This window comes from Trachypithecus francoisi, unplaced genomic scaffold, assembly GCF_009764315.1.
Source record: "Trachypithecus francoisi isolate TF-2019V2 unplaced genomic scaffold, Tfra_2.0 Contig01566, whole genome shotgun sequence".
In the NCBI taxonomy this organism is placed as follows: Eukaryota; Metazoa; Chordata; class Mammalia; order Primates; family Cercopithecidae; genus Trachypithecus; species Trachypithecus francoisi.
Window position 1 is genome coordinate 732,584 of NW_022681441.1, and position 72,089 is coordinate 804,672.

A 72,089-nucleotide genomic window follows, 5' to 3' on the forward strand; every position below is an offset into this window, starting at 1 on the left:
AACAACAGCAATAAAAAGCCAGGGAATATATAAATGTAGAACCTCAGTTTCTACAGAATATTCTTGAACAGAAACTACTAAACTACTGTAATTGTTGTGCTAACAGACAACAGTGATGTCTGAGTGAGAGTAAGTATATGAAGATGGTAAGACTATAGATAAATCTTCACATATAGCTTTTTTTTTTTTTTTTTTTTTTTTTTTTTGAGACAAGCTCTCACTCTGTTGCCCAGGCTGGAGTACATGACACGATCACGGCTCACTGCATCCTTGACTTCCTGGGCTCAAGCAATCCTCCCTCCTCAACCTCCCAAGTAGCTGGGACTATACGTGCATGCCACTACACCCAGCTAATTTTCTCTAGTTTTTGTAGAGATGAGGTCTTGCTTTGTTACTTAGGCTGGTCTCAAACTCCTGTGCTCAAGAGATCCTTCTGCCTTAGCCTTCCAAAGTACTGGAATTATAGGCATGAAGCACCATGCCTGGCCCTATATAGCGTTTGTAAAAAAAAAAAATTATAGTAATATATGCATGTGGTACAAAATTGAAAAGTTAGGTAGTAATCAGAAATCCCTCTATCCTAACCTTCACCCACCCAATCCTCCTCCTAGAGGCAACCACTATTAGCAATATCTTGAATATTTTTTCAGAGATACAACATGAAAGATTTTAATCCCCTTTAGTCCCTCAGTTGAAACTTAAGAGGTTTAGATTTCCATTGACTTAAAAACAACACAATGGAATTCTAGTCTTTGGTTCAGATCTGAAAACAACTTCCGTTTATCAGTCCAGAAAACTGAGAACTTACTGGATATATCATTAATGGTTCAGGATTCCTCCTTAGAAGAGAGTTCTTTTCTCTAGCAACAAGATAAATAGCTGATTTATTGGAAGCTGTCCTTTCTTAATAGGCCCTATTTCATTAGTTCATTGCCTGGCAATTACAGCTGCATGCAAATAAAAATGTAAAATGGGTGTGATTTCCTTTTATAGGTTGAATAATATGGGTAGCCCTGAATTGTGAAAGGAAACAGATTGCTCTTTGGTTTTTGTTGTTATATCCAAGGTTTCTTATCTGCTTTGGGTGAATTATCACTTGCCACCTAAAAACACACTGATTAAAAAAGGAGAAGACACACATCTCCCTCCTGTGCAACACTGATAAATTTATACGGCTATTTAACTAGTCATGTGAAATATCAATTATTAATGACAGCAGTAGGTCTTTTGAGTTCTAAGAGCTTTAAAACTGATGATCTCTCCAAAACATCTATAATTTGCATCTATTTACAGTACAGCAGAAAGACCTCATGAAAATATTTATGGCTCTTACAGTGTCAAAATTTTGTTTTGTTTTGGCATTTACAGCAGTTAACTAAATGCTAGTGCTATGTTAGTTCTCATTGCTATAAGTGTGGGAGTAAATTAAAACAGTTGTGACAAAGATACCATGATGGCAATGAATGATGAAAACATTATTTTCATTCCCTGCTTACATCGAAATTTTTTTCAGGTATCAGATCAAGAGGTGGATTACTAGGTGCCAAATAGGACTCTGCAGCTGAAAGCTCCTTTTAATTTTGGCAGAACAAATAGTTATAGTATACAATGATAGTACTGAAGGTGGAAATGTCACATCTCAGAAAGTGTGCTAATAGTATTGCTAGCTGTGAATTATTATCTTTAGTATGTGCCGGCAGGAAATCACATAGATGTAAACATGTTCAATACTTGTTTTCCTAGGCCAACCATCTGAGATGCTATTTGTCATTATTTATGCATTATATTTGAATTTTTGAATATAAAGCAATTTTTCTATTCTTTAAACTAAATTTTTATTTTCAAAGCTATGCACATACATAGCTTAAAAAGTCAAATATTTCACAAGGCTACTAATTTAAAAACATCATTCTTCTGTTCCTTCCCCTCATTATTGCTCCTCAGAGAAAACCATTTTTAATTATCTCAGCTCTTTTTCCTGGCGTCTACTGCTATACGTCTAAGAGCACTCATTTAATGCTATTTTTTCAATTTTTTATTATCCTATGGTTTAGTTGTTATTTCTAACCCCTGCCCTCCTACCCCCTCAATCACGGTTACCTTCTACTTCTCTTCTCAGTATAGCTACAGCTTTATTTGGCTAAACCAATGTTCAGTTTTCATTATGACCAATTAGATATCATTCATAACTGATGAATGTAGTATATCGGGATTGTAATTATTTTACAACTTTGTTTTCGGGGTACTTATAATTGTACCTTTTTAAAAAATTTTGCTTTGTTTTCTGTGTGCTCATGGCTACCAGGGTCATCCTGTGTTGCTTCACAAAGTGTTGACTTCCTCTTAATACAGTCTAACGCTTCAGGAAATCTCAGTTTCCCTGTTGTCTTGAAGATACACTTTCCACCCTGATGCTCCTATCTGAGCTACTTGTCTTCTCCATCTGCCCCTCAGCTGTCTTCCTGGGATTTCCTGTCACATCATCTGGGACATTTCCTTCACCTTCCTTCTGTCTGAGATCCTTATTCCTGGATCCCAAGACTTCCTCTTTATTGACTTACTCTCCTGTTTTTGGTGGGGCATATTTTCCAGTAGCTTCCTGAGAGACTGCCTGAGAGGTGAACTTTGAGACCTTGCCCATCTGAAAATGTCCTGATTCTACCATCACACTTAATTTATAGTTAGACTGGGTGTAGAATTCTAGGTTTGCAGTACTTCATCCTTAAAATTTGAAGGGATTGTTCTACTATGTTGCAGGTACGAGTTTTGGTACTGAGACATCTGGTGCCTTCAGATTCATGCTTGTTGGTATGTGAACTGCTTTCTCCTCTCCACCTCTCCGGGAGCTTTTAGCATCTTCTTTTCTATATGTGATGTTCTGAAGTTTCTCAGTCATATGCATTTATAGGACTGTTTTTCTTCCCAATGTGCTGGACACCTTGTATCACGGTGACCCCTTTCAGTTTGGAAACTCGTGTTTTTTAGTTCTGGAAAATTTTCTTGAATCATTAGTTGAATACCTTCTTCTTCTTCTTTATTTTTTCTGATTTCTTTATGAGACTCTCATTATTTGGAAGTCAGATATCCTGCAAAAAAATGCCATAATTCTGTTTGACCTTTTTGTTGTCCTGTTCTCACTCTCTCATGTGGCTTGTGAACCTAATTGTCAACTTGATCAGTAAAAGCCATTGTGGCAGTGCAAAGGCAAATTCAAAATTGTTATTTCTGGTTATTTTTAGTGTTTTTTAAAAATATGTTTCAGCTATTTCAGTTTTGTCAATTATCGATGTATCTTATGTTTTTATATTACTCAATAAATATTTGAGTGTCCTACACTGGCTTTTCCTGATAAGTTGAAGCTAGGACAAACTAGAGATAATCAGTAAATTCAGTAAATTGAGTTCAAGTTCTGCTCCACTCAAACTCATTCCCTTTATTCATTCAAACATTGAAAGAACTACAGCGTGTTAAGCAGTTAGCTGGGCAGTTGTTACACAAAAATAAATGAAAATAACCAAAATGTCTTTTCCTTTGTGGAACTTATACATGTGAATGTATGTGTATGGGGATAGGTGAGAGTATCATTGCTACTGCAATGGGGGTGAGTACACATGTTGTTACTGAAGAAAAGGAAGCTTATCTAACCCTGGCTTAGGGACAGTTCATTCACACGGCTGTGGTCTATAGAAGGGATTGGAGGGCTCAGGACAGTCCTGGAGATGAACTAAAACACCGAAGAATAATTCAGGTGAGATGGTGGTGATCTGAATTGGGTCTGTGACAAGAAGGAGGAAAGTGAATTTTGAGACACTAGAAGTTTAATTAGATAGGACTTGGGTTTCATTGAGTTAGAGGAAGTGAAAAAGGGGTGAGTTCTAAGGCAGAAGATAGTGAATTTAATTTTGGAAAAGTTTAATTTTACATGGGATGTGCAAGTGGGGATTTGAATCAGAAGCTCAGAAGGGACAGAAGCCCTGGAAATAGATTCTTGGGTGTCATTCACATATGGTACTGTCTGGAGCCATGTGAACTGAGAGCACAGGAGGAAAGTGTGTCAACTCAACAAGGTCAGAGAAAGTTTGATGAAGAAACCTAAGGGAACATGGAGATTTAAGGGCTAGAAAGAGAAGAATATCTCACATATATTAAGAGAAGAGAGGGTTCAAGAAATGAATACTTGGCATGATCGAATGCCACCATACATTTGTAAAAGGCTTTATGATATGTGTGATTTTGCATATATTTTCTTACTTAATCCCTGTAGTGGCTTTATGGGTCATCTATCTTACTTTTCCACTTTTTTCTAAAAATGTTTAGATAAGAAAACAGAGGCCCAAGAACACAGCGATTTGTTCAAGATTACAAAAGGTACGGTGGCTTACGCCTGTACTCCCAGCACTTTGGGAGGCTGAGGCAGGTAGATCACGAGATCAGGAGATCAAGACCATCCTGGCTAACACAGTGAAACTCTGTCTGTACTACAAATATATAAAAAAAAAAAATTAGCCAGTCATGATGGCAAGTGCCTGTGATCCCAGCAACTCAGGAGGCTGAGGCAGGAGAATTGCTTGAACCTGGGAGGCAGAGGTTGCAGTGAGCCGACATTGCACCCACTGTACTCCAGCCTGGGTGACAGAGCAGGACTCTGTCTCAAAAAAAAAAAAAAATTGTAAAAAGCAAACTCAGGTGTTGAACAGATTTCTGGAGTTTCTGAGGTGCAGAGTGGTGTGCCCAGACTGCAAAGTGGAGCAGTTAATGTGAGCCCTCACTGTGTGGCAGGCCCTGTGCTGAGTGCTTTGTGCACACTATCTCATTTAATTTTCAAATCTTATACTATAAACTTGTCAACATTATCATCCCCATTTGAAGAATGAGGTAGAGGAAGCTCAGAGGTTAAGCAACCTGCCCAAAGTCACAGAACCAGTAAATGGTAGAAGCAGAGGAATTCAAGTCCATTTGCTGTATGACACATATTAACAATTCCATCATTAAATATGAATTTCTTTCATCCAAAGACTTTCCTTATTTTTATTATTATTATTTTTTTGCCTACTAATGCTTCTGGGCTGCATAAAGATTAAAATCTCAATAAATAATAGTTATTTTGAAGGGCCTACAATGTGGTGAGGCGCTCAACTAAATAATTTATTTATAGTCTATTCACTCTTACAAACCTGAATGGGGAAGTATTTTTACCCCCATTTTACAGATGAGAAAACTGACCCCCAGAGATTAAATAACAATACACATTGTATGCATGTTTCAAAATATCACTTGTACCCTTAACATTTTTTTTTAAAATCACGTGAGTCCTATAAATACGTACAAATATGACATATCAAAATGTTTTTTAATTAAAAAAAAATAAGGACAGAGTTGGCATTCTAACTCAAATCCTTTTCCTTTTCTTCTTCTCTTCTTTCTTCCTTCATTTCCTCCCTTAGCCAGCCCTCTTTTCCCATCTCCTCTATCCTTCTCTTTCATTTGGCCTACTGCTTCCTAGGTGACAATAAGAGTGAATTTAGAATGAGGCCTTTAGGAATGGGATATAAGTCAAGGCATTGGGATTCAGAGGAGACAAAGGGTAAGCACTTTGCTAATGTAATTGTAATGTTTGGAACTCAGTCAAAACGTTCACCAGACTCTCTGGTGCCCTGATATACCCAAATAGGGGCTTCTGTGATTGAGAACTAAGGTTTTCAGATGTTTAATTTGAAATATAATGAACTGTGTATATCAAAGTTTGTAATTTGAGACTAATAATTGAGAACAAAATTGATGTATAATTAAGTAAAATAAAATATATCTTAGACATAAAGAACAAGAGACCTTAGTGGTCATTCATAATTTGTTTCATTTTTATATAAAAATTATTTTCTTCCCATACACAAAACCTGAGTGCTCATCTATTTGCTGATTTATGACATGAAACTGGAGTTACTTATGTCAAAGCTCTACTTTGTTTTTTTTCTTCTTTTGAGAGGGAGTTTTGCTCTTGTTGCCCAGGCTGGAGTGCAGTAGTATGATCTTGGCTTACTGCAACCTCCACCTCCTGAGTTCAAGTGATTCTCCTGCCTCAGCCTCCCAAGTAGCTAGGATTACAGGCGCTCACCACCATTCTTGGCTAATTTTTAAGTTTTTAGTAGAACTGGGGTTTCACCATGTTGGTTAGGCTGGTCTCGAACTCCTGACCTTAGGTGATCCACCTGCCTCAGCCTCCCAAAGTGCTGGGATTACAGGTGTGAGCCACCGCATCCTGCCTGAAGATCTACTTAGAAGGACAGCAGTGCTCTATGTTCAAGACAGAGCTTTTCTCTGTACCTCAAAAACCAGTTGAAAAAGAGCATTGCAATATTATGTGTTAACTGCTCTCTAGACCAAAAATGTTGGTTGTATGGGTGGCAAAACCTGAAAGAATCCACAACGCAGAATCAGGTAGATACTGCCCCTACTCCCTTGGAACTTTATACATTCCACACTTGTACTAAAATGCTTATCATGCTGTTTCACGATTTGTTTATATCTCTGCTCTACAACTTTGAAATGTAGAAAGCAAGGTTTAGGTCATATGTGTATCTCTGTAACCAGAGTTTAGCACAAATTATGTCCTCAAGTTTAGAGATTTAACTAACCATGATCAGGGACTCAAATTTTGCATAGCCAGGCATATGTTCTAAACCAGAAATTGTCCCAGTGTTTTCATCACTTCACTTAGGATCGCATGTGATTTTTTTTTTTTTAATACAGAGTCTTGCTCTTGTCACCTAGGGTGGAGTGCAGTGGCATGATCATGGCTCACTGCAGCCTCAACCTTCTAGGCTCAAGTGATCCTCCTACCTTAGCATCCTGAGTAGCTAGAACTACAGGCTTGCACTATTACCAGATAATTTTAATATTTTTTTGGAGAGACAGGATCTTGCTATGTTGCCCAGACTAGTCTTCAACTTCTAGGCTCAAGTGATCCTGCTGACTCAGCCTCTCAAAGTGCTGGAATTACAGGTGTGAGCCACTACACCTACCCCTTTGCATCCTTTACAAATTTTACTGTCAATGAATTTTATGTTTTAATAGACTTCTACCAAGCAAACTACAAATTTAAAAATAATCTCTGGCTTCTGTTCATTGTTGATACATACATATACAATACTGGTTGAAAAATTCTAACCAAGAATAAAGAAATGTGATGTTTTGGTTAACCTTGGTAGTGCTATTGTGGTTAACTATTATTCTTATTTAACCACATGAACTACTAAAATATCATTCAACTTCATTTTTTAACTGTAACATTTATTTTAAAGATTTATCCATATTGATATAGCTAAAACTTAAGCCCATTCTTCCTTAGAAACATGCATTAGAATGTCAAACCTCTAATACAAGTTTAGTAGTTACCCCGGGAAGAGAGGAGGGAAGAGATGAGGGTAGATATGTTTCTATTTCTGTAATGCTTTATTTCTTTAAGAAAAAAATCTGAGGCAAATATGTCAAAATATAAACCTGTTAAATGTGGCTGGTGGGTCCATAGCTATCTAATTCATTTTCTGTGTGTTTGAAAGTTTCATACTTTAAAAAGTGAAAGAGCTGATTTCAATGCCTCTTTTAAACAACACCCATATAAAATGGCGTTAATACATTTACTTATTTTTAAAAAGTTAAAAAAACTTCTAAGATTGAACACATTTGCCCTTTAACTTTAGAAAAACTTTAAAAACATCAGAGTAAATATAGAATTCTAATTATAGACAATAGAGAAAGACAGATCAAGAGAGATTTGAGACTCTCAAAAATTGAAATTTTGATATTTAAAGTTAAGATTTCATTAAAGCCTATACATCCTAAATTACCACCTTTACTTAGACAACTCAATGTTTAGTATAGACATCTGTAAATTCCAGACACTCACACCCAACAGGCTGCTTTACAGTTTTTCTCTGAGCCCCATATGATCCAAACCAAAGTCATGGGCCCCTGCACTGTCTTTAATGTAATATGCCTACGCCTAGTTCTCTTATTCTGGTGACTGGAGTCATGCAAATCAGAAACCCACGGAAGTTTATTGATTGCCACGCCTTACAATGTTAGTATTACTTCATCACATGGGTTTTTTTTTTTTTACAGCAGTCTTTTTAAGAGTATGTCTATTTTATGAAGATTATTTCAGTTAAACTAGCACTATATCCATAAATCTACTTAATCTGGCATACATAAACAGAGGCACAGCCAATATGTGAAAGTCAACACTGTGGAATGCTCATCCTTTCCTAATATTACCTCACCTGCCCTAAATGAGTCATGACACCTGTCATACTGACTAAGTGAATCCCTAGGATAAATATTAACAAAGCTTAAGTTTTTAATATGTGTTTGTAGAAGTTCGAGCATTTTTTCCTTGTCCAGTGGAACATCTTGCATACTCCACATTAGAGACTGCAACTCTATACTGTGGTCAGAATAGTTTTGAAACTCAAAATTATGTTTTTCTTTCCTCCCTATCCTTCATACATTAACCTTCCAGAGACTTCCATTTGCTCTGAGTATGAAGACCAAAATCTTTAGCATGGCATTTAGTCAAGTCTTTTCATACTTTGTCCTCTATCTCCCTCTTCAGCCTCACCTTACCAAAAGCTAACCCTTGCTCTTTGATACAAAGATATGAAAAAATGAACCTCCCTATGATTTGATCCTAGCACTTATCTCAGTCGTAATTTTACTTGCATATTTTATTGTTTGTTTAGTATCTACCTCCTATACCACAAGCTATGTATTTTAAGAAGTAAACAATCAAAAAGAGAAAGAAGATAAAGCAATTTCTTTAAAGATTGATATTTTCACAAGACGTCGGCCAATGAACCTAGATAAAATATCATGTGTAAAAATGCCAAAGGGTCAAACAATGATGGGAAAATATAAAAAAGTAACCTTTATTGTTTATAAGAAAAAAAAAGAGGCTTTAAAAAATATCTTGTTTCCACTTTTTTTGAGGCTTTTTAAAATTAGAAAAAATAATGAAAAATGGCCATAACTTTATTTTGGAGAAAGGTTCAGACCCACCACTTTGAGGTGATGGTATAAAATTATAGATGACAGTGACAAAACTATTCAATGTTTATTTCTTTATCAGTATTGCCATTTGGGTATGCTGATTGTGAAATATTGCCTAGCTGTTCTTTATCGATTAGTCTCTCTCTCTCTCTCTCTCTCTCTCGCTCTCTCTCTCTCTCTCTCTATATATATATATTTGGCCAAGATGAATTATAACTTTAGGAACAGAAGAAATTAGCAGATGGATTTTATAAACCAATAAAATATATACATATATATAAGTATATATATGTATTTAAAGAACTGCAATTTGCTTTTTAAAGTAAAAAATTAAACTAGTTTCAAACCTATAGAAATGTTGCCAGAATAGAACAAAATTATTTTTTATTTCCAGACAGGGTCTTGCTCCGTCACCCAGGCTGAAGTGAAACGGAGTGATTATGGGTCCCTGCAACCTTGACCTCCTGAGCTCAAGCTATCCTCCTCTCTCATCCTCTCAAGTAATTGGTGCCATCATGCCCAGCCAAATTTTTAATGTTTTATAGAGATGGGGTCTCACTTTGTTGCTAAGGTTATTCTCAAACTTCTGGCCTCCAGCAATATTCCTAGCTTAGCTTCCCATAGTGCTGGGATTACAGGTGTGAGTCACCTTGCCCGGCCTGAACAAAGCAATCCTTTTTATTTGGATGATTACTTAACATTTTACTATGTATATATATTTATTGCTTCTCTCTCTCTCCCCCTATCTGATGTCCCTCTACTCCCTAAATACTTTAGCATATACATGCCCTAAACTGGGACACTCTGCTATAATAGTAACAATATACTTGGCTACCAATAAGAAAATCAACATTGATAGAACACCACCATTGAATCCACAAACTTTGATCATATTTTGCCAACTGTTCCAACAATGTTTTCTTCCTCTTTTTGGTCCAGTATCCTATCCAGGAAATTGCATTACATTTAGTGGCCATGCCTCTTTAGATTCCTTCAATTTGGAACATTTTAGTGTTTCACTCTCTCTCAAATCCCTGGGTTTTAAAGAAAGGATTCCTTTTATTCTATGGGACAACCCTAAACACGGGTCTGTCTGATGTTTCCTCATGACCAGACACAAGTCATGCATTTGTGGCAGGAATATCACAGAAATGATGCTGTGCTCTTCCTGGTGCCTCATGTCAGGAGGCACCACACAATGTTGATCTATTCTGCTGCTTGATCTTGGGCACATCTTTATGTTAGTATTTACTAGATTTCTAAAGGCTCAATTTTTCTTTAAGACCAATGAACATTTGAAGGCAAGACGTCTAAGATTTTACACTAATATCCCGTTTCTCATCGAGTTTCCCACATCAGTATTAGCGTTCATTGACAATTTCCACCTGAGTCAACCATCATAATGAGGATTGCCAAATGACTGCTTCCTTATTTGCTTCTTTCTACAATTATTAGTTGGCATTCTACTATAACAAATAAATTTCTCTTCTCACATTTCTTTATTATTTATGTTAGTATGGATTCATGGATTCCAGTTTTAGTTACTGAGTTTTTATTTGATAATATTGTTTATCGTGATGTGGATATTATCCCAGATTTGACCAGTTTTAGCCCTGTTAAGTAGGCTTCTGTATCCTTTTGACATATCTCCATCAATCATTGTATATGTTTTTTAGAGATAACAAAATGCTCCAGGTACCTTTTTCCATTCCATTAAATGAACTAGCCATTTCTTAAGGACCCTTGATTTATTTTAATAAAGGATAATATTCAGTAAAGGTATGAAACAATGATCTGGGTCCCCTGGGTTAGCTATTTCTTAAAGAACCATTTATTTATTTATTTTTGAGATGGAGTCTTGCTCTGTCGCCCAGGCTAGAGTGCAGTGGCACGATCTCCATTCACTGCAACCTCTGCCTCTTGGGTTCAAGTGATTCTCCTGCCTCAGCCTCCTGAGTAGCTGGGGTTACAGGCATGTGCTACCACACCCGGGTACTTTTTGTATTTTTAGTAGAGACAGGATTTCACCATGTTGGCTAGGCTGGTCTCGAACTCCTGACCTGAAGTGATCCACCTGCCTTGGCCTCCCAAAGTGCTGAGATTACTGGCATGAGCCACCATGCCCAGCCTACCCTTGATTTCTTTTAATGAAGGATACCATTTATTAAAAGAATGAAACAATGATCTGGGAGCTCATGTTCATCATTACCGAGGTGTCATTGCATTGGGAGTTTTCAGTAGAAAGAGCTAGGAAATGTATATATGTATATATGCATGTACATATGTATGTATGCAAGCATATGATTGTAACTATTTTTATTTATGTATGTGTTTATGTATGTGTGTGTGTATTTTATACCTGACTTGATGCTGATACTTTTAATTCTAATCCTATACCTTGGGGTTCTTTTTATTTATTATGTATTTTCATTTTTAGAGAGAGGGTCTTACTCTGTTGCCCAGGCTGGAGTGCAGTGGCTCACTGCAGTCTTGAACTCCTGGGCTCAAGCGATCCTCCTGCCTCAGATGCCTAGTAGCTGGGCCTACAGGCATGTGCCACCCTGCCCAGCTAATGTTTTTTATTTTATGTAGATGGGGTGTCACTATGTTGCTCAGGCTGGTCTCAAATTCCTGGCCTCAAGTGATCTTCCCGCCTCGGCCTCCCAAAATGCTGGGAATACAGGCATGCCACAGTCCCCGGTCAAGATTCTTCTTAGTCTGCTTCATTTACGTGTTGAAAATTCCTTCTCAGATATTAAGAAATACTGTTTTTAATGTCTTCAACTCTTTCCTTTCTTCTCTCTTCCTTCTTTCCTTCCTTCTTTTTTGCTTCCTCCCTTTCTTCCTTTCTTCCTTCCTTCCTTCAAGACGTGGGGTCTTGCTATGTTGCCCAGACTGGACTTGAACTTCTGAGTTCCCACCATCTTTCCTCCTTAGACTCCAGAATAGCTGGAATTACAAACATGTGCCACTGCGCCCAACTGCAGTCGTCTTCTAATTGGTCTCCCTGCTTCTTCACTTGCTCCCATATGGCTAATTCCCTATATAAAACTAAATAGATTTTCTAAAACATAAATCATATGTCTCTTCTCTGCTAAAAGTGTGCCAATGGCTTCCCACTAAAGTTAGAAAAAAAAATATCTGAAACTAAAGATTGGACTGTCTTAAAAGCATACAGACTATATAACAGGCACATGTCTTAATCTGTTTGTGCTGCTATAACAAAATACCATAGACTGAGCAATTTATAAGCAACAGAAATTTATTTCCGACAGTTCTGGAGGCTAAAAAGTCCAAGATCAAGGTACTGGCATTGGTGCATGGTAAGACCTGTTCCCTGCTTCCAAGATGGCACTTTGTTGCCATGTCGTCACATGGCAGAAAGTGGAAAGGCAAGACTCTCTTCAACCTAGAGCCCTTTTTAATAATGGTTCTAATGCCATTTAGAAGGGCAGGACCTTCATGACTTAATCACTTCCCAAAGTCCACATTTCTTAATACTGTTGCATTGAGGATTAAGCTTCAACCTGAATTTTGGAGGGGACATAGCAGCATAGTAGACTTTTAATAAATATTCACCAATTGAAAGAATAAATTAGAATTTCAAAACAAATTGAAAATGAAGAAAGCCTCCCAAATGAAGAAAGTAAAGGTATACACTCTCCCATCTCTATCACACCCACACCCAAACAGCAGTTGCTCTTAGATCTAATATGAGCGTTTTCAGAATTGTTTTGCTATTGCCTCCATTCCCACCATGGATCATGAGCCCATCTTCAGTATTGCTTGCATTTTCACGATAGCTCCCTAACTGTTATTTCGGTTTCTGCCCTTGCCTCCCTTCACTCTATTTTTCACAGAGGCCAGAATAATTCTATTAAAAAATGCCAGATCACATCACTTCTCTCTTAAAACCCTTCAGTGCCTTTCTGTTTTACTCTGGGTAAAAGTCAAAGTGCTTTAAATGGCCAACAGGCCCTGTGTTCATTATCTGTTGCTATGTAACAAAGTACTCGAAACTTAGTTGCGTAAAACATACGCATTTATTATCTCACGGTTTCTGTGGGTCAGGCATCTGGCCCCAGGCTCTCTTATATGGCTGCAATCAATTTATCAGCTGGGGCTGTAGTCACTGAAAGGCCTGACTGAGGGAGGTTCTGATTTCAAGCTCACTTTGCTGTTGTCAGGCTCCGGTGCCCTGCTAATTGTTGGCTGGAGACATCAGTTCTTTATCATGTGGCCCAATCCATAAGGCTATTTACAACATGGTAGCTTGCTTCCCCCAGCTGTGTGTGTGAGGGAGAGAAAGACAGATATTCCCTAATGTCTTTCTAGTCTTTATGCTTTTCTATGGCATTTATTGTATCCAATATCTCATGTGTTTTACTAGTTGTCTGTTTCCTCACTTCTCTATCCTCATTATAATATTAGCTATAATAGAGCAGGACATTTTGCTTGTTTCACTCACTATTTTATCTACAGTGATCAGAACAGTGTTAAACACATTCAAAACAAATACTGAATAAATTAAATAATTTCAGAAAAGATTTGAGGAGTCTTAAAAGCAGATATCCATCTGCTATGAAAGCCTGTAACATACAGAATTACTGTAAAAGGCTGTAGTGTATTCATGAAACAGAATCCAGAGATTACTGTAGAGGAGGAAAAAAAATTAGAACAGTCCTACCAAACACACACCAAAAAACAAAAAAAAAAAATTCAACAATATACAAAGAATACTATTAGTATTTAATATATATACACATAAACACGAAGACTGTCATACAGGCTTTGTCATATATGATTATGTATAACCACCAATAATCACCAATTTTCAAGTTCAAGTTTGGTCTTGGAGTCAATAATAGATCTGTACCCTTCATGCCAGCACTAGAGACCTGGGTTTTTGGGGTAGACTCAACATTCCTTTCTTCTTTTAGAAATACATCACACCTGAAAGGGAAAATGGTCAGCTCCCACTGTATTTTTTTCCGGACTACAAGCTCCTCCTTAGAAGCCAGCCAAGCATGCCCAGGCAATGGGTTAGGGCCTACTGAGCTTTCCATGGTGTTAGTGCAGTTTGCAGTCTTGCTGTGTTTCATAGTTGCCTCACAGAATTTATTTCCCTGTCAGCCATGGATAGCTGTATGTGTTGACATCTCAGAGGGTGACTGCCAAGTCTCTGGAAATGCTAATGGCCATGCTGATTAGGTTGGAGAATGTGATCTTGTTTTGGGCATCAATCCATTGAGGTACAAGCTTCTCATGATGGGAAAAGAGGGCTTCCTGAAGAGAAGTAGATAGCATGCTCAAACTGCTAAGAAGGATGATGACAAAGCTCCTGCTAAGGCCATGGTTCTTTCAGGAAGTATCCTCATATTGTCAGCTTAGGCTATGGTTTGGGCTGTGAGATCTCATCTTCCTTCGTCTTCTGTGAACCCACAGGCTTGTCAAGACCTTTTTAGGAAGGAAGCTGTAAGCGCAGTCTGAGGGTCTGTCAGTTCTTTAGAAGCAGCTGGAGATATTGGGAAAATGGGCCAGGCTTGTGGCTTCTTCAGACTGCAACAGAGCAGGACAGGAATCTTCCTCTGCTCCAAATCTCAGCCCCTCACCGTGTCCCCGCCCAAACAACAAACACATACATTCTTTTTTTCACTTCTGCTTTTGTTTCTGCCTCAATTGTTTTTCTTTTATAAACTGCCAAGATCCTATTGGTCAGCATCCAATTCATTTAATTATGCAATCCAGTTATCTTGTCTCACCTAGAAAAAGTAATATAAGACTGTCTTAAAATAAAAGACTAGTGACAATAAAGATGTTTTGCCCAACAGAGGCCATTGAAGGATATACTTCCTCTTTAAATCATGTGAAATTCATCCTGAAATGCTTTTCTCATACAGTACACTCATTTCTTTCATATCTGAACCATAGCTGAAGTAGTAGATTCTCATGCTTTTCCTCCTGTCTCCTTTTTCTTTTTTGCAGCTCCTGGCCACAGTGGGAGCCATGATCTCTCTCCTTTATATGTGGCTGTATTCCCTGAGCTTTCATTTCCATGTGGCACATTTTTATGCTCATTTTGGGTAAAGATACCTGAAAGGTAAGGTAACTTTGTTTCTCTGATGCTATTCTACTGGGGGAAAAGAGGTGGGGAAAGGTTTGCTGGTTAGAGTTCTAAAAGTAATGGCAAAAACCGCAATTAACTTTGCACCAACCGAATATATCTGTAGACTTTTAAGTCTTAGCATTCAGCAGTTAACTGAGTCCATTTAAAAAAATATAATATCTTTTGTTTACCTAGGAGCTGGTGTAGTGAAGGATGAAGAGAAGGCAATGCATTGGTTTAGGTAAGATGATGACATCTGCCAAAAAGCAAAACTCCAGAGTTACCTGTTCAGAAAGTACAGGTTGAGCATCCCTTATCCGAGCTGCTTGAGACCAGAAGTGTTTTGGATCTTGGATTTTTTTTTTTTTTTTTGAAATGTTTGTATTATACTAACTGGTTGAGCATCTCTAACCTGAAAATCCAGAATCTGAAATGCTCCAGTGAGATTTTTCTTTGAGTGTCATGTTGGTACTCCAAAAGTTTCAGATTTTGGAGCATTTCAGATTTCAGATTTTCTGATTAGGGATGCTCAACCTATGCTTAAATAGAAAACCTTATAATTTTGGTGCTTTTTCCCTAGAGCAAAAATAAGCTAGAGATCTAAAATCTCTTAATATTAAAGTCTTGGTACCCTCTTTACTTTTTCCACTTGGTGATGAGGTAGGAGTACCGGTGGGGCTGTTGAGAGGGTGGGGCCAGTGCATTTTAAAACAGTCTACACAGTGTAAGCAAACAGCAGATTAGATTCAAAAGAGTCAAAGTGGGGAATGTGGACCAATCTAGGTTAATATTCAGGATGTCAATAAATTTATTAACAATGCTCTGTGTTAACATTACTTTGGTTATTAAGGTTTTGAGCTCTTGACTATAAAACATACACTAATTTGAAATTTACAAACGGGGCTATGTGTTAGAATCACCTGGGAAGCTTCCGAAAAATACTGAAGCCCAGTTCCAGATTGATTTAAATGAGCAGAAAAAGATCCCTAGAAGAGTGTAATATGCTGCCAGCTCAAACTACTCCAGAAGTCTATAATGGTTAATAAAGTAAACATGAACCAGCAGAAAAAGGCATTTCAGGAACATATTCTAAAGCTTAAAATCGATATTCTGATAAAGTTCACCTGACAACAGAAGTAACACCTCTGAGAATCAGGAAGGGAGTGACATGGTTCCAAAGTGGCAAAGTGTCATTGGTGATTAACTGCACTTGACTGAAGCTCTTGCCACTGGGAGTATAGTCCATACGCCCACAGCATTGGCATCGCCAGGTGGGTACTTGGTAGGAATGCTGCCTCTGAGGCCCTAATGCAGACCCACTGAAGTAGAATCTTCATTTTAATAAGATCCTGGGATGACTGATATGCACCATCCAATATTGTAGCCAACAGCCACAACGTAGCCATATAAAATAAATGAACTAAAACTAAATAAAATTAAAATTTTAGTGCATAGTTGCACTGTCTACATTTCAAGTATTCAATAACCAGTAGTGGCTACTGTACTGGACAGTGCAAATACAGATCGATTCTATCTTTGGTAAAAATTCTATTGGAAAGTACTAGCAATTTACATTTATGTTTCAGCAATTGGAAATAGTGCTTAAGGGTCAGTTTACATGTTATTGAATTTCTAACATTCCGAGCTAGTCCTTTCCAGCATTTTGATTGCCTGTATATTTTGGAGAAAAGAGTATAATTATATCAATATTTGGAAAAGCTGATGAATTGATTTGAAACAAATATGTGATTAATTTTTTAAAAGTGCTGTACTTGTTTCAAGTAAGAAAAACTTTTTTTTTTTTTTTTTTTTGAGACAGTCTCCCTCTGTCACCCAGACTGGAATGCAGTGGCATGATCTCAGCTCACTACAACCTCCTCCTCCTGGGTTCAAGCAAGCCTCAGTCTCCCAAGTAGCTGGGATTATAGGCACACACTACCATGCTCGGCTAATGTTTTTTGTATTTTTAGTAGAGACGGGGGTTAGTCAGGGTTCTCTAGAGGGACAGAACTAATAGGATAGATATTTATATATATAGGGGAGTTCTTAAGTAGTATTAACTAACACAATCTCAAGGTCCCACAGTAGGCCATCTGCAAGCTAAGAAGCAAGGAAACCCGTCTGAGTCCCCAAGCTGAAGAACTTGGAGTCTGATGTTCAAGTGCAGGAAGCATCCAGCTTCCTGGGAGAAAGATGTAGCCTGGGAGGCTAAGCCAATCTAGCCTTTTCACGTTCTTCTGCCTGCTTTTATCCTAGCTGTGATAGCAGCTGATTAGATGGTGCCCACCCAGATTAAGGGTGGGTCTGCCTTTCCCAGACCGATGACTCAAATGTTAATCTCCTTTGGCAACATCCGCATAGACACACCCAGGATCAGTCCTTTGCATCCCTCAGTCCAATCAAGTTGACACTCAGTATTAACCATCACAAGTCCACCCCTTGTCAACTTTAACTGATACGCATTTCCTGAGATCATACATAATCTTCAAATAAAAACAATAATAAGGTCATAATTATGCCTAGCATAATGCAACTATCCTTCATATAACCAGAAATGCACCAATCCCCAACCCAAATACTATTACATAAAGTTAATGACACTCAAATGCTGGTATGAAGTAAGTAAATCTTATGTCACATGATAAAGGAAAAAAGAAATAAAATGAAGTTATTTTCTTAGTACAAGTGTATACATGCACACACATGTTTTTAACAAAAGAAGGAGGAAATACTCATGACAATTACAGTCTCCATTTCTGCAAATGGTCACGGGGCCATTGATGTTTCTACTATCCATTCGTATTTCCTTTGCCTTCATCAAGCACCATAACAGGTCATGGTTTTTTTCTTGGTGGAATGACCCAAACCTTCATTTCTGAATAGTCTGGGCCAACTACCTGGATTGGGCTATTGTAGTTTCCCATTGACCTAAATCACAGAGCATGATAATACTAAGCCCTAAGGGATCTCCTGTATTCCATGCATACTCTTCCTTACCTGAGTTGTGGAGTAGTGGGCTGATTTCATCTTGATAGTCTGAGTCAATCACCCCAGCCAACACTGTAACTCCCTTCTTAACCTGTGGACTTAAAGGTAGAAAGAGTCCAAAGTGTCCAGGTGGCAATCTTAACTTCTAGTTTAATGGAATCAGTGTGTCTCCTGGTGGCAACATTTCTCCCACTGGAACTAGGACCTCTAGGCCAACAGAACATAATGTCACAGAAACAGGAAGCAAAATTTTTGTTAGTGTATCACTAGGGGTGATGGTAAGTGGTGCCACTTCCATTTCCACCCCTTGATTCCTGGACCCATGAATCCTGGCTATGAGAGAAACAGTACTGTATATTGAATGCTGATTCAGAGCATACATGGCCTTTTGGAGAACTTTGCCCTAGCCCTGGCAAAGTATTGTCACCTAGTTGGCATTGTAATTGTGACTTCAACAGGGCATTCCACCATTCTATCAATCCAGCTGCTTCAGGATAATGGGGAACATGGTAAGACCAGTGAATTCCATGAGCATGAGCCCACTGCTGCAGTTCTTTAGCCATAAAGCGAGTGCCTTGGTCAGAAGCAATACCATGACAGTGGATAAGGCATTCCATGAGCCCACGGATGGTAGTCTTGGCAGAATCATTGCATGCAGGATAGGCAAACCCATATCCACAATAAGTGTCTATTCCAGTGAGGACAAACCTCTGCCCTTTCAATGATGGAAGAAGTTCAATATAATCAACCTGTTACCAGGCATCTGGCTGATCACCATAAGGAATAATGCCTTATTGAGGGCTTAGTGTTGGTCTCTACTGCTGGCAAATTGGGCACTCAGCAGTGGCCATAGCCAGGGCAGCCTTGGTGAGTGGAAGTCCATGTTGCTGAGCCCATGTGTAACCTCCACATCTGCCGCCATGGCCATGTTGTTCATGGGCCCATTGGGCAATGACAGGAGTGACTGGGGAAAGAGGCTGAGTGGTGTCCACAGAATGGGTCATCTTATCTACTTGATTATTAAACTCCTCCTCTGCTGAGGTTACCCGTGGGTGAACACTCACATGGGATACAAGTATCTTCACAGTTTTTGATCACTTAGAGAGGTCTATCCATATGCCTCTTTCTCAAATTTCTTTGTCATCAATTTTCTAATCATACTTCTTCCAAGTCCCTGACCATCTAGCCAGACCATTGGCTACAGCCCATGAATCAGTATATAATTGCATATCTGGCCATTTCTCCTTCCATGCAAAGTGTACAAGTAGGTGCACTACTTGAAGTTCTGCTCACTGGGAAGATTTCCCTTCACTGCCATCCTTCAGGGATGTCCTAGAAAGGGGCTGTAGTGCTGCAGTTGTCCACTTTCAGGTGGTGCTTGTGTATCATGCAAAACCAAGTGTCTGCTCTTAAAAAAACCCCTAGTCTTCTCTTCCTTTGTCAACTGATCATAGAGAACTCCCCATGAGGCCACTGGTGCAGGCTGGGGGAGAGAAGGCAGGGTGGCAGGAGTGGAGACTGTGAGCATTTGAGCCACTTTCTCATGTAACTTACTTGTGCTTTCAGGACCTGCTCAAGCCCAATCACATATATACCACTTCCATTTAATAATGTAATGCTGCTGTGCCTGACCTACTTTGTAGCTAAATGGGTCATAAAACACTCAGTTCATGATAGGCAGTTCTGGTCACATGATGACTTGATGACCCATCATCAAACGTTCAGTTTCCACCAAAACCCAGTAATAGGCCAAGAGCTGTCACTCATAAGGAGAGTAGTTATCTACAGAAGACGGCAGGGCCTTACTTCAAAATTCTGGAAACCTCCACTGTGATTCATCTATGGGGGCCTTCCAAAGATTCCAAACAGCACCCCTATCTGCCACTGACACCTTAAGCACCATTGGATCTGCTGGGTCATATGTCCCAAGCGGCAGAGCAGCTTGCACAGCGGCCTGGACCTGTTGCCAAGCCTTCTGTTCCGGGCCCCACTCAAAACTGGCAGCCTTTCGGGTCATTGGATAAATGGGCCAGAGTAACACACCCAAATGAGGAATGTGTTGCCTCCAAAATCCAAATAGGCCCCCTAGGCGTTGTGCCTCTTTCTTGGTTGTAGGAGGGGCCAAATGCAGCAACTTATCCTTCACCTTAGGAGGAATATCTTGACAGGCCCCACACCACTGGATCCCTAGAAATTTGACTGAGGTAGAAGCTGTCTGAATTTTTGTTAGATGTTTTTCCCATCCTCTGGCATGCAAATGTCTCACCAATAAGTCCAGTGTGTTTGTTACTTCTTGCCCACTGGATCCAATTAGCATAATGTCATCAATGTAATGGACAAGTGTGATACCTTGTGGAAGCAAAAGGTGATCAAGGGCTCTCCAAATAAGATTATGACACAAAGGCAGAGAGTCGATATACCCCTAAGGTAGGACAGAAAAGGTATATTGCTGGCCTTACCAGCTGAAGGCGAATTGCTTCTGGTGGGCTTTATGGGCAGGAATGGAGAAAAAGGCAACTGCCAAGTCAATGGCTGCACACCAGGTACCAGGAGATGTGCTAACTGGTACAGCAGCTGCAGTTGGAGTCACCACTTGATTAAGCGTACAATAATCCACTGTCATTCTCCAAGATCCATCTATCTTCTGCACAGGCCAAATAGGAGAGCTGAATTGTGATGTGGTGGGAATCACCACCCCTGCATCTTTCAAGACTTTGATGGTGGCACTAATCTCTGCAATCCCTGCAGGGATGTGATATTGTTTTTGATTTACTATTTTTCTAGTTAGAGGCAGCTCTAATGGCTTCCATTTGGGCTTTCCCATTATCATAGCCCTCACCCTACCAGTCAGGCAGCCAATGTGGGGGTTCTGCCAGCTACTAAGTATGTCTATGCCAATTATGCATTCTGGCACTTGAGAAATGACCACAGGATGAGTCCAGGGACCCACTGGACCCACTGTATGTTGGACCTGAGATAAAACTCCATTAATTACGTGACCTCCCTAAGCCTCTACTTTAACTGGAGGACCACTATGACGTCTTAGGTCTACTGGAATCACCTTCAGCTCAGAGCCAGTGTCCAGTAGTTCCCAAAATGTCTGATCATTTCTTTTTCCCCAGTGCAGTTACCCTGGTAAAAGGCCAGAGGTCGATTTGAGGAAGGATGGGAGAAAAATTAACATAAGTTGTCAGTAGTGTGGTGGGGTCCTTCCTTAAGGGTACCTGTCCTCCCCTTCATTCAGGGGGCTCTGAGACTGTAAACTGGCTGAAGTCTGGAAATTGATTGAGGGGTCATGATTCTCTGTTTTTATAATTCAAATTAGTCTTTTGTCTATTCCACCTGGAAATTTTCTGCTTATATAAATTGAGTAGGAATGCAGTAGGCTTCCTATCAATTTCTCTTCTAGGAACACCGTGATTAGCCAATGCCGGAGCTCTACACAAGTGAGACTATTCTGATTGCTGCTTTGCCTCTGCTGTCCATTACAGTAGCTACACCCACCTTGCTTTTGAGGGTTAAGTGACATCACTTGGCCTCTGCCACCTTGGGATCCAATTATTCTCATTGTATTTAAGTTTTGTAGTTGAGTGACTGCAGTTCTCACTGTTAGATCTGGCATACAGAGAAGAGTAATTATAGGGCTCTTCAAAGATGCAGGTGCTGCCCTCACAAATCTATTTTGCAATGCATTGGTCAAGGGTATATCTTCTGGACCCTCCCAACTGAAATGAATAGGTCTAAAGTGACTAATCACCTCCAGCATCCTAATCTCCCTAGGCCTTTGGATCCCTTTCCTCTACATTAAACCAAGGGAGATCAGACATTTCCAACTTGCTCACAGTAGGCCATCTTTTAATCCTATTTCAGCTCTAAGCAAATAAACTATTGAACCTTTTTTTAACTCCCCAAGCTGCAACATTAAATGCAAAATCCCTGCTTAGTGGACCCAAATCAATAAATTCAGCCTGATGCAACTATATTTTTTCCAACATTATACCACACCCTTAATATCCATTCCCATGCCTGTTCTCCAGATTTCTGTTTACATAAGTTATAAAACTCAAGCAGTTCTTTTCGAGCGTAGCACATCTCCTCCTGGATCACACTCTGAACCTCACCTCTAGGGGCCTGCTAGGACTTTAGTTATAGGTCTAGAGGCAAACAGGGGTGTTGGGGGTGGCTCCTGAGGAGAATCAACATTATCTTGACTGGCAACTGCCTGGGGGAGGCCATCACTGTTGCCTCAGGCAGCATAGGGTTTACCTCCTCAGACAAAGGTGGAAAGACTGATGCAGCATGAGTTGGGGAGGGGATGTTGCCCTTACTGGGGATGTGGCAACAGTTTCTTCTGGCAAAAAAAGGTTCATCAGAGTTTACAAGCTCAGTGTCCTCAGTTTCATCAGGACCCCACCACACATCCCCATTCCAAGTTGCAGGGTCCCATTCTTTTCCAATCAATGCCCTCACTTTAACAGGAGACACCTGGCGGGACTCTGCATGCACCTATCATTGCAAGTCAGCCACTCACATAAGAACTTGTGTCTGTTTTTCCACAATTTCAGCTCTTTCTCTACAGGAGATAAGACTCACTCAAGACAATCTTGGCAGATTTGACGCTCAGTATCTGCTTCTGAAATCAGGAGTTAGATTCCATACTTCATAATTTTCTTTCATCACTTTGTCCACTGAACTTAGGAGCAACCAAACAACTTCATTATGTTCCTTGGTTCTTCACATATGGTCAAAGGTATTATGTATAGAGTCATTAGACTCCTTATCTCTCATGAGCAGTGAATCAGGAGTGTCAAATACATATATTTTGCATAATTCTCTAAACAGTTCGTGCCAAGGACTATCAGTGTTCTCCATAGTTTTAGAAGTAGAGTCCTTAGCATTTTGGAGTCTAATCATATTAAGCAGTGAACTCCATAAACCCCAAAACCATCCTTAATATTCTGCTCCTCTGGAACCACTCTTGGTACCAAAATCTATATTAGTCAGGGTTTTCTAGAGGGATAAAACTAACAGGATATCTATCTATCTATATATCTATATCTATATATAACAGGAGATACATATATATGTTATTAAGCAGTATTAACTCACCCAATCACAAGGTCCCACAATAAGCCATCTGCAAGCTGAGCAGCAAGGAAGGTAGTCTGAGTCCAAAGCTGAAGAACCTGGAGTTCAATGTTTGAGGGCAGGAAGCATCCAGCATGGAAAAAAGATGTAGGTTGGGAAGCTAAGCCAGCTAGCCTTTTAATGTTCTTCTGCCTTCTTTTATCCTAGCTGCACTGGCAGCTGATTAGATTGTGCCCAGCCAGATTAAGGGTGGGTCTGCCTTTCCCAGCCCACTGACTCAAATGTTAATTTCCTTTGGCAACATCCTCGCAGACACACCCAGGATCAATACTTTGCATCCCTCAATCCAATCAAGTTGACACTCAGTATTAACCATGACATAGGGTTTCACCATTTGGCGAGGCTGGTCTCGAACTCCTGACCTCAAATGATACAGTCACCTAGACCTTTCAAAGTGCTGGGATTATGGGCATGCCACCATGCCCGGTCAAGAAAAGCATTTTTAATGAAGGAGTCTTATTATTGTTTGGCTAGATATATGGTAAGATAGAAGTAATGGTTTCTAGTAATAGTCTTTATTGGTGCTGTCCTTGGTTTTATGGAGGGGATGCTTTTTTACAAGGTTGTTTCTTTGTTTTCTATAGCATGCTTCCCCCCATCACCAGTCCCCTTTCTTCTCCTTTCCTTTTTAGGTAAGCCTCCCAGCAGGACCATCCTGGTGCTGCCTTTAACCTTGCAGTAGGAACACTGAAAAACATGACTGGCTCCATGAAAGCAGGGTAATAAAATTCACTGTCTTTTCCCTTCTAGCTGACATGTCATTCTTTCCAAACATGCCCTTCATATACTACTGCAATTCACAGGCGAAAACATTTTCTATATAGTTCACTTTCTACTCTTGCCTTTCTATGTTCTTATGTTGCTGAGTTACAATAAAAGTCACAAAGCAAGGGAAAATAATATTCATATATGTGCATATTGACTAAATTCACTGACTAAATTCTTCAGGCATTCTGTGAGCCTGAGATGAAATGCTGGGTTATTTCATGGTCCTTACACTCTCCTGTGAATTCTTATAGCCCCCTTAAGTACCATCTTTACAGCCTTATCGCATTTTCTTATAAACAGAATAGAACAGACATGAATATAAGGTAGAGAACTCTCTTTGGGCACAAATATCTTTAGTGTCTATTGGACTAATCCTCTTGATTACTCACAGTTATAAAAATAAATATACCACTACTTTCTCTGGAGAAGATTTTCTTAATGTTTTTGAATAGTTCATAGTCTATGACATTTTTATACAGCTATTTTGAGTCAGACACATTTTTTGATAGGGTCCCCAAAACAAACCATTCAATTTTCAGCTTGTTTTCTGTTTTTTTTGTTGTTGTTGTTGTTGTTGTTTGTTTGTTAAAGTAATGCAACTAACATCTACTTCATTTCCAATTAATATGTACAACCACCTCCTGCCACTCCAGCATTTAGTCTTCTACCTCAGGCTAAGAGGTAGACCAGTTTTAGAAAAAAAGGTTCAGTAAGGCACTGAAGATGGGGCGAATCTTGGGAATTTGTATAATAGTCAGGGATGTTGGCTGCACAATTGGTAATAAAATTTTGAAATGACCATTTTGAGGCAGCCAAGTCAAAATGGCGAAGCCAATATGTTCTATTTTGCAACTGACAGTTACCAGATGGGAGGTTGTATGGAATCCCTCTCCAGTTAGCACTCCCAAACCAAAATAAGAATTTGCTTGCAAGAGAGGGGTGCCTCAGACATTACATAAGATTCTTGGCTAGAAAAACTTCTCTAAATAGGGCAAAATAATCTTGTTAGGCTCTGATGTTTTAAGACTATTTATTTGGGTAGCTCTGATTTTATTATGAAGATTCTTGTATTAGTCCATTCTCATGATGCTGTGAAGAAATACATGAGACTGGGTAATTAATAAAGAAAAGAGGTTTGACTGACTCACAGTTCTGCATAGCTGGGAAGGCTACAGGAAGCTTACAATCATGGCAGAAGGGGAAGCAAACACGTCCTTCTTCACAAGGTGGTAGGAGAGACAAGAATGAGAGCTGAGCAAAGGGGGAAGCCCCTTATAAAACCATCAGATCTTGTGAGAACTTACTATCACAAGAATAGCATGGGGAAAACCACCCCCATGATTCAATTACCTCCCACTGGGTCCCTCTCACGAAACATGAGGATTATGGGAACTACAAGTAAAGATGGGGATGCTCCATACCATATCATTCTGCTCCATCCCCTCCCAAATCTCATGTCCTCACATTTCAAAACACAATCATGCCCTTCCAACAGTCCCCCAAAGTCTTAACTCATTCCAGTATTAACTCAAATGTCCAAGTCCCAAGTCTCATCTGAGACAAGGCAATTTCCTTCTGCCTATGAGCCTGTGAAATCAAAAGCAAGTTAGTTACTTCCTAGATACAATGGGGGGTACAGGCCTTGGGAAAATACACCCATTCCAAAATAGAAAACATGACCAAAGCAAAGGGGCTACCAGCCCTATGCAAATCTGAAATCCGATAGGGCCCTCATTAAATCTTAAAGTTCCAGAATGATCGACATCAATTGCATGTCTTATATCCAGGTCATGCTGATGCCAGAGGTGGGCTCCCACAGCGTTGGGCATCTCCACCCCTATGGCTTTGTAAGGTACAGCCCCCCTCCCGCTCCTTTCATGGGCTGACATTGAATGTCTGTGGCTTTTCCAGGTGCACAGTGCACGCTGCCAGTGGAGCTACCGTTCTGGGATCTGGAAAATGGTGCCTCTCTTCTCATAGCTCCACTAGTCAGTGCCCCAGTGAAGACTCTGTGTGGGGGCTCTGACCCCACATTTCCCTTCTGCGCTGCCACAGCAGAGGTTCTCCATGGGAGTCCTGCCATGTAGCAAACTTCCACCTGGACATCCAGGCATTTCTGTATATCCTCTGAAATCTAGGTGGAGGTTTCCAAACCTCAGTTCTTGACTTCTGTGCACCCACAGGCTAAACACCACATGGAAGCTGCCAAGCTTGGGGGCTTGTGCCCTCCAAAGCCATAGCCCAACATGTACCTTGGCTCCTTTTAGCCGTGACTGGAGTGGCAGGCACACAGGGCACCTAGTCCCTAGGCTGCACACAGCAGGGGGTCCCTGGGACCAGCCCAGGAAAGCATTTTTTTCTCATGGGGCTCTGGGTGTGTGATTAGGAGGGGTTTCCACCTTCGTGGAATGTCTCTCTGATATGTCCTGGATACAGTTTCCCCATTGTCTTAGTGATTAACGTTGGGCTCCTTTTCACTTATGCAAATTTATGCAGTGGGCTTGAATTTCTCCTCAGAAAATGGGTTTTTCTTTTCTATCACATTGTCTGGCTGCAAATTTTCCAAACTTTCATACACTGTTTCCTCTCGAACATTTTGCCACTTAGAAATTTCTTTTGCTAGATACCCTAAATCATCTCTCTCAAGTTCAAAGTTCCACAGATCTCTAGGGCAGGGGCGAAATGCCTCCAATCTCTTTGCATGGCAAGAGTAACCTTTTCTCCAATTCCCAACAAGTTCCTCATCTCCGTATGAGACCACCTCAGCCTAGACTTCCTTGTCCATATCAATATTAGCAGTTTGGTCGAAGCCTTCCAACAAGTCTCTAGAAAGTTTGAAACTTTCCCACATTTTCCTGTCTTCTTCTGAACCCTTCAAACTGTTTCAGCCTCTGCCTGTTACCCAGTTCCAAATTTGCTTCCACATTTTCAGGTATCTTTACAGCAGTGCCTCTCTCCTGGTACCAATATACTATATTAGTTTGTTAATGCGCCACTCTGAAGAAATACCCGAGACTGGGTAATTTATAAAGGAAAGAGGTTCAATTGACTCACAGTTCTGCATGGCTGGGAATGCCTCAGAAAACTTACAGTCAGGGGAAAAGGGCAAGCAAACACGTCCTTTTTCATAAGGCAGCAGGAGACAGAAGAATGAGAGCTGAGCGAAGGTAGAAGCCCCTTATAAAACAATCAGCTATCATGAGAACTTACTATCATGAGAATAGCATGGAGGAAACTGCTCCCATGATTCAAATACCTCCCACTGGGTCCCTCTCATGACACGTGGGGATTATGGGAACTACAATTCAAGATGAGATATTGGTGGAGACACAGCCAAACTATATCAGTACTCATGATGAAACCCAGGTGAAATGGCATGTGTTTCCCTTTTACAGTGAGTTTAAATAACTGTTATTCTGGCTCTTAACTCAAACTCTTGAATGTGCAGGTGCTTTTGGTTTACTCTTTCTTAGCACTACTAAATAACTGTTTCTTCTAGGGATGTAGAAATACTCCTTAATGTTGCTGCAAAACGGGGGATCCAAGAAGCCGAAGAACTTCTGGAGAATATTATTTGAACTAAAAGCAAGCTCTTGCCAACTGCAAGAACTGGGAGTTTTTATAAACCATAATGTGTGTCCTGCATGCTCTTCCTGGAACATAGGATGTTCTGCTCTCACTTGTCCACTGTGGCCCTGCAATGCTTTGTGGCACTTTCAATGGAAGCTCCTTTTACTTATAGTCTCATATGCTGCTGTAGCATTAATTTGCTGCTGCAGCATTAATTTGCTGGTTAAAATGCTTTAAATGAAGTGTTACTTATATGTTTTCCTGGGATTTGAGTTTGACCTCTTCTGGATAGAGGAGTACTTTATTTGGGTTTCATTACTGCTTACTTCAGCTAAAGTTGCATTCAAGCCAGTGAGCATTCTATAACGTGGTAAGTGGAAAATAACGAAGAAACTTGTCACACCAGAGATTGGCTTTTTGGATGTGTTAGTTGGCACTCACAGATCCACTGAAAGAGCTAAACTCATCATTAGCCAAATCTATGACATGTGATGTTCTGCCTAAAATAAGTCTGTTTTCATTTCTCTCCATTTCAATTTTCTGCTCTATTAGGATTCTATGGTATTTTATTACATTCACTTTCTGTATTACAAAAAGTCCTTTATGGGAGGTGAAAAAGGCTGGTATTGTTGTCAATGAAAGCGAAAAGGATAAAGTGTAAGACCTAATATTGATTGACCATCTGCCACATGCAAGATATTTTTTAGCTGTTTAATATATATATATTCGAGACTGAGTTTCGCTCTTGTTGTTCAGACTGGAGTACAATGGCATGATCTCGACTCACTGCAACTTCAGCCTCCCAGGTTCAGGATATTCTCCTGCCTCAGCCTCCTGAGTAGCTGGGATTACAGGTGTGTGCCACCACATCCAGCTAGTTTTTTCATTTTTAGTAGAGATGGGGTTTCACCATGTTGGTCAGGCTGGTCTTGAACTCCTGACCTCAGGTGATCCACCTGCCCTGGCCTCCCAAAGTGCTGGGATTACAGGAGTGAGCCACCACACCCGGCCTGTTTAACAAATATTTTAACATTCACTAGTTACAAAAGTCTTATAAGGTGGATCTTATCATAACTCTCATTTTACAGAGTGAAAACAGGTGTAGAGAAGTTGTGATATGTGAAAAGTCACAGAGTGAGTGACAGAGTGGGGTTTTTAGTGCTGGCAGTCTGATTCTAGAGTCGACATTCTTAACCAGTTCTACCAACATTACTCTCCCAAGTCATTAACATCTCTTTCCTAACAACAAAGATGTTCTAAGAACAGATAGCTGGGTTTATTACTAGCGTATGGTGAACACTTATCTTAGCCAATAACTCAGTCCCATTTTCTGACTATGATTTTTTTAAGGACAAACCACATAGTCCTATTCTTCAAAAGTAATATTTTTAACCTTAGTATAATTAGCTGTATTTATCTCATTTAGATTATAGCACAATTCTCTCCTTGGAATATACATGCAGAAACACAAAGTGAGAGTGACAAAAGTGTCAAAGTGGAATTCAATATGATGATTAAGCTGTGTTTAAAATATTTGTTTCCACTTTGAGTGCCTTGTTTACACTGTATACATATGCAATATGACTGTGAGCCTTCGGCAATCTTCTCTTTGTCCGTCGTGAACACATAAACTTTTAAGGATGTACATGAAATGGTCACATGCAATTTTAAATTCTTTAATGTAGAAAATCCCAAATTCATAAACTAAATTCTTCACTTGAACCTTTGGTAATAGTATTTTTATCTTCTCTAGAAGCACTTTACTTTCCTTACATTTTTCCCAGAGAAACCAGTCTTCACTTCAGTTTATGTTGTTCAAGATACAACTCTGGAAATTTTATTCTGTGCCACAAATGCTTGCCTGATACTAGGACAATAATTTCAATCATCGTGTTAATGTGCATTTTTTTAACCTTCACAGTAATATCCACTTTCCTATCTTGCAATTTAAATGCTTGTTTATAGTAACAACCCAAACTTACAAGTATGAAAATACACTATAGGAATATGATCACTAAATAGTGTTAATTTTTTTATTTTAAAAAATTCCTTTAGGCATCTTCTAGAAACATCTCCAACTAACATTGATTTAGATTGTTTTAGGGTACTAATATCTTCTAACAGTTCTTTGTTGTTGAAATAAAGTAATAGAGCAGTTGGAAAAGTATAACAACAATGAGAAAGATTTTGTAAAGCCTCACATATAAAACCCCTGCACTTTTAACTTTGATAATACTTGGGTGTAAGATTGGGAATGACCTACCAGTCCATTAGGGTTGAAAAATAATGCTTCATGCAAAACAAGAGAATGTGATGGATGAGGATTCCCCTGAATCCGAAGCTCTGCTTCTACTTCCTTTGCTGTATCTGGGCAAAAATTCAGGGGAAAAGCAAGACATAAGAAAGAAATTGGATCATAAAGAGAGTGAGAGCATGAGAGAACGAGAATGGATTTGCATGTGTTTGGCCTGTTTAGATACCCCAGGTTCTGCTTTCTTTCTTCCTTCCTCTGTGCTCCTTCTGGGTCACAGAGGTTGAGAACCTCTGCACTCTTCTAGATGCCCTAGGTTTCCTATTTAGCTATTCTGATGTCTTGATCCTTTTTCTCAAGGTCTGCCTTCATGTTAATATAAAAAGTATTTTACATTAAATATGACATATATTTATAGTACACATATCTTAAATCTACAACTAAATGAATTTTACATATATATTACCCATGTAACTACTGCTCAGATGAATATGCAGATTTAGAGTATTCCTTCCAAGTCAATACTACCAGGTAACTGCTATCCTGATATCTATTCCTACAGATTTGTTTTGCCCACTTGTGAATACTATGATATTTGTTTGTAAATTTGGTTGTCAATATTATACTGTATATTCTTCTGTATCTAGATTCTTTCACTCATGGTCATTTGTGAGATTTATCCTTGTTGTTGCCTGCTGGAATGAATTCATTCTCGTTTGTATAGTCTTCTGTTGTATGATTATACCATAATTTGTCTTTCTACTTTTGATGGGCATTTATATTACTTCTAGTTTCTGGGTATTAGTTAAAAGAAAGTACCTATGAACATTCTTGTTCATGTATTTTGATGGATATACTCTTATCTTTTGAATATATATCCAAGAATGGAAATGCTGGATTATAGGGTATTCATATGTTTACCTTTGGTTGGGTCTGCCAAACATTTCTCCAAAGGGATTGTGTCATTTTACACTCCTACCATCAATTTATGAGAATTCCAGTTGCTCCACATTCTTGCCAACACTTGGTTTTGTTAATCTTTAAATTTAAGCCGTTCTAGTCAGTGTAGAGTAGTATCTTATCATAGTTTTAATTTGAATTTATCTGGCAAGTAGTAATGGGAAGCACATCTGTTTGGAGGTATTTGAGAAAGGGAGCTGGGTACACAGTGCAGCATGTACTACACTTAAGACTCCCAAAGGAAGCTGCCTGATTTCTTGGAGGTGAACTTTCTGGTGTGGCCACATTCTCAGTGACTTGAGATAGACTAATTGTAAACCTAAATTGTAAATAGATGGCTTTTTTTTTTTTTTTTTTGGTTTGATGGAACTATTTTTTTAATAAAATTTTAATTATGGATACATATTAGTCATATTTATGGGGACATGTGATATTTTGATACAAGCATACCATGTGTTATAATCAAATGAGAGTAATTTCGATATTTTTTAACTCAAACATGTACCATTCTTTGTGTAGGAATATTTCTTTTTTTTTTTTTTCTTTTTTTTTTTCTTTTTTTTTTTTTTTATTATACTTTAAGTTCTAGGGTACATGTGCATGACGTTTATATCATGTATAACTCCCCATGCAATCCCTCCTCCTCCCCCCCCATGATAGGCCCAGTGTGTGATGTTCCCCCCGAGTCCGAGTGATCTCATTGTTCAGTTCCCACCTATGAGTGAGAACATGCGGTGTTTGGTTTTCTCTTCTTGTGATAGTTTGCTAAGAATGATGGTTTCCAGCTGCATCCATGTCCTACAAAGGACGCAAACTCATCCTTTTTGATGGCTGCATAGTATTCCATGGTGTATATGTGCCACATTTTCTTAATCCAGTCTGTCACAGATGGACATTTGGGTTGATTCCAAGTCTTTGCTATTGTGAATAGTGCCGCAATAAACAAACGTGTGCATGTGTCTTTGTAGTAGAGTAATTTATAATCCTTTGGGTATATACCAGTAGTGGGATGGCTGGGTCATATGGTACATCTAGTTCTAGATCCTTGAGGAATCGCCATACTGTTTTCCATAATGGTTGAACTAGTTTACAATCCCACCAACAGTGTAAAAGTGTTCCTATTTCCACATCCTCTCCAACACCTGTTGTTCCTGTCTTAATGATTGCCATTCTAACTGGTGTGAGATGGTATCTCATTGTGGTTTTGATTTGCATTTCTCTGATGGCCGTGATGATGAGCATTTTTTCATGTGTCTGTTGGCTGTATGGATGTCTTCTTTGAGAAATGTCTGTTCATATCCTTTCCCCACTTTTTGATGGGGTTGTTTGCTTTTTCTTGTATATTGTTTGAGTTCTTTGGTAGATTCTGGATATTAGCCCTTTGTCAGATGAGTAGGTTGCAAAAATTTTTTCCCATTCTGTAGGTTGCCTGTTCACTCTGATGGTAGTTTCTTTGGGTGCAAAAGCTCTTTAGTTTAATTAGATCCCATGTGTCAATTTTGCTTTTGCTGCCGTTGCTTTTGGTGTTTTAGACATGAAGTCCTTGCCCATGCCTATGTCCTGAATGGTACTACCTAGATTTTCTTCTAGGGTTTTATGGTATTAGGTCTAACATTTAAGTCTCTAATCCATCTTGAATTAATTTTCGTATAAGGGGTAAGGAAAGGATCCAGTTTCAGCTTTCTACTTATGGCTAGCCAATTTTCCCAGCACCATTTATTAAATAGGGAATCCTTTCCCCATTTTGTTTCTCTCAGGTTTGTCAAAGATCAGATGGCTGTAGATGTGTGGTATTATTTCTGAGGACTCTGTTCTGTTCCATTGGTCTATATCTCTGTTGTGGTACCAGTACCATGCTGTTTGGTTACTGTAGCCTTGTAGTATAGTTTGAAGTCAGGTAGCGTGACGCCTCCAGCTTTGTCCTTTTGACTTAGGATTGTCTTGGCAATGCGGGCTCTTTTTGGTTCCATATGAACTTTAAAGCCGTTTTTTCCAATTCTGTGAAGAAAGTCATTGGTAGCTTGATGGGGATGGCATTGAATCTATAAATCACCTTGGGCAGTATGGCCATTTTCACGATATTGATTCTTCCTATCCATGAGCATGGTATGTTCTTCCATTTGTTTGTGTCCTCTTTGATTTCACTGAGCAGTGGTTTGTAGTTCTCCTTGAAGAGGTCCTTTACATCCCTTGTAAGCTGGATTCCTAGGTATTTGATTCTCTTTGAAGCAATTGTGAATGGAAGTTGATTCCTGATTTGGCTCTCTGCTTGTCTGTTACTGGTGTATAAGAATGCTTGTGATTTTTGCACATTAATTTTGTATCCTGAGACTTTGCTGAAGTTGCTTATCAGCTTAAGCAGATTTTGGGCTGAGACGATGGGTTTTCTAAATATACAATCATGTCATCTGCAAACAGGGACAATTTGACTTCTTCTTTTCCTAACTGGATACCCTTGATTTCTTTCTCTTGCCTGATTGCCCTAGCCAGAACTTCCAACACTATGTTGAATAGGAGTGGTGAGAGAGGGCATCCCTGTCTTGTGCCAGTTTTCAAAGGGAATTTTTCCAGTTTTTGCCCATTCAGTATGATATTAGCTGTGGGTTGTCATAAATAGCTCTTATTATTTTGAGGTACGTTCCATCAATACCAATTTATTGAGCGTTTTAGCATAAAGGGCTGTTGAATTTTGTCAAAAGCCTTTTCTGCATCTATTGAGATAATCATGTGGTTCTTGTCTTTGGTTCTGTTATATGCTGGATTACGTTTATTGATTTGCGAATGTTGAACCAGCCTTGCATCCCAGGGATGAAGCCCACTTGATCATGGTGGATAAGCTTTTTGATGTGCTGCTGAATCCGGTTTGCCAGTATTTTATTGAGGATTTTTGCATCGATGTTCATCAGGGATATTGGTCTAAAATTCTCTCTTTTTGTTGTGTCTCTGCCAGGCTTTGGTATCAGGATGATGTTGGCCTCATAAAAGAGTTAGGGAGGATTCCCTCTTTTTCTATTGATTGAAATAGTTTCAGAAGGAATGGTACCAGCTCCACCTTGTACCTCTGGTAGAATTCAGCTGTGAATCCATCTGGTCCTGGACTTTTTTGGTGGGTAGGCTATTAATTGTTGCCTCAATTTCAGAGCCTGCTATTGGTCTATTCAGGGATTCAACTTCTTCCTGTTTAGTCTTGGGAGAGTGTAAGTGTCCAGGAAATTATCCATTTCTTCTAGATTTTCTAGTTGATTTGCGTAGAGGTGTTTATAGTATTCTCTGATGGTAGTTTGTATTTCTGTGGGGTCGGTGGTGATATCCCTTTATCATTTTTTATTGCGTCTATTTGATTCTCTCTCTTTTCTTCTTTATTAGTCTAGCTAGCGGTCTGTCAATTTTGTTGATCTTTTCAAAAAACCAACTCCTGGATTCATTGATTTTTGGAGGTTTTTTGTGTCTCTATCTCCTTCAGTTCTGCTCTGATCTTAGTTATTTCTTGCCTTCTGCTAGCTTTTGAATGTGTTTGCTCTTGCCTCTCTAGTTCTTTTAATTGTGATGTTAGAGTGTCAATTTTAGATCTCTCCTGCTTTCTCTTGTGGCATTTAGTGCTATAAATTTCCTCTACACACTGCTTTAAATGTGTCCCAGAGATTCTGGTATGTTGTATCTTTGTTCTCATTGGTTTCAAAGAACATCTTTATTTCTGCTTTCATTTCGTTATGTACCCAGTAGTCATTCAGGAGCAGGTTGTTCAGTTTCCATGTAGTTGAGCGGTTTGGATTGAGTTTCTTAGTCCTGAGTTCTAGTTTGATTGCACTGTGGTCTGAGAGACAGTTTGTTATAATTCTGTTCTTGTACATTTGCTGAGGAGTGCTTTACTTCCAATTATGTGGTCAATTTTGGAATAAGTGCGATGTGGTGCTGAGAAGAGATGTATATTCTGTTGATTTGGGGTGGAGAGTTCTATAGATGTCTATTAGGTCCGCTTGGTGCAGAGATGAGTTCAATTCCGGATATCCTTGTTCACTTTCTGTCTCGTTGATCTGTCTAATGTTGACAGTGGAGTGTTGAAGTCTCCCATTATTATTGTATGGGAGTCTAAGTCTCTTTGTAGGTCTCTAAGGACTTGCTTTATGAATCTGGGTGCTCCTGTATTGGGTGCATATATATTTAGGAGAGTTAGCTCTTCCTGTTGAATTGATCCCTTTACCATGATGTAATGGCCTTCTTGTCTCTTTTGATCTTTGATGGTTTAAAGTCTGTTTTATCAGAGACTAGGATTGCAACCCTGCTTTTTTTTGTTCTCCATTTGCTTGGTAGATCTTCCTCCATCCCTTTATTTTGAGCCTATGTATGTCTCTGCATGTGAGATGGGTCTCCTGAATACAGCAGACTGATGGGTCTTGACTCTTGATCCAGTTTGCCAGTCTGTGTCTTTTAATTGGAGCATTTAGTCCATTGACATTTAAGGTTAATATTGTTATGTGTGAACTTGATCCTGTCATTATGATATTAACTGGTTATTTTGCTCGTTAGTTGATGCAGTTTCTTCCTAGCCTCGATGGTCTTTACATTTTGGCATGTTTTTGCAATGGCTGGTACCGCTTGTTCTTTCCATGTTTAGGGCTTCCTTCAGGGTCTCTTGTAAGGCAGGCCTGGTGGTGACAAAATCTCTAAGCATTTGCTTATCTGTAAAGGATTTTATTTCTCCTTCACTGATGAAGCTTAGTTTGGCTGGATATGAAATTCTGGGTTGAAAATTCTTTTCTTTAAGAACGTTGAATATTGGCCCCCACTCTCTTCTGGCTTGGAGAGTTTCTGCCGAGAGGTCTGCTGTTATTCTGATGGGCTTCCCTTTGTGGGTAACCCGACCTTTCTCTCTGGCTGCCCTTAAGATTTTTCCTTCATTTCAACTTTGGTGAATCTGGCAATTATGTGTCTTGGAGTTGCTCTTCTGGAGGAGTATCTTTGTGGCGTTCTCTATTTCCTGAATTGAATGTTGGCCTGCCCTACTAGGTTGGGGAAGTTCTCCTGGATGATATCCTGAAGAGTGTTTTCCAACTTGGTTCCATTTTCCCCCTCACTTTCAGGCACCCCAATCAGACGTAGATTTGGTCTTTTACAGAATCCCATACTTCTTGCAGGCTTTGTTCATTTCTTTTTCTTTTTTCTTTTGGTTTCTCTTCTCGCTTCATTTCATTCATTTGATCCTCAATCGCTGATACTCTTTCTTCCAGTTGATCGAGTCGGTTACTGAAGCTTGTGCATTTGTCACGTATTTCTCGTGTCATGGTTTTCATCTCTGTCATTTCGTGTATGATCTTCTCTGCATTAATTAGTCTAGCTGTCAATTCTTCCACTTTTTTTTCAAGATTTTTAGTTTCTTTGCGCTGGGTACGTAATTCCTCCTTAGCTCTGAGAAGTTTGATGGACTGAAGCCTTCTTCTCTCATCTCGTCAAAGTCATTCTCTGACCAGCTTTGATCCGTTGCTGGCGATGGGGTGCGCTCCTTTGCAGGGGGAGATGCGCTCTTATTTTTTGAATTTCCAGCTTTTCTGCCTGCTTTTTCCCCATCTTTGTGGTTTTATCTGTCTCTGGTCTTTGATGATGGTGACGTACTGATGGGGTTTTGGTATAGGTGTCCTTCCTGTTGATAGTTTTCGTCTGACAGTCAGAAGGACTGTCTGTTGGTCTGTGGGAGATTGCTTGAGGTCCACTCCAGACCCTGTTTGCCTGGGTATCAGCAGCAGAGGTTGCCAAAGATAGAATATACTGAGCAGCGAGTGTACCTGTCTGATTCTTCCTTGGAAGTTTCCTCTCAGGGATGACTCCACCTGTGAGGTGTGGGGGTCAGACTGCCCCTAGTGCGGGATGTCTCCATCTAGGCTACTCAGGGGTCAGGGACCCACCTGAGCAGGCAGTCTGTCTGTTCTCGGATCTCAACCTCCGCGTTGGGAGATCCACGGCTCTCCCCAAAGCTGTCAGACAGAGTCGTTCGCCTCTGCACCGCCCCCGCTGCTTTCCCTTTGGACCTCAGCTGGGCTGTCCCCAGAGGTGGAGTCTACAGAGACAGGCAGTTTCCTTGAGCTGCTGTGGGCTCCACCCAGTTCGAGCTTCCCAGCGGCTTTGTTACCTACTTAAGCCTCAGCAATGGCGGGCGCCCCTCCCCCAGCCTCGCTGCTGCCTTGCGGATAGATCGCTGCAGACGGCTGTGTTAGCAGTGAGGGAGGCTCCGTGGGCGTGGGACCCTCCCAGGTGTGGGATATATTCTCCTGGTGTGCCTGTTTCCTTAAAGCGCAGTATTGGGGTGGGTTACCCGATTTTCCAGTGTGTTGTGTGTCTCAGTTCCCCTGGCTAGGAAAAAGGGATCCCTTTCCCCCTTGCGCTTCCAGGTGAGGCGATGCCTCGCCCTGCTTCAGCTCACGCTGGTCAGGCTGCAGCAGCTGACCAGCACCGATTGTCCGGCACTCCCTAGCGAGATGACCCCAGTACCTCAGTTGAAAACGCAGAAATCACCGTCTTCTGTGTCGCTCGCGCTGGAGTTTGAGACTGGAGCTGCTCCTATTCGGCCATCTTGCTCCGCCCCCAGGAATTTCCAATAGATGGCTTTTAATGATCTGAACAGAGCTAGGGTTTTAATTGCAGGTTGTCACCCTGTGATTTTCTTGTATAAGAGACATAAACTTAGCCAGGAACTCGTAGTTTAAATTTAAATTCTTTGAATTTAAATAGGATAATTTTCCTATAATCACGCTTTATTACAAAGCATCTTCTAGGCTTCAGTCTATACAATCTTGCCCTAGTAAGCAATATCAAATTATGCTACATACGTGTTATTGGTAAAATCCATTTGAATTGTGATTCAAATATGGCAATATTTTTATTATTACTACAGGCTGTTATTTGACATGTGATAAAACAGAGTTAAACTGCTGGCGAATGGCTGACAGAAGTTACCCCAATGACAGCATATTACCTGAATTAACTTTTTGGATTCTTAGTTCAATGCCCAAACTTACTACAAGAAAGTACTGATGCAGTGTTTTACATTTTTTTCTTTCATATCTGTAACAGATTTATTTTTTAAAGTAATGGATTTTGAGGGAAAAAAACATGGGACAGAAGTATGGAATACAAATATAAGTGTGTTGCTAATTATCTTATAACCACAATAAACTAATAACAGAGAATGCCCTGTACAAAACACAATAAAGTTTCAAAGATTGAGGTGTTCCTTAGCAAGGATGACAATTTTAGTCTCTGGTATTTGTAATTTAGGCTGCAGTCCTCGTTTCTGGATGAATCACTCTGTGTGTGGCACAGTCTATGCCTTTAATCAGATTTGAACAGAAGAATGCCCATTTGGCCCAGGTAGAAGTAGACGAAGTATTTGGTTTCATGTGTCAGGCAACTACCAAAGTTCCTCCCCATGATGCAATGTCAGATGGGATTGTACTTCTTGTCAAACTGCTTCTTGATATGGGCTGAAATAGTCTTTTTAGTGTTCTCCAATGCCTGTGTAGCTCACACCACTAAGCCCTGCTGCATCTCTTCCAACGTGACTGCATTTTTGATCACAGCTTTTCAATTTCACATGGTTACTGTGGAGCAGAGACTGGCCAACTGGAATAGTCTCCTTGGGAAGGTGCTAGCATGGCTCAGGCCCTGTGAGAGCTATGGTCACTACAGGAGCCATGGTACATCTAACACATTTTATATTCTTAATGAGACTCTGCATCTAGTCATGTTCTTTCTGTGCCTAAGAGAGCATAGAAAGTTCTTCTCATGCTCTTTCCCCACCTCCGTTTTCTCAAGGAAGCAGGAGAGCACATTTGCATGTACCAGCATTGGAACCACTGTACCAGTTTACTTATCTTGAACAAGTGGCTTAACCTTTCAGAGTTCCAGTTTCTCCGGCTGTGCAATAACTAATACCTCATAGTGTTGATTTGAGGATGGATTAGCTAATGTTTAAAAAACACATAGCACAATCCTTCACATGAAGTAATGAAACTGAAGGTAGTTATGTTAAAGTTGTCAGGCATGAGAAAACAAGAAAATAATCACTTTCTGTCAGAGATGGACTTACAGTGAAGTAAAAGCAGTTTAAATTTTAATGAAGTTTAAGGGCCCTTTGCAAGTAAGTATACTCAAAATAAGATATTTTAACTACAGTTGGCTAGGATGACTCTTCCCATTTGATTTCATCTCCATCACATTTGCCTTTGTTTCAACTGGTATTGGAGGGCTGTGGTCATTCTTGGCTTTCAGTTGTGGGAAAGTTGAGTTGGGAATATGTTTAGTTTGGGCTTATAAGATATATTTGACTCACATTTCTAAACACAGTTGGATTACTTCTAGCTGTCTTGGTGTTGGAATGGATTCTAGAAAACCTCTGATTGCCCACTATGCTATGTGCAGATGCAAAGGCCAGAGGTGTGGCCAAATGGCTGGACGTGTGCACAGTATCCGGCTTCAGAAGAATGTGGTGGTAGAGGAGGAAATGGTTTGATATGTTCCTTAGATGCACCTAGTGGAAAATTCTTCTGAACCTTAGAGCTCACATGTGAAAGAAACTTGGATGGAAGTGTTTCTAATATTTGACCACAATCCTGAAACTTTACGTGAAGTTACCAATAATGTGGTGTGAAACCAAAATATACTATATTCTAAACTATTGATGAAATACATTTTAACATATTGATAAAATAAATCTATTTTAAACTATTGATAAGATAAATTTCAAAGATGCACTGAAGTCCTATTCTATAAGAGGTATTAGGAAATAATTGTCATCCATAAAGGTGCTCAAAGAGCATGAAGTCCAAAACATAGGAAAAAGAGACTACTAGAAGTATATCAGGACATTGATTAATAAAATTATATTATTTTTCTGGCAGTTTGGTTGACTGTAGTATTTATCAGCTTTTAATTTATTTTATTTTATTTTTCTCATCCCTGATACTTTTGCAGTTAGTTTGGATTCACAAGTATGCATTTTTTTCTTAAGGGAATCTTCAGACTGTGAATGCTTCTGGCCACACAATACCTGAATCCACCCTTGTTTGTGATAATATATCCTGTTGTCAGTGATCCAGAAGGACCTTGGAGACACACCTTTCAGTTTGTGGTTATCTTTGGCTGTGATTTCTGATGTACCATAAAACCGAGAAACCTGAATTACATAATATTTGCAGGGACAGGAATTTTTTTTTTAAATTTGATTCTGATTCCACATCGCTTCACTTCTTTTAGGCAAGCCAAGTATGTATTGCCTTTGCATTACTGAAGGAGAAAATGGGGGTTCTTTGTCCTCTTGTTCCAGGGTAATTACATAAAAGAAGCTAACTCTATAGATTCCTGACCATGCATAATGAGATGACAAACCATACATCAGATAGAGGGACTATGCCCCAGAATTAAATTGCTTGAAACAACAACTGTATAATCATTGTTACTTTATAGGTAAAGAAACTGAGGTCTAGCTGATTTATCAAGGACACAGTGATTGGAATTAAGTCCACCTCTGGATTAGTTCAGTTCTACAACTTGCTGCTGCCTTGCTAAGTGATTCACTTCAATGATTCACTTCAAAAACACAGAAGAAGAAAGATTTACCTTGAATGTACTTGGATATTGATGTTTCCTTGGCAACAGATTCTAAATGAAAAGCAAAATAGTGATTGAACATATGCAGTTTTGTTAAAAAATTGTGGGCTCTGAAGCAGCAGCCTCAGAAATTCCTCATTCTTTGTTAATTGAAAAGAAAAGTTTTATTCTTGGATACTGCCATGTAGCAGTTATTTTAGAAAAATCTATTTTCTAGGCAGGAAAACAGGAGGCCATTCCCCTTTTCCTCTGAATCTCCCTCTGCTTTGGGCTTTTTTACTTTCTTGTAGTAAATCAGAGTCATGTGCTTAAGTAGCACTTAACACCCACCGCATTGAGGTCTAATCAACAGTACCTGTCTATAATTGGAGGGATTAGACATAATTTAGTTGCAATTAAATGCATCCTAGTATGAACATAAGGTATATTATTAATAGAATATCCTTTTTTTTTTGTCTTGATACTTTAAATTCCTTGGTTAGTCCAAATCATTGCAGTGCTACATTCCTTGTATAGCTTTTCTTTTAAAAAGAGATGATGCTTTTACGGAAATGCTGTGGTTTTGTGTCATCTGCTTCCTTTGAGGGATGCTATAAAATAGAACCCCGTTAAACTGTGGGAATATTGTTCATTCTAGCTTTGCTAATCACAGTGTGGTTTAGGCCAGAAGTTTTGGGGTCACCTGGTAGGTGGTTAGAAATACAGAATCTCAAATCCCACCTCAGAGCTAGTGAATCAGAATCTGCATTGTAAGATCCCAGGTGGTTTATATGTGCAATGGAATTTGAGATGCACTGTTCTACATTGCTTGGTCTATTTTCTTGAGGACTTGCAAGATAATTTACTTCAGAAATAACCTAGTGGTTAAGTTCCTCGGCTTGAAGTAGGCAGAAAGTTTGCTTGATTTGGAGGTTGCTTGCCCCAATTACTGATTTTGTGTTGTATTCATCCGTTTTTATGCTACTGATAAAGACAGACTCGAGAGTAGGAAGAAAAATTGGATTTACAGTTCCACATGGCTGGAGAGGCCTCAGGATCATGGTGGGCAGTGAAAGGCACTTCTTACATGGCAGTGGTAAGAGAAAATGAGGAAGATGCACAAGCGAAAAGCCCTGATAAAACCATCAGATCTCATGAGACTTAATCACTTCCCTGAAAATAGTGTGGGGGAAACTGCCCCCATGATTCAAGTTATCTCCTGATGGGTCCCTCCCGCAACACATGGGAATTGTGGGAGTACAATTCAGATGAGATTTGGGTGGGGGCACAGCCAAATCATGTCATTCCATTTTGGCCCCTCCAAATCTAATGTCCTCACATTTCAAAACCAATCATGCCTTCCCAACAGTCCCCCAAAGTCTTAACTCATTTCAGCATTAATCCAAAAATCCACAGTCCAAAGTTTCATCTGAGACAAAGAAAGTCCCTTCTGCCTATGAGCCTGTAAAATTAAAAGCAGGCTAGTTAGTTCACAGTCCAAAGTTTCATCTGAGACAAGGAAAGTCCCTTCTGCCTATAAGTCTGTAAAATTAAAAGCAGGCTAGTTACTTCCTAGTTACAATGTGGGTACCGGTATTGGGTAAATATAGCCATTTCAAATGGGAGAAATTGGCCAAAGGAGTTACAGGGTCCTTGCAAGTCCAAAATCCAGTGGGGCAGTCAAATTTTAAAGCTCCAAAATGATCTCCTTTGACTCCAGGTCTCATATCTAGGTCATGCTGATGCAAGAGGTGAGTTCCCATGATCTTGGGCAGTTCCACCCCTGTGGTTTTGCAGGGTACAGCCTCCTTCCCAGCTGCTTTCACATACTGGCATTGAGTGCCTGCAGCTTTTACAAGGGCATGGTGCAAGCTGTTGGTGGATCTACCATTCTGGGGTCTGCAGGACGGTGGTCCTCTTCTCACAGCTCCACTAGGCAGTGCCCCAGTAGGGTCTCTGTGTGGGGGCTCTGACCCAACATTTCCCTTCCTCGGTGACCTAGCAGAGGTTCTCCATAAGTGCCCCACTCCTGCAGCAAACTTCTGCCTGGGCATCCAGACATTTCCATCCATCTTCCGAAATCTAGTTGGAGGTTCCCAAACCCTAATTCTTGACTTCTCTGCACTGGCAGGCTCAACACCATATGGAAGCTGCCAAGGGTTGGGGCTTGCACCCTCTGAAGCCATGGCCCAAGCTCTACATTGACGCCTTTCAGCCATCATTGGAGCAGCTGGGATGCAGGGCACCAAATCCCTAGGCTGCACACAGCATGAGGACACTGGGACCGGCCCATTAAATCATGTTCTCTTAGGCCTCTGGGCCTGTGACAAGAGGGGCTGCCCTCTGACATGCCCTGGAGGCATTTTCCTGGTTGTCTTGGGGATTAACATTTGGCTCCTTGTTACTTATGCAAATTTCTGCAGCTGGCTTAAATTTCTCTGCTGAAAATGGGTTTTTCTTTTCTATCACATTGTCAGGCGGCAAATTTTCCGAGCTTTTTCGCTCTGCTTCCTTTATAAAACCGAATGCCTTTAACAGTGCCCAAGTCACCTCTTAAATGCTTTGCTGCTTAGAAATTTCTTTTGCCAGAAACCCTAAATCATTTCTCTCAAGGTCAAAGTTCCACAAATCTCTAGGGCAGGGGCAAAATGCCACCAGTCTCTTTGCTGAAACATAATAAGTCACCTTTGCTCCAGTTCCCAAGTTCCTCATCTCCATCTGAGACCACCTCAGCCTGGACCTTATTGTTCTTATTGCTATCAGGGTTTTGGTCAAAGCCATTCAATAAGTCTCTAGGAAGTTCCAAAGTTTCCCACATTTTCCTGTCTTATTCTGAGTCCTCCAAACTGTTCCAAACTCTGCCTGTTACCCAGTTCCAAAGTTGATTCCACATTTTTGGGTATTTTTCAGCAACGCCCCACACTACTGGTACCAATTTACTGTATTAGTCTGTTTTCATGCTGCTGATAAAGACATACCCAAGACTGGGAAGAAAAAGAGGTTTAATTGGATTTACAGTTCCACATGGCTGGGGAGGCCTCCGAATCATGGAGGGAGGTGAAAGCACGTCTTACATGGTGGTGGTAAGAGAAAATGAGGAAGATGCAAAAGTGAAAACCCCGATAAAACCATCAGATCTCTTGAGACTTATTCATGAACATGAGAACAGTATGCGGAAAACTGCCTCCATGATTCAAATTATCTCTCACTGAGTCCCTCCCAAAACGTGGGAATTATGGTAGTAAAATTGAAGATGAGATTTGGGTAGGGACACAGCCAAACCATATCATGTGTTTTTGGGAAATCTATTTAACTTCTCTAACTCCCAATTTTCTTCTCTGTACAATGAAGACCATAATAGGATCTACCTCACAGGGTTATTGTGGTCATCAATGAGAAAGTACATGTAAACCAATCAAGCCCCAGTAGTTGCATATGAGAATCAATAATAGCTATTATTATTGTTATTACTACTACAAAAAATTATTATTTTCTCATTGAATGGTTTTGTCTTATCAAATAATATAACTGATTATTTTTGGGGGGAGCAGGGTAATGACTGCTAGGAAGCATAGAGCCAAATTATACCCCTTTCCAGCCAGTATTTGACATTTTAACTGACCTTACTCCAGCTTCATCTTATTTATTTATTTATTTATTTATTTATTTATTTATTTGAGACAGAGTCTCACTCTGCCGCTCAGGCTGGAGTGCAGTGGCTCCATCTCTGCTCACTGCAACCTCTGCCTCCTGGGTTGAAACGATTCTCCTGCCTCAGCCTCTTGAGTAGCTGGAATTACAGGTGCATGCCATTACACCTGGCTAATTTTTATATTTTTAGTAGAGATGGGATTTCACCATGTTGGTCAGGCTTGTCTTGAACTCCTGACCTCAGGTGATCTGCATGCCTTGGCCTCCCAAAGTGCTGGGATTATAGGCATGAGTCACCATGCCTGGCCCATCTTATTATTGTTATTATCTTTTTTAGGGCAGGGTCTCACTCATTCTCCCACTCTGGAGGGCAGTGATGTGTTCATACCTCATTGTAACCTCAAACTCATAGGCTCAAGTGATCCTCCTACCTCAGCCTTCGGAGTAGCTGGGATTACAGGCAGGCACCACCACATCCAGCTAATTAAAAAAAAATTTTTTTTAATGGAGATGGGGTCTTGTTATGTTGCCTAGTCTGGTCACAAACACCTGGCCTCAAGCAATCATCCCACCTTGGTCTCCCAAAGTGCTGGGATGTCTTATTTATACTTATATTTATATTTCTTCATCTCAATTTCCTTTTATTTTTATATTTTATGTTTACCATTGTATCTTTGTAAGATACTTCAGAATCATTTTATATTGAACATGACATAACAATAAATTAGTAATCACAACTACAAATTTGTTACTCCATAACTTTTGGTCCAAATTACATTGACAGCCTTTTCTTATTTTTCTTTCTACCAACTCCTTGGTAGAGTCATATTGTTCAATCTCGTAACCGTTGTAAGGAATGGGCACCTAAGACAATTTTTAAAGAAATGCTGTTTTCCTCACATTGCCTTCTTCGTTTTTTTTTTAATCATTGTATCCCTAGCATAATATGATACAGATAATAGATGCATAATACATTTCTTGAACGGGTGTGTAAAAATTTATATCATATCCATTTACATCTCTTCATGCTTGCTGTTAAATTCAAACCTGGAATGAGCTTTCTTTATCCTTTTGACTTGTCCAGTAAAGAGACCAAGATCAGGTGTCACCCTCTGCTAGAAGACTTTCTTGACTGTTGTTCCACACAGGGGGCTCCCTTCTCCAAGAACCACAGAATTCACTGCGTGTCTTACTCGGGTGGCACTTGACATTTCTCTTTATGTTGGTAGCTATCCTTGATTTAAAAGCACAAGATTTAGAATCAAGAAGTTATTGGTCCAAAGCTATTAGGATGACTTACCAGCTGTGTGACTATAGAAACTTTCTTACCTTCTCTAGGGCTGTTGCCTCTTCTGTAAAATGGGGAAACTGAATGCTGTATTGCTAGCATAGATAACATATGTGGATGTTTAGCATATTACAGTTGATAACTGTGCTTTTTTTTTTTTTTTCCCAAATCAAATTCAGTAACCTTCTCCTGTAGAATCAGCAGGGAATTATGACAGGGTTATGAATGAAGTCCTGTTCCTATCATTCTCAAGGACTGTTTTTGTCTCTGGGGTCCCCTGACTGACAGAGCTGCAGGGGTTTTGTCTATTTATGATTTGTGGTGAATATAGCTGTGATTAAATATTGTCTAGGTTTCATGACTTGTCATGATGGCAGAGGAGGAAGGTAAGAAATATTTACTGTTACCCAGGGAACACTGCACAACACAGTTTCAAACTCTTCTTGGATTCCCTTTTGTTGTTTTTATTTCCCCTCTTTTTATTTTATAGCATTATTTCTCTTTTTTACATTTCTCTTCCTAAGAATACATTTTAGATACCAGAATTAATTTATTTTTAAGGGAGTTCTGTTGATTTTTTTCACTTTCAGACATTTTAAAAATAGCCTCCAACCTCTTTGTTGCTGTATGCAGGGACATATTTTCAAGGTCTTGAATTGCAAAATGCCTGAGAGTCAAACAGAAACATCTTTGAGTGTCAGAATTCTGAAAAAGTGATTAATGAAGCCAATTCTCTCATTAAAGATGATACGAAGTTACCACATGAGATACTTTTCCTGTTCACTAAATAACTAGAAGTAACAAGATAACTGGAAAGTTAATCTGTATTTTCAGAAAAATGTCTTATGAATATATACTTAATAAAAGAAGAGTGCTTTGAAAAAACAAGGAGGCTGGTCCATCAGAGAAGTATGCTCATTTTACATCTGACATGGGTCTCTACTTATTCTAGTTCTTTCTCCATATGTTAGTTGGGGAAACCTTTGAGATTAAATCTGATCATCTTGTTTTCTGCCTAAAATCCCACGGACTCCTTATTGCCCACAACATTAAATCTGGGATAAAAGGCTTTGCTTAATCTGGCCCCAAATAACCTCCCTCCTCAGCTTCTGCCCATGCAGCGTGGGTTCCAGGAGCTCCAACTGCCCTGCCCGCAGGTGATGCCCTTTCACCGTGGGTTCTCTGCACAGGTCTTCTCCTCTGCCTGCTCACCATCAAGAACCAGCCCAAATGGCCTTCCTCTCTAAAGCCTCTCTGGAGTCCCCCAGGCTTAAGCAATTATTTTTTTCTTTGAGGTCCCATGACAATTTATATATAACTTTGTAAAGCACTTAGTATTCTGGCTAGTTATATTTCCATTTATAAATGGCTTTATTTAGTTAGTTTTTAGAGATACATTCTCACTTTGCTATCCAGACTGCAGTGAGTGGCATAATCATAGTCTCGAACTCTGGGGCTCAAGAAATCCTCCTGCCTTGGCCTCCCAAAGTGCTGGGACTTCAGGTGTGAGCCACTGTGCCTGAATGCTTTTATAAATTTCTTATTAGCTTATGAGTGATTTGAAGATAGGTACATTGCTTCTATCTTGTTTGTATCACAGTTAACTTGTAGTACAATGTCTATCATGTAGAAGGTACTCAACGGAGGTTAACTGAATGGCTGCATTCATCTAAATTTATGTATTTTAAAGGAAGACCATACATTTTTGCTTCTCTCATCTTCAATTTAATTGTGTTACTCTTAAATATATTTAATAAATATTAATGCATATTAGCTTTCTATACATATTTATAATGAGCAATGGTATATTTGAATTAATTTTTAAAATAAGTTCAAATCACATTGATTTTCACAATTATGAGTATTGGAAAACATATTTTAAATGTTTCGTCCTTGTGTAGACCCGTTATTTGAAAGGAAATGTGAGCTCCAAGATGCCTCAGGTTGCCTGTGAGCTCCTCTGCTGCTTTCAGCTTGTCAGTGAAACTGCGGTTCAGATTCCCTATTGGTCACTTAACTGATCTTTTGGGTAGTAAGGGATCAAGACTACCCACAGAACGCTGTAACCATGGTGATAAGATGCCCTATTTTAACTTTTCAACAGAAAGGATGAGATGCTGTAGCACTTCTGTGCCTGTGTTTCCCAGTGGAATTTTGGGGAGGCATTCAAGCATTTAAGCAATAGAATCAGGCCTTGAACAGATAATTACGTTTTACTTTATACGAGAACCTTTTAAATTAGGGGTGGTGACAGACGGCACATAGAGTTCATGACGAGCCAAATGTGAGGTTCAGGGCAAACCAGGGAGGCTTGTCATTCTTATACACAGACTGAGGAAAAGCTCCTTTAAGTCAACAGTTTTGCTTTTTAAATAAAATTGAAGTACTTGTTTAAAAAAATGACCGTGTACTCTTTTTGAGGGTGATAAAATACAAATGTAATGGAAGATGAATGTGAATCTTGCAGAAAAATCAAAGTATTCATTTGGATTATGTTTTCCAAGATTAGTCTTAGACCTAATTAGAATGGGTGGAAGTCTACATTTCGAGATTTAGGGGGCACTAGGAAGGTGTCCAATATCTTCCCTTTTCTTTAGTGTGAAAATCCAACTTGCCAGAGTTTTTCCCTTTGAAGGTTTATAAGTCATTACAATGTAAGCATCTCTGGAAAGGCTTCACAGTAGGGGAGAGATTGAAATCCAGTGGCTTGTGAAATCAAACTGGTTGGTAGCTGTGTCTGGCCTGAAGACTATCTTATATATGTTTTTGAACAAACATTTAATCATAAGGAGACTTCACATAAAAACCTACAGTACTCTATTACCTTTAAACAATAGGGGATGTGGCAAAATGAAATTCTCACAGGACTGGAGCTGAATAGCTGCTGTCCTATTTAAGTGGGCCACATTCTCTCTAATTTGTCACAGCCTCCACCCCTCCCACCCTGACTTCAGATAGAGTCCTTTAGGCCTTCTTCACTCATTTACTTATACTTCCAACCCTTGTAAGTAAAAAAAAAAAATACAGAGTAGCCTCAGTAACTGTGCAATTCAGAGGCTGATGATAAGGCATCTGCTTCGTGTTCTGCCTGCTCATCTCTAGGAGAGCTCTCAGAACATTAAGACTTTCCCATGTCTCTTCTTTTCTGTTGTTCCTACCCCCATTCTCCTCTGGGATATTATCAGAAAATAAATACACCAAAGGAAATAAACAAAATATGCATTTTCAATATATTTTCCTTCAAGCATTCACTAAAAATCTTACTATTCACAGGGAACAGTGGCTCACACCTGTAATCTCAGCTCTTTGGGGGGCTGAGGTGAGAGGATTTCTTGAGGCCGGGAGTTTGTGACTAATCTGGGCAACATAGTGGTAACCCATCTTTAAAAAATGTAAATAAATTAGCCAGGTGTGGCAGTGCATGCCTGTAGTCCCAGCTACTTGGGAGGCCAAGGCAGGAGGATTGCTTGAACGCAGAGGTTCAAGGCTGCAGTGCGCTGTGATAGTGCCACTGCACTCCAGCCTAAGTAACAGAGCAAGATCCTGTCTCTGAAAAGAAAAAACAAAACAAACAAACAAAAAACAAAAAACTGAACACCTCTATTTATATTTCTAGCACAAACATACATACACACACACGCACACATACACACATGGACGCACACATATATATGTATAAATGTGCCAAAGAAATTCCACTTGTACTTGAGGCTGGCTTGAACGGAATGTTTGAGTTTTCCTGAGTGTTGAGTACTACCTCAACTGGGGACACATTGTGGTTGGGTCTGAACAATGCAGCAAAATCAAGTTGAGGCATGGAATTTATTCTGTAAATATAATCAGTGTGGAAAAAGGTTGAATAATCTGTCTCCAGACCTTATTCTCCACAGAAGAGGCACTGTTAAGGGTTCAAAGGCTCTCTCTGACTTCTCCTGCATCTTTTCCTTCACCAGCATTTCCATCAACAAATCTCTTGCACCTCTAGTCTTGTTTTGGCATCTGCTTCTCAGAAATCCAAATTGACACGTGGTAAATGGCTACGTATTATCAGCAGGTATCAAGAGGAATTATAAAGCAATCCATACTGAAGACCTGAGGGGGACTATGCCGGTGAGGTAAAAGAACACCAAATGATCGAAGATCAACTTTCCTATCAGCATGGATATTTTGTCTCTAGACAGTGTAAAGACAAAAATGAGCTAAGGAATAAGATACTGGTGGCTGGTCTTTGGGAGTAGTATTGGACCAAAATCTGGTGGAGACCAAGCATAAATTTATGAGGGGCTGAATGGAAATACAAGCATTAAATAATAACAGTTGGAAATGCAATATGTATATAATGTTTCAGTGATAAATTGCCAAATGAGTGTTATGGTCAATAAATGCTTTGAGTTCAGAGAGTGAGAAACCACATGGAAGTTTAGAAGGTTTTGGAAACATTTTTAGGATAGACATTTTTCCTAAACGCTGGGTATCATAACTGGATATGGTCTGGTTACTTTTACCACTGAAGAAGTGAAAACAGAGGAGGTTGAAATAGAGGAGTCACTTGAATGTTAGGGAAGGTAGTCACCGTGCAATATTTTGAAGACACGTTTCTTGAGTGGAGTCTCAAGACCACTGAGGAATCGTAACTTATTTATAAAATTTAAAAACATTATGTTTTCATTTTGATGTTAATCTTAAAAAGTATTATTAACGTATTTGGGATCTCGGCATCACCTTCTGAGAACCACCTCTTGATTTCTTGGCCTCCTTTTGTATTTGTGTTAATAACTATGTTGGCACAAAACAGTACTGCTTGAGTCATAACAGTCTGATGAGAAAAAACAGAAGCAGACTACATATGTAAGTGAACCATTCCTGTGACGTGCTCTTATGTGCTCAAAGATAGACAGGAGACTGAGCGTGGTGGCTCGCACCTGTGATCTCAGCACTTTGGGAGGCTGAGGTGAGCAGATCACTTGAATTCAGGAGTTAGAGATCATTTTGGGCAACATGGCAAAACGCTGTTTCGATAAACAATACAAAAATCAGACTTGCTGGTGTGTGCCTGGGGATGTTGAGGCAGCAGTGAGCTGTGATGGCGCCACTGCACTCCTGGAAGCAGAGTGAGACTTTGTCTTAAAAAAAAAAAAAAAAAAAAAAAAAAAGACAGGATTCCTTGGGGCCTTGGGTCTTTTGATATTTTCATCAATATGAACTGCTGATATGTGGTTTCTCTAATTATGGGCCAGTTAATTAAGCACATGGAAATCTCTTGAGGACAGACATTAAATTGGGAGCTACCATCCATTCTCATTTTGAGAAATAAAATATTTAAAATATTCTCTCAAGTAAGAAGCACCAACTTCAGTCCAAAGTCTAAGCTGCCATTATTTTCTAGAATAGGAAAATTAGCATTTGATTTCTCTTTTGCTTTGTCTGGGAAACTTATCAGAACAGTAAGAGAGAGAGTGTGGTCTTCAGTAAACTCAAGATTCATAAATTCTTCCAATTCTTCCCTTGTATTAGCTAAATGGAATTCTGTGGTAGTACTGTCCTGTAGGAAGAAACCTATGCCCCAGAAGACACCTAGCCTCCTGGTAAAATGCAATTAGCTCAACATAGAAAATATAATTAGCATCCTGTCCATTTTATATGTAAGATAACTCTTGCAGGAGCCCATTCATCTCAATCCCTATTCCTGCTCATCTCCTTTGCATGTTAAAATGGTTTTTAACCAGAACTTGTGCTGCCAGGAGATATGTTCTCCTTTTGTTTAAATCCACTCACTGAATGTATTTATTGAATGCTGCTATGGGCTGCTCGCCACGTTAGATGCTGTAATGAGCCCCACAGACACTGTCTCTGCCTTCGCAGAGGTTATAGCCAAATGAGGACAGAGACATGAAACGAGTAATCATGTAAATGACCAGTGTAATAGGGCTTGAGGATCTCATTACCAGGGAAGGGAAAGTCTGGGAGCTCAGAGAAAGGCTCCCAGAGGAGCCCCAAGGGTCTTTAACCTGAGGCTTGAGGGTTGAGAGAGAAGTCACCAAGCAAAGGGCAAGCAGAAAAGCAGTGGGACGAGAATGTTTCTAGTATAAGTCGGAGAGGCGGAGTGGTGCCCCAAAGAACTAGCATTTGGGGTAAGGGTGGGATTGGGTGGGAATAGCTCAAGTGAGTTCTGCCTTCAGTCTCAGATCTTGAAGGGCCCTGTAAGCCTGGTAAAGATTTGGGTCTTTATTCTAAAAACAGTTGAAGACAATTAAAAATTTTAACCTAGGAGTAATAAGATTGATTGCTGGGTGGGGAATTCATTCCAAGTGGCAGCTAATCTTTTTTTTTTTTTTTTTTTTTTGAGACAGAGTCTCACTCTGTCACCCAGGCTGGAGTGCAGTGGCACAATCTCGGCTCACTGCAACCTCTGCCTCCCAGGTTCAAGCAATTCTCCTGCCACAGCCTCCTGAGTAGCTGGGATTACAGGCGCATGCTGCCTGTAATACCCAGGTAATTTTTTGTATTTTAGTAGAGATGGGGTTTCCTGTTGCCCAGGCTGGTCTTGAACTCCTGAGCTCAGGCAATCCACCTGCCTCGGCCTCCAATAGTGCTGGGATTACAGGCATGAGCCACTGCACCCGGCCCTAATCTTTTTTAAGAATGCAATCTGATTGTGTCATTCTCCTGTTTAAAAACATTTAGTGACTTCTTCCTGCTGTCAGAATGGCTTCTAAACTTTTTAATAAGGTTTACAAGGCCCCTCTTGAACTAATCCCTGCTAATTTCCTAGGCTCATCTTTGATTATCATGGCCCCCGCCCCACTGCCCCTCCCCTGCCCTTTTCTTCCTACTGCTGCTCCCACCACACTCCTCCCCTGCTCCAGCCCAGGACCTTTCATGCTTTTTTTGACCTCGACCAAATAAATAATTCTCAGCATTTTACAGTATGATTCAGTATGCATTTACACACATATATGTATATCAGATAAAAGCTTTATGGAGCAATGGAAGAGGAATTCTAATATTTTCCCTTTTCTTTCTTATAAATGTGAGTTTACACTTACCAAACTGACTTCATGACCCACTCTGCTCAGTAGTTCTTTCATGAGCCAGTTCTCCTTTTTTGTCTGAGACTTTGCACATGTGCTTACTTCTAAGTAAAGCACTTTCTTCCTCCTCTGCTGCTTCCCAGGGAATTCCTGCTCTACTTTCTGTCTCAACCAGAAGGTCTCAGGGAATCTTTGTTAACTTCTCAAGTCCAGCTTAGGCACTATTTCTAAGACTTTTCATTGCCTTCTCTCTGCCTGTTCTCCACACCCACTCCCTGCCGCCAACTTTTTTTTTCCTGTTTCACAAATATTTATTGAAAGCCTACTCTATGCCAGGCACTGTTCTGGGCATGGGGGTAGGGCTGCCTTCATGGGACTGTGCTCAGAGGACCACCACACTTGCTTTAATGTTCTGCTATTGCCGTCTTGAACATCTTAATATTTTTTTTCAACCAAGAGATCTCACATTTTCATTTTATATCGAGCCTCACAAATCATGTAGCCATTCCTGCATTGGGGATGCAAGGTACAAAATAGACCCAAATTCCTACCCTCTAGAGTTCACATTTTTGTGCTTACTGCAAACTCATCTCTTATCTTAGCTGTTGTCTCAATGTATAGTATTTGACTATTTACTAGTCTGTAAACTCCTAGAGGGCAAATACTCCTTTGCCCAACTATTTCCAGCATATATGATACTGTCTGGCACCTTTTAACCTTGTATACACTAACAAGTTTATGTAGAATGAATGAATGAACAAATATGTTGCCCCAACCCTTGTCCTATAATACATTGCTCCCTTGATCAATGCTATCCTTGAGGCTCCTTTGACAAGTTTTCGCTTGTATTAAAGCTCCGTCACTGGCTATTAAGCCCATCAACTCTGAAGTGATAACTTTAGAAGAGTTAAAATTTTATGTACATCAGTGACTTTTATTTACACTTATGATTGTGATGAATTCACCAAACAGATGACTCCAACCAAGAATTTGAGGCCCAAGTATCATCGTAAAAGTGAGCACAGAAAGTTTGAAATGTTTTTGAGATGATTAATGACTTCAACTGGAAAAGAGATGAAAGCAGAGGAAGAGCATCAGGACTTGAGATCTCAGGGAAACTGAGATGAAAAGCTTGTCTTATGCTTTTTAATTATCTTTAAAATATAACCTAGTTACTCTAGAATTTATTTGTAATAATATTGGTTCAAACTTGAAGATAGAGTTATAGGATGACTCCTTAAGATGTCATAATCATCAGTTAGGCATCATTTTTTTCATGAGGAAACCAATTTTAGTCTAATAACTCCGGTATTTAAAACTCCAGGATTTTTTTTTTTTTTTCTGTATCTAGTTTGAAGAATGGTATACAGGTTATGTTCAAATACTTGAAGTTTCTATATACCTTAAAGCGCTTTTAAGGGTTAATAAAATATAGGCCCTATCCTTATATCTTACCTTTTACTGCCATCCTGTGGCAAATTTATTTTCTAGCTAAAAATCAATTTGCAAAACCACGTTTTCTATTTTTATCATGGATCACGGTTTCAGATTTTATCAGTCCTCAGTTAACACAGGCACACTTCAATATACACATATTTAGTAGCATTTTGCTTTATTGCAATGTTCCACAATGCAGTAGTATATAATTAATAATTGTGAGATTTCACGAAACATTTTTCTAAAGGACTCTCCTCAATTATCTCCTTCTTTCTTTCCTCAGTGGATTTTCGGTGGATGCTTAGGCAGTAGCAGTTTATCATAGCTTCAGTGAGACTTTCTTGGTTGTCTCTCTGTATTTGGAATACTTACAGATACTTTCTGCTGGAACCCAGATTTGGATTTCCTTTCCTGGATATCCTCTCTTCTTATCTTCTAGACTTCTACTAAGTTCCAGCATCCTTATTGGTGAGATAAAAGGCACAAGCAAGATCAGGCAGGGTGCTTATGACAGAATGTGCTCATGTATCTCTTGGTTGTGGCCATCTCAGGTGAGCATCTCTGGAGAAGTAGGGTCCACACAGGGCTCGGGGAGATAGTGGGCAATGGATGTCCTTGTCTGGGGTTTGATGTAGCCTCTATGACTAGGAGGCTGACAGCTGGCAGGTTCCATGAGGGTGAGTTTTGTTCATGCTATCTACGCTAAACCGTTAGGACCTAGATTCTATTATAGTGGAAAATAATAAGAGTGAAAAATAATAACAACAATGCAATGCTAATGGCTAATCCTATGGAGCCCTAATGTATATGCCATGCCATGTTCTAAACACTTTACATGCATTATTTCATATTTCAAACTATCCTATGAGTAGAGACCATTATTATTCTTATTTTACAAATTAAAAAAAAAAAAAAAGCCCTGAGTCTTAGAGCGACAAGATGCCTTGTTTAAGTTCACTCAGCTGTGGACTGGAGGGCTGGTGGACTCAATGAGTGAGTGAATAAAGTTAGGTTGGATGCCCAGTGTATGTACTTCAGTTTTTTTCTTACTTCTAAATCATTTCCTTACAACTCCAGGAATCTTCCAGAAGTTGCATTTCTTTAATTTTTCTTATACCTCATTCAATATTACTTTCTCTTGTTTGTTTGGAAAGAAAACCTAGGGATCATGAGATGTCCTTCATTTATCCTGGGCCAGGTACCAGTAGTAAAGTTGTACTGTTTTTCTACTGAAAAAAGTACATTTCCAGTCTTTGACAGCACTCGGACTGATAATCAACTTGGAAGCAAAAAATGTTTCCCTAGACCAAAGAGAGTCCCATTTTCCCTTTTCTTTCTTTCTTTCTTTCTTCTTCTTTCTTTCTTTCTTTCTTTCTTTCTTTCTTCTTTCTTTCTCTTTCTTTCTTTCTTTCTTTCTTTCCCTCCCTCCCTCCCTCTTTCTTTCTTTCTTTCCTTCCTTCCTTCCTTCCTTCCTTCCTTCCTTCCTTCCTTCTTTCTTTCTCTTCTTTCTTCTTTCTTTCTTTCTTTCTTTCTTTCTTCTCTCTTTCTCTTTCTTTCTTTCTTCTTTCTTTCCCTCCCTCCCTCCCTCCTTCTTTCTTTCTTTCTTTCTTTCTTTCTTTTTCCTTCCCTCCCTCCCCCATTCCTCCCTCCCTCTCTTCTCTCTCTCTCCCCCTCCCTCCTTCTCTCTCTTTCTTTTTCTCTCTTTTTCTCTTTCTTTCTTCTTTCTTTCTTTCTTTCTTTCTTCTTCTTTCCCTTTTTTATTTTTATGACATGGTCTTTCTTTCTTCTTTCTTTCCTTCCTTCCTTCCTTCCTTCCTTCCCTCCTTCCCTTTTTTTATTTTTATGACATGGTCCCACTCAGTCAGGCTGGAGTGCAGTGGTGCGATCATAGCTCACTGCAGCCTAGACCTCCCCGGCCCAAGCAATCTTCCCATCTCAGTCTTCCAAGTAGCTGGGACTACAGGCACACATCATCGTGTTGGGCTAAATTTTTTATATTTTGTAGAGACAGATTTCACTATGTTGCCCAGGCTGGTCTCGAACCCCTGGGCTCAAATGATTCTTCTGCCTCGGCTTCCCAAAGTACCAGGAGTCCCATACCTGAATCATTATCTGATAACCATAATAGGGGATCCCTCTAGACAATTTTTGGTCAAAACATCATGCTAAAGTAAACTAACCGCGGAATTTGTTTTAATGTACATTTCTTTTCTAATTTCGGTTTTTGGAAAATTCAAATGTTTAATTTCCTGCCACTTGACTCTTAACATGACACTCTTATACTAGTAACAGACACGGTTGTGCAGGATTGGATGGGGTTTAATATGTCCAAATGATATTTCCTCATTCTTGGATTATGTTCAGTCTCTCCGTCTAATACATGCTGGACAGAAGATGTCCTTGTTTACTGGTCCTGATTTTCCAAAGGACCTTTGACATTCTTTCAGAATAATGGTTCCCTATTTGATGAAATTTTAGCTACATATCTTATTCTGCATTTTTATTATGCTGCTTTTACTACTCTCCCATAAACTTGATCTTCAACAAACTTTTTTTTTATTCATGGTGCAACTTATTTCATGGTGCTCAAAGAGAGTCTGTCCATATGTAATAATAAACAAAATAATCTTATATTTTATATCTGTAATGATAAATATTTATTGCATGTTTACCATATGCCAGGCACTGTTCTAAGTGCTTTATGTGTCTGTATCATTTAATATTCACAACTCTATAAAATATGTACTATTATTGTCTCCAATCATAGCAAATACTTCAATTCACCCAAAGTCATATAGTTTGGAAGCAGCAGAACAAATGTATATGTAATAAATATTAATTGCTTTTGAAATTTTGTGTCCTAAATCAAAGCTATTTTTAAACAAATCAAAAGAAGAAACATAATCTTAATCCCTTATATCTCATTCCACATCTGGTTTTGATCACTTATATGTCAACGGAATAATTTTTCTGTATCAGACTCTCCCCTGGCCACCCACCAGCCTAATGAGGGATTATATTAGTCCGTTTTCATGCTGCTGATAAACACATATCCGAGACTGGGCAATTGACAAAGGAAAGTGGCTTAATGGAGGACTCACAGTTTCCACATGGCTGGGGAAGCCTCACAAAGATGGCAGAAGGCAAGGAGGAGCAAATCCCATCTTACCTGGATGGCGGCAGGCAAAGATAGCTTATACAGAGAAACTCGCTTTTTAAAAATCATCAGTTCTCATGAGACCCATTCACTATCACGAGAACAGCATGGGAAAGACCCACCCCCAGGATTCAAACATCTACCACCGGGTCCCTTCCACAAGATGTGGGAGTTATGGGAGCTACAAGATGAGATTTGGGTAGGGATGCAGAGCCAACCATATCAGGGACCATTGAACGGGTGTTGGCAGCACAATAATGAGACAAAACCCATGGTCTGCATCCACTTCCCATCTCTCATAATTTTGGAATCCAGTTCATTTTAGCTGTTTTTCTGACACACACAGAGGTATATTTATCCTGGCCTCTAAGGGTGGGCTGGTCAACTGAGAATGTCTGTTTCTGGCCACAACTCCACTCTCACCCCTCCCATGCACCCTTGTTATCCAGTAGCATCTAATTCTAGAGAATTGGCTCCATCTCTTGTTTATCATTCTACTCCTGATTTTGGGAATTACATCTGGTTTCTCTGGTACTTGACTTCCAACTTCTTTGTAGGACCACGTCACGGACTTTCATCCTGGGAAAGGCTAGCATTACAGTTAAGAGTGAGGTTTCTGAATTGGGTCATGCCCACCCTAATTCTGCGCTTTTCCAATGGTCTTAGCAAACAGCACACCAGGAGATTATATCCCGTGCCTGGCTCAGAGGATCCCATGCCCACGGAGCCTCACTCATTGCTAGCACAGCAGTCTGAGATCAAACTGCAAGGTGGCAGCGAGGCTGGGGGAGGGGCACCTACCATTGCTGAGGCTTGAGTAGGCAAACAAAGTGGCCAGGAAGCTCAAACTGGGTGGAGCCCACCGCAGCTCAAGGAGGCCTGCCTGCCTCTGTAATCTCTACCTCTGGGGGCAGGGCATAGCTGAACAAAAGGCAGCAGAAACTTCTGTAGACTTAAATGTCCCTGTCTGACAGTTTTGAAGAGAGTAATGGTTCTCCCAGCATGTAGTTTGAGATCTGAGAACGGACACACTGCCTCCTCAAGTAGGTCCCTGACCCCCGAGTAGCCTAACTGGGAGGCACCTCCCAGTCAGGGCCGACTGACACCTCATACTGCCCAGTGTGCCACTGAGGTGAAGCTTCCAGAGGAATGATCAGATAGCAACATTTGCCCTTCTGCAATATTTGCTGTTCTGCAGCCTCCGCTGGTGATACCCAGGCAAAAGGGTCCAGAGTGGACCTCCAGCAAAGTCCAACAGACCTGCAGGTGAGGGTCCTGGCTGTTAGAAGGAAAACTAACAAACAGAAAGAAAGGACATCCACACCAACACCCCATCTGTACGTCACCATCATCAAAGACCAAAGGTAGATAAAACCACCAAGATGGGGAGAAACCAGAGCAGAAAAGCTGAAAATTCTAGAAATCAGAGTGCCTCTTCTCCTCCAAGGAAATGCAGTTCTTTGCCAGTAATGGAAAAAAGCTGCATGGAGAATGAATTTGCCACATTGAGAGAAGAAGGCTTTAGATGAGCTGTAACAACAAACTTCTACAAGCTAAAGGAGGATGTTCAAACCCATCGCAAAGAAGCTAAAAACTTTGAAAACAGATTAGACAAATGGCTAACTAGAATAAATAGCATAGGGAAGACCTTAAATGACATGATGGAGCTGAAAACCGTGGCACAAGAACTACGTGACGCATGCACAAGCTTCAGTAGCCGATTCGATCAACTGGAAGAAAGGGTATCAGTGATTGAAGATCAAATGAATGAAACTATTCCAATCAATAGAAAAAGAGGGAATCCTCCCTAACTCATTTTATGAGGCCAGCATCATCCTGATATGAAATCCTGGCAGAGACACAATGAAAAAAGAGAATTTTAGACCAATATCTCTGATGAACATCAATGCAAAAATCTTCAGTAAAATACTGGCAAACCAAATCCAGCAGTACATCAAAAAGCTTATCCACCATGATCAAGTAGGCTTTATCCCTGGGATGCAAAGATGGTTCAACATATGCAAATCAATAAACATGATCCAGCATATAAACAGAACCAAAGACAAAAACCACATGATTATCTCAATAGATGTAGAAAAGGCCTTCAACAAAATTCAACAGCCCTTCATGCTAAAAACTCTCAATAAACTAGGTACTGATGGGACACATCTCAAAATAATAAGAGCTATTTATGACAAACCCACAACCAATATCATACTAAGTGGGAAAAAGCTGGAAGCGTTCCCTTTGAAAACTGGCACAAGACAGGGATGTCCTCTCTCACCACTCCTATTCAACATAGTGTTGGAAGTTCTGGCCAGGGCAATCAGGCAAGAGAAAGAAATAAAGAGTATTCAATTAGGAAAAGAGGAAGTCAAATTGTCCCTGTTTGCAGATGACATGATTGTACATTTAGAAAACCCCATCATCTCAGCCCCAAATCTCTGAAAACTGATAAGCAACTTCAGCAAAGTCTGAGGATACAAAATCAATGTGCAAAAATCGGAAGCATTCCTACACACCAGTAACAGACAGACAGAGAGCCAAATCACGAATGAACTCCCATTCACAACTGCTTCAAAGAGAATAAAATACCTAGGAATCCAGCTTACAAGGGATGTGAAGGACCTCTTCAAGGAGAGCTAACAAACCACTGCTCAACGAAATAAAAGAGGACACAAACAAATGGAAGAATATTCCATGCTCATGAATAGGAAGGATCAATATCGTGAAAATGGCCATACTGCCCAAGGTAATTTATAGATTCAACACCTTCCCCATCAAGCTACCAATGACTTTCTTCACAGAATTGGAAAAAACTACTTTCAAGTTCATACAGAACCAAAAAAGAGCCCGCATTGCCAAGACAATCCTAAGCCAAAAGAACAAAGCTGGAGGCATCTCGCTACCTGACTTCAAACTATACTACAAGGCTACAGTAACCAAAACATCATGGTACTGGTACCAAAACAGAGATATAGACCAATGGAACAGAACAGAGCCCTCAGAAGTAATACCACACATCTACAACCATCTGATCTTTGACAAACCTGACAAAAACAAGAAATGGAGAAAGGATTTCCTATTTAATAAATGGTGCTGGGAAAACTGGCTAGCCATATGTAGAAAGCTGAAACTGGATCCCTTCCTTACACCTTATACAAAAATTAATTCCAGATGGATTAAAGACTTAAATGTTAGACATAAAACCATAAAAGTCCTAGAAGAAAACCTAGGCAATACCATTCAGGACATAGGCATGGGCAAGGACTTCATGCCTAAAACACCAAAAGCAATGGTAACAAAAGCCAAAATTGACAAATGGGATCTAATTAAACTAAAGAACTTCTGCACAACAAAAGAAACTACCATCAGAGTGAACAGACAACTTACAGAATGGGAGAAAATTTTTGCAAACTACCCATCTGATAAAGGGCTAATATCCAGAATCTAAAAAGAACTTAAATTCACAAGAAAAAATCAAACAACCCCATCAAAAAGTGGGTGAAGGATATGAACAGACACTTCTCAAAAGAAGACACTTATGCAGCCAACAGACACATGAGAAAAATGCTCATCATCACTGGCCATCAGAGAAATGCAAATCAAAACCACAATGAGATACCATCTCACACCAGTTAGAATGGTGATCATTAAAAAGTGAGGAAACAACAGGTGCTGGAAAGGATGTGGAGAAATGGGAACACTTTTACACTGTTGTTGGGACTATAAACTAGTTCAACAATGTAGAAGACAGTGTGGTGATTCCTCAAGGAACTAGAACTAGAAGTACCATATGACCCAGCCATCCCATTACTGGGTATATACCCAAAGGATTATAAATCATGCTACTATAAAGACACATGCACATGTATGTTTATTGCAGCACTATTCACAATAGCAAACACTTGGAACCAACCCAAATGATAGACTAAATTAAGAAATGTGGCACATATACACCATGGAATACTATGCAGCCATAAAAAAGAATGAGTTCGTGTCCTTTGCAGGGACATGGATGAAGCTGGAAACCATCATTCTGAGCAAACAATCACAAGGACAGAAAACCAAACACCACGTGTTCTCACTCATCGGTGGGAATTGAACAATGAGAACACTTGGACACAGGATGGGGAACATCACACACCAGGGCCTGTTGTGGGGTGAGGGGAGCGGGGAGGGATAGCATTAGGAGATATACCTAATGTAGATGACAAGTTAATGGGTGCAGCACACCAACATGGCACATGTATACATATGTAACGAACCTGCATGGTGTGCACATGTACCCTAGAACTTAGAGTATAATAATAATAAAAAAAGAGTGAGGTTTCTGAAATCAAGCTGCTGACGTTCACTGCCTAGATCTGCCACTCACCACCATGTGACCTTGGGCAAATAAAAAAAAAAAAATCTAAATCCTCAGTTTCCTTATCTGTAAAATGGGAATAATTAAATAGAAATTGTGAGATTTTATGTAAAGCACTTATAGTGCCTGACAAATTGCACTCACTTACTCATTTATTCAGCAAGTATTCACTGAGAGTTTTTTTTTTTCTTTCTTTCTTTTCTTATTTTTTATTTTTTGGAGATGGAGTCTTGATCTGACTCCCAGGCTGGAGTGCAGTGGCAAAATATCTGCTCACTGCAAACTCCATGTTCTGGGTTCAAGCGATTCTCCTGCCTCAGCCTCCCGATTAGCTGGGATTACATGCACACACCATGTCACCCGGCTAATATTTGTATTTTTAGTGGAGAAGGGGTTTCATCATGTTGGCCAGGCTGGTCTCGAACTCCTGACCTCAGGTGATCAGCCTGCCTCGGCCTCCCAAAGTGTTGGGATTACAGGCATGAGCCACTGCGCCCAGCCCACTAAGGGCCTCTTATGTGCCAGGCACTGTTCTACTTCTGAGACTACGAAAATGAACCAAACAGACTTAAATCTCCACTTTTTTGGAGCTTACATTTGGGTGTGTGCATGTATGTGTGTGAGTGTATGTGTGTGTGGGGGGGCGGGTGTGGTGTATGTGTGATAGCAGAAGGTAAGTTAAATAAGAACATTTATATTATATAACGATGATAAGAGGAAAAATAAGGCAAGAAAAAGGACTGGAAAGTGTTGGAGGGCTGGTTTATAATTTTAATTAGGCTGGTTAAAGAGGCCTCATTAAGATATTTGAGTAAAAACTAAATGGGATGAGTGAGCCAGTCAGTTTTTTCAGGGCACAGAATACCAGGCTGAAGGAACAATGGGTGCAAAAATCCTGAGGCAGCAAGATCTGGCAGATTAAGAAAACAGAAGGAAGACCAGTCTCACTGAAGCGGAGTAACAGGATTTGCTGAGGCATCACATGTAGGATGTGAGAGAAGGAGAGCAGACAAGAAAGACACCAACTTCTTTGTCTAAACTATAGTCAGTATGTAATTGTCATTTACTGAGGTGATCATGGTAGTGAGAAAAGCAGGTTTGGGGCTAGGGTAGGGAGGATAGTTGATGTGCGTAAGGACATCGACCTCAGATTCGGACATACCAGATGCCAATTAATCACCTTCACCTAAGCTGAGATATCAAGAAGCCAGTTGGATATGAAAGTCTGGAGTTCAGGGGAAAGGTCAGGCTAAAATAGAAATTAGCAGCCTGTAGTTAGTATTGAGAGTCATGACTCTGAATGGGATTGTCAGAGGAGTTTAGCTGGAAAAGAGGAGACCCAATGTTTAGAAGTCAGGGAGATAAGTAAGCATCCTGTAAATGGTGGCTGCTAGTGCTACCGTCACAATTGTTTCCCCAGCTCCTCCTGCTTGAGGTCCACCCATCAGTCTAGCTCACCATCAATCCCAGCTTCCACCAGCTCTCCATGTCTCCTCTAAGAGGCCCTTTGGAAAAACTCACCCTCTGCTGTGTCCTTCAGTTTCTCTAGAGGACGGTATTGTAGTTGTAAACATCATTTCCAGCTATGGTTATCCACTTGGGATCGCATTGCCTTTTCCTGACAGCACCTGCTATCCTGGGTAGAATCAATGTACCCTGCTTCTTTTAACACACTGCTGTCCCCTTTGAAAAGTTCCCTTCAATCCCCTACCTGTCACTGATCACCATTCCACCCACAATCCATACACTGGGAAGCGAGCAGTCTGCTGCCTCAACACCCGGCTCTCTGGGTCTGACTGCTTCTTTCTGCCTCTGGCTGCACAGAGACCAAGTCTCAGGGAACTAACAATGCCTTTCTCTTTGACCAGGGGCAATTCTTTCTCTCCTTTACATTTAAGGCTTTTGGACTTTTCCTGAAGATTTGGACTCTGTGGCTTGAGACATCTCACTATGTTTTTGTTTGTTTTTAACTTTTAATTGTAAACTTCATCACATATAGAGTATATATTATATTTTGTATAATTTAAATAATATTACTAAAATGAGTGCTTGCATAGCCATACCCATACCCATCTTAAGGAAAAGCATGCTCCAGTGGCTCTGAAATCCCCTGTGTGCCCTGCCTTAATTCTGTTCATTCTCCTCCCCACCAGATGCTAAGTTGTTTCTTTGCTTGTCTTTATAGTTTTGTCATTACATCACTCAGAATTTCATCAGGAAAGAAGAGCCACTATAAATGATTTAATATAGGGGTTATTACAGGACTTACACCTTATACCTCGTATAGCTTTTCAGTGCAGATCTGAAAGGGGAAGTGCGAAAAATGGAGGAAAAACCACTAACCAGCCCTCCTGAAGCATCATGTCGATGGGTAAGTGAGAATTTCAAGGAGAAGCTAAGAATCCAAGTGCATCTAGCAACGGGAGTGGGGCCACAAAGAGGGAGATGGAGGAGAATCTTATGGGAAGTGATTGCCACTGTAGCTGCCCCTTCTGTGGGTCTGTTATTGGTCAGCAGGCCCCCAGTGAGGAAGGGCTGGGAGCTGAGTTGAGGAGAGGAAGTATAAGGGGCAACCTCCTGGCACTTCGGCATCTGTCTATCACCACATTTGACGGCACAGTTCTTTTGAGAAAATTGGATGCTGCTTCACTCTGCTTCCAATATCTTGTTCAAGTTCCTCTTTTGACCAAGTTTAACTTTAATCTGCACAGGGTAGAGAACTCTGGGATATGTAGTTCCTAGCTTAGTCAGGTTGTCAATAGAATAAACCAGCACTGCCATCTGTAATAAATCCTTAGGCAGTATACTGTTTAGTTTTGGCTTTATTTTATCATAATAGGAAATATGCAGCGTATTTTTTTCTATGACTTGCTTTTATCTTTTTAAATTATTGTTAACATAAAATTTGGGAAATCCTTTCAGTTGTTTCATTCACTTTTAATTACTGTATATGATATTCCAAAATATAAACATATAATTTATCTATATATAAGTAGATATTTGTTTATCCCCCAAATATTGCTCTTCTGAGTAATGTTTCTATGAATATTGTATGTCTTTTCATGCACTTGTGCAAGGCTTTCTTTAATACATACATATAGGAGAGAAATTGCCGAGGAGTAGAATATGCTATATACACTTTATTATATATTGTCAAACTGTTTTCAAAGGAGGTTGTACTGATATACTCCCACTAGCAGACTATAAGTGTTTCTGTTGCTAAACGTCCTCATATGAAGATACTTGACATCATATATTTTAATATTTGCAAAATCGGGGCAGTATAAATGCCATTTGATTTCGGTTTTAACTTGTTTCCCTAATTACTAATGAGACTAGACATCCTTTTTTTGTGTGTATTCACCATAAGTATTTTCTCTTCCCTGAAATATCATCTTTTGCCCTTTTTAATAGTTCTTCATACATTTTAGATAATGACTTTTTGTTGGTTATTTGTATTGCAAATATTCTCTTGCAGTTTATGGTTCATGACCAATATAAGCCATTTCTGTCTTGCTATTCTATTCCATTCATCTACTTACCTATCCCTGTTCATTTTCACACTGGTTTGTCTTATCACGTTCTTTATAGTGTCTTTTGATGAACAGAAAGCCCAAATTTTAGTGTAACCAAATGTGGCTATTTCCTCCCCTTATAGTAACGCTGGGTCTTACATAAAGCATCCTTGCTTTCCTCCAGGTCATAAAGATATGCCTGGTATTGCCTGCTAAAATTGTTCTGGTTTTGCCTTTTACATTGAAGTCTTTAGTCCCTGTTATGGTTTGAGTGTTTGCCCCCTCCAAAACTCATGTTGAAATTTAATTACTATTGTAACAGTATTGAGAAGTGAGACTTTGAAGAGGTATTAGACAAGAAGAGCTCCCCCTTCATGGGTGGGATTGGTTCCCTTATAAAATGGCAAGTTTGGTTTCCTCTTTCTGTCTTACTCTTCCACCTTCTGTCATGGATGATGCAGCAAGAAAGCCCTGGCAAGATGCCAACACCTGGATCTTCAATTTTCAGTCTCCAAAACTGAACCAATACATTTGTTTCTTATAAATTACCCAGTTGGTAGTATTCTATCATAGCAGTGCAAAATGGACTAATATAGTCCTTAGTTTCCCACAGATAGGTAATACATATTTATAATAGAGTTTTTTTATATTCATGGGTTTGTTTCTGGCCTTTAATCTGTTACATTGATTCTGATATCTGCAAAGGAAAATGTCTCCATCTTGTTCCTCTTTAGCATTGTCTTGGTACTTCTCATGTAGAACAAAACATATGCTTTTCAACAAATTTTAGAAACAAATTGTCAAGTTCCCTAAAAAAATTGGTGGTAATTTTGATTGGAATTGAGGAACAATGGAAATCTTTACAAACTGCTGATTTGTTCCCAAGAGATATATTCTTCCTACTCGTAAGCTTATGGCTGCCATTTGAAGACTCTATCCTCCTTTCTGGCAGCTAATTTTGGCCATGTGTGGTAGAGTACTTGTAAACTAGCTGCAATTATTCCTTTCCCTGTATTCATACTCTTTTGCAATGTGACTTTGTTGCTTCTCCTTTCATTATGCAGAGTCTGTTTCACACTCTCTGAGTATGAGCTGGCCTCATGACTTACTTTGCCTAATAGAATGCAGTGGGAGTGATATTGTGTCAACTCTGAACCTAGACCTCAATACGCCTTTTGTACCATATTGCCCTCTCTTAGAATTTCACGGTTGTCTGTGACTAAGCTTGGATTGGCCTGCTGGATGGTGAGAGACATGTGGTTAGCCACCTCATCTCCTCAGCTGACAGTCAGTGAAAACCACCTAGCTGACCTGCAGATGATGAAAGATGTGTGAGGGATTCTAATAGACACAGAAACTACCCAGCTGAATGTAGTCTATTTTACCAACTCATGGGATAATGAGCTGAATAAAATGGTTGTTGCTTTAAGCCACTGAGTTTTCAGGGTGGGCTGTTACTCAGAAATAGCTAATTAATACCATGTGATCAAGTTCTTACCAGTATAATGTAAGCAGAAGTGACACATACTCATTTTGCTTTAATAGCTTTCCCCATACAACAGGCTGATATAGAGGTCAACTAACTTGGACCATGCAGATGCAGACAGAGCTCTAAGATAGTTGATCTTGAAGTGTGGTCTGCAGGCTCTTGCAATTTTGCATGACACTTTGAGGGTCTGAGAGGTCAAAACTATTTTTACTGCAATATTAATTTGTTATTTGCTTTATACACTATGGTGACGTTGCCACTGTGGGTGCAAAATTAATGGTGGGTAAAACTGTCACCTTAGCACAAATCTAGGCTGTTCATTCTATTGTAAAAGTAGTCATTCGATTCATCACCACACAATAGTGAAAAGTGCCAGTTTCACCTAAGGTTTTCCTTGATGAAGTAGTAAAAATCATTAATTTTATTAAATCTTGGCCTTTGAGAATACATCTTTTTAACATTCAGTGTGACAAAATGGCAAGTGTACATCCAATTCTTTTGCTGCATGCCTAAGTATAGTGGGTGTCTCAAAGCCTGTGTGTGTTCGAATAGCTGAACTTGCTTTTTGTTGTTTTGTGGTGTACCACCATTCGCATTTAAATAGGTAGACAGAAAAACTATGGTTATTTAGATTTGGGGATTTCAGCAGACATATTTTGAAAATGAACGAAGTCAGTCAATGTTAAAATTTGAGCAGGTAAGCAAAAATATATTTTTTAAAAACTTATATTTGCTGCCACGACCTCAATAGCTTCCCAATATTTAAATACTTCTGTTGATTAAGTTGGCAGTATATTAATATGCTTTTAAAATATTGCATAATGAAGTGTGTCAATCCTATAGGATTATTGGAGAGTTATACCAAAACTTAATAAGTTACAGGATAGTTGCAGGGTAGACTCGTAAACCTAATATTAATGAACTGTTCATGTCCTATTATGTTAAAACCCATTGGTGTATCATGCAATTTGAACCTACATTAACTCAGTTCACCAGTATTTTCTAAGTGACCAATGCATGTTACAATCTCACACATAGTAAAAAAAAAAAAAACATGCAAATTGCATGATAAACCAATGGATTTTAATATAATAGAACATGAACAGTTCATTAATATCAGATTTAAGATTCTACCCTGCAACTATCCTATTACTTACTAAGTTTTGGTATAACTCCCCTATAATCCTATAGGATATTCTATCCTAACTATCCTATAACTTGTTAAATTTTGGTATAGTATCCAACAAGAATAGCCATCATTATCTCAAAAGACTATTAGAGTAGCCCTTCATTTTCCAACTACAAAACTCTGTGTGCCTGGCTTTTATTAATCCATTTTAATGAAAACAATACAGTGAAACTGACTGAATGCAGAAGAATATATGAGAATGTAACTGACTTCTATTAACCCAGGTATTTAATATTAAAGAGATTTCAAAAAACAGAATAATTTCACTCTTCTCATTACATTTGTGTTTTAGCAAATAGATCTATTTTTCCCAGAAATATATTACTTATTTTCATATATAATGGGTTGAGTACTATTTTTGAATGAATGAATAAATATTGTAAAAATTTTAGTTTTAATTTTGAATGCAATAGTCATTGATAGACATAATTCATAAAATCCAAAGCTCTTTGGGGTCCTCAGAAATTTTATTTTGACATGATTTTTTTTTTACAGAAGTTTAGGTACACAGTAAAATTAAGTGGAAAATATAGAGAGTTTTCATATATCCTTCCTCCCCAAATGAATGCACACAACCTCCCCAACTACCAACATCCCAAACCAGAATGGTACATTTGTTACAACTGATGAATCTACATTGACACATCCTTATCACCCAAAGTCCATACTTTAGAGTTTATTCATGGCATTGTGCATTCTATGGGTTTTGACAAATGTATAATGACATGTATCGACTATTATAGTATCATACAGAGTAGTTTTACTGCCCTAAAAATCTTCTGTGCTCTGCCTACTCATCCCTTCCTCCCTATAACCCCTGACAACCATTGATCATTTTACTGTCTCCATAGTTTTGCCTTTTCCAGGGTGCCCTGTAGTTGGCACCATACAGTACGTAGCCTTTTCAGATTGCTTTTTTCACTGCATAATATGAGTTTAAGGTTTTTTCATGTTTTTTATAGCTTGGTAGTTCATATCTTTTCAGCACTGAATAACATTCGATTGTCTGGATGTACCACAGTTTATTTATGTACTCACCTACTGAAGGACATCTTGGTTGCTTCCAAGTTTTGGCAATTTGAATAAAGCTGCTATAAACATCCATGTGAAGGTTTTTTTGTGGACATGTTTTCAATTTATTTGAGTAAATACCAAGGAGCATGATTGCTGGATCATATGGTAAGCATATGTTTAGCTTTGTAAGAAACTGCCAAACTGTCTTCCAAAGTTGCTATACAGTTTTGTATTTCTATCATCAATGAATGAGCTTTTTCTTTGCTCTGCATCCTTGCCAACATTTGGTGGTGGCTGTGTTTTAGATTTCATGGGTTCTCAATAATTTTTAAGAGTATAAAAGGGTTCAGGGGGCAACAGATTTAAGAGCTACATCCTTAGAGGATGGCTGAGCACATAGAAGAAAATTGAGTGCTAAATTAATAAAGAGAACAGTCTTCTGATCCAGAAAAGTCAAGCCTCAGTCTTATTTAATCTATGTTGACTGGGTCTCTCTGTTACAGAAGCTTAGCCTTCAACTTGCTTTTATATTCATGTTAGAGTGAGACTCTTCATGTCTCAGTTTCAATTGAGGCACTAAGATAGTAGCTATTGATAGCCAAATGGAGAGTGGGACATATCTGTAAATAAAGACTTAGTAAAGGAATTCTCTGAGAACCAGTTCCCTGACTTAGCAGAGCAAGGAAATAAAAAATGTTCAGAGTATGGGAAGGGAGAGAAGATTGCTAAGTAAATGTATTTAGGAATACTTTTCTTCATGCTCTAAAATCTCATCACCTGCCTTTGGGAGGGAGGTGGCAGGGGATTTTACATTCTTGCCCAAGCTTAGTGAAAGAAAGGGCTATTTGGTGAACTTTGAAATGCATTCCCTGCAGTTAGGAGAACTGGTGCCTGACTCTCTCTGAGACAACTAAGGTGAACTGTGGTTTGGGGTCTGATTCTTGTCCAGAAAGTCTAGAAGGAGAGACAAGGGATGATTAATTGCTTTGGCAGTGGTTGCTGCCACTCTGGGATCAGCCTGCCTCAAATACATTGTCAAGGCAAGGGATGCATGTTTCAAATGCACTAGATGTGGGCTGCACAGGAGTAGTGATCCAGTGGAATTCTGCATCTGTCCCATAGGCCTCCTGGAATGAAGTCCTCAGCAGAAAGAGTGTGGAAGTATGCCTGAGAAAGGAGTTATAAGTGACCACCTATAAGGGAAAGTCAGCCTTCTGGGTCAGGGATACTGCAGGAGAGAGTGGCACAGTGGTAAAATACAGAGAGAGAAACCCAGTAAAACCCCACCAGAGAGGGAGGTCAGCTGAAATCACTAGCCAGGAGCATGCAATATGAGACCAGTTCATGATAAGTTAGTCCTTTCTTGCCCCTTTCCCTTTCTCCCTCCTCTGAGCCCACACAAGAGGGTCAGGGCTCATGACCCAGCTGGGGAAAGCATTTTGAACAAGCAGAGAAGCAGCTACCACAAGTGCCTTTCTCATTGCAGACTTCCAGCCTTATGAGGGAGCCAATGAGAGCAGGAGCATTTAGGCAGGTTCAGAGTTTCAATTATTGTGTGTGGCTGCACATATAATATTTGAATTAGACTTTTTCCCCAATTATTTTTATGGTGGTAAAATACATATGACATAAAATTTACCAGTTTAACCATTCTTAAGTGTACAGTCTGGTATTATCAAATACATTCATAATGCTGTGCAAGCATCACCATCATCCATCTTCATAACTCTTTCATTCTGCATAAACAATAACTCTTCATTACCCTGGGCCCCTGGCAACCACCATTCTGCTCTCTGGAACTGAGGCGTTTTTTGATGTGACTAAACTCATTGTATAACTGTCACTGAAGAGTGGAATTTAAAAATTCTTAGACCTGATAGAGTTTTTATTCTAGTGTAGGAAACTACCCAGCTGAGTAAATTTTAGAAAGATAATGGAGAGCCAAAAGCAAAGTTGTATTTTAATTATGTCATGCATCATGCATGCATTTTCAACATACCCAAATTAAACTCATCGGTTTTGTACATATATTTTAATTTTTCAGGTTTTTTTCTTTTCAGAGATGAGGTCTCACTTGGTAGCCTAGGCTGGAGTGCAGTAGTGCAATCATAGCTCACTGCAACCTCAAACTCCTGGACTCCAGTGATCTCCTGCTTCAACCTCCCCAGTAGCTAGGACTACAGGTATGCACCACCACATTTGGCTAGTTGTAAAAATTTTTTGAAGACAGGCTCTCACTATGTTGTTCAGGCTGGTCTTACGCTCCTGGCCTCAAGTGATCCTCCTACCTAAGCCTCCCAAAGCTCTAGGATTACTGGTGAGCCACTGTGCCTGGACCCAGATTTTCTTTAAGAGGGTGCATTTCCACCAATAAATAGTTAAGAAAATAACTCAAATGATTTGCAAGTTCATGGGTGTGTAATTAAATAGGCAGGAGGCCGTTAGCCTGAGGCTCTCTGAGTACTTTCGGTTCTTACATAACAAATTACTACCTAACTTAGTGCATAAACAAGTTGAAACCTAAATTAGGAGTATATTTTTTTCTAATAAATAGCCAGGTTTCAGCCAATGACAAGTAGTACAGCTTTAGCCAATCACAGGAAGCCAACTGATAATACTATGCCCAAATAAGGCAAATGCCTCATCATACCATGCCCAATTAAGGAAGATATTTAGCTGTAACCAATCAGGTGATTTCTCTATTTTGCTTCTGTGTTTGGCCTAGGAAACCTCACTGCTCACACTGCTGGGTGGAACTCTGTGAACCTGCTCTGGTTTTGAGTGCTTCCTGAGTCATGAGTCACTCTGTGCAAATAAATTTTGTTAAATTTACTGTGTCTAAAGTTTTTCTTTAAACATGGGAAGGGTAATGAATTTAGTTTGGAAATGTTGACTTTGAATTATCTGGCCAGGGAAAATGTGGATTGGACAATTTACAAATAAAGTCTTAGAAGAGTGATGAACAGATAGGAAGAATTACATGTTACCTATTATAATGATTGTTATTTTGGATCTAAATGTATGATGCAAACCTATTCACTTCTCTGCCCATAGACCTGATGCTCATACCCAATAATTTAAAGAGGAAGAAAGCAATTAAATAAAAAATACCAATTTTTCTGTCTGAAGTAGAGTATGTTTTCTAATCTCTTCTCTTCCCACCTTGAAGCATTAGATTAAAGATCCTCTGAGACTGTGAAACCTGACTGTATTTCTGTGTGCTACAGGTGTCAATCACTATTCAGGCACTTCTTTGGCAATTAGTGGAGTATTCTTCTCAGTAAATTATAATCTAGTTCAGTTTATATTAATTATACTTTGGTAGCAGTGCCATTATGTGAATGTTAATTTTATTAACAATATATTTTGACTATGGTGGATCTGCAAATTAGAGACAATTTCATTGTTTTTTAAAACTTTATTATGTTGTACTTTTGCTGAGTATTAAAGCATGAAAAATGCATTTGAGGCACATCATTGTATAAAAGTGTAGTTATCTTCATTTCATTTATGTTAATTGAGCTTTATTTTCTGGAA

General features: G+C 39.6%; 1 long non-coding RNA gene and 1 pseudogene across 1 annotated transcript; one reads left to right on the forward strand and one right to left on the reverse strand.

Annotated features, from left to right (window-relative positions):
* The first annotated feature begins 15,054 nt into the window (after positions 1–15,054).
* Positions 15,055–24,003, forward strand: LOC117064143. Its single transcript, XR_004429285.1, has 3 exons — positions 15,055–15,142; positions 15,344–15,389; positions 23,917–24,003. It is a non-coding gene; the product is annotated as an uncharacterized LOC117064143 (long non-coding RNA).
* A 14,153-nt stretch (positions 24,004–38,156) lies between these two features.
* On the reverse strand, positions 38,157–38,420 carry LOC117064047 (annotated as a pseudogene).
* Positions 38,421–72,089: the final 33,669 nt, after the last annotated feature.